Source organism: Myotis myotis, unplaced genomic scaffold, assembly GCF_014108235.1.
Source record: "Myotis myotis isolate mMyoMyo1 unplaced genomic scaffold, mMyoMyo1.p scaffold_m19_p_3, whole genome shotgun sequence".
NCBI classification, from domain to species: Eukaryota; Metazoa; Chordata; class Mammalia; order Chiroptera; family Vespertilionidae; genus Myotis; species Myotis myotis.
Genome location: NW_023416335.1, coordinates 164,065,398 through 164,120,558, shown reverse-complemented (window position 1 = coordinate 164,120,558; position 55,161 = coordinate 164,065,398). Strand labels below are relative to the sequence as shown.

The window sequence follows — 55,161 nt, the reverse complement described above, 5'->3', positions numbered from 1 at the left end:
GGTGAGGATAAAAAAGTAAATAAATAAAATAAAAAATCTGTTATTCTCCAGGCTGGATTGACTTTGTGTGTGTGTGTGTGTGTGTGTTTTTTAAAAAAATATATATATATTTATCGATTTAAGACAGGAAGGGAGAGGGAGATAGAAACATCAATGATAAGAGAGAATCATTGTTCGGCTACCTTCTGTCCACCCCCTACTGGGGATTGAGCCCATAACCCGAGCATATGCCCTTGACCGGAATCGAACGTAGGACCCTTCAGTCCACAGGCTGATGCTCTATCCACTGAGCCAAACCAGCTAGGGTTCTAAGTGTGTTCTTGATGTCTTTCCTGCTCAATAAGAGCTTCCTCAATAAGGAGCTGGTATTGGTTAACGTTTGGTCATTTACTGAATAGAAATAGATCTTTGCTATTGCTATTTAATTCTACATGGGACTATTCAAGTTTAATTCTACATGGGACTATTAAAGTTCCTTGGGTTCTGACAGCATTGCCAGTATGTTCTTTGAACCTTACCTGTTACAGATATGATGGATCTGCTTGGGTCCTTGAACACCTTTTCCCTCATTTTCATCAATCAAAAATTCTTATTGAGTATTTACTATATCAGTGATGGTGAACCTATGACATGTGTGTCAGAGGTGACACGCGAACTCATTTTTTTGGTTGATTTTTCTTTGTTAAATGGCATTTAAATATATAAAATAAATATCAAAAATGTAAGTCTTTGTTTTACTATGGTTGCCAATATCAAAAAATTTCTATATGTGACACGGCACCAGAGTTCAGTTAGGGTTTTTCAAAATGCTGACACGCCGAGCTCAAAAGGTTCGCCATCACTGTACTATATGCTAGGTACTATGCACTAGATGAGGTATGATAAATTAAGAAATTGAAAAGGTAAGCAGTGGAAGATCATACTTCATCCTAAAAGCGAAGGAGAGCCTTTGAATGGTTTTAAGCAGGAGGGTGGGATAACCAGAATTCCATTTTAGAAAAACCACTGTGGTTGCAGTGTAGAGAACAGAGAGAGTAAGACTGAAGTCAGGGAGATAAGACAGAATGTTTTCATGGTAATTGAGGGGGAAAATGAAAAATATGCTCTGGACTAGGAAAGAGATAGTGGTGATAAACAAAAGATGACTTTAAGCAATAAGCAGCTCTTTCCATGTGAGGACACGGCAAGGACATGCTGGCTGTGAACCAGGAAGAGGGCTCTCACTAGAATGGAACCATGCTGGTGTCTTGCTCTTGGCCTTCTCAGCCTCTAGATCTGTGAGAAATATTTATAAGCCACCTAGGAGACAATATCTATAGCAGGCTGAATGGACTACAGCAGAAACTGGTATCAAGAAGTAGACAAATGTCTAAAAATGTGGGAGTGACTTTGGAACTGGGTAATGGGTAGAAGCTGGAAAATTTTTGAACTATGTGCTAGAAATAAATCTACATTGCCATGAATATACCATTAAGGGTGGTTCTTGTGAGAGCTCAGAAAGAAAATAGGAGAGCTGTAGAGAAAGCCTTAATCTTTAAGAATACCCAAGTCATTCTGAACAGTGTGTTGATAAAAATATTTGGACCATAAAGGTCAATTATGATGAGGCGTCAGGTGAAAATGAGGAACATAACTGGAAACTAGAAAAAAGACCCAAAGTTCCTGTTACAGGAGAAACCCAGAGAGAGGTTGGAGGCACTTCATCAAGATGGAAAAAAGCTAATTCCTGCTGGAATAAAACATTGTAAAAAATTCCTAAAGGTATCTTTCTCTCAAAAATTTGACATTTATTCTCATAGTTCACGATTCCTTCATTGACTTCTAAATTATTTGAACCACGTTCTAATGTTAAAGGGACTTTATTTCATAAATTAAAATTGGCTAAAACATATTTTCATTCTATCCTTACTTAAAATAGCTTTACTCTTTAAGTTTGTGGTGCCCTGTTTACAACTCATCATTTTGACTTTTCTATGACTTTCTGACTCCTCCAGAATATTGCTCAGTTTTTATTGTTGAATTGATACCCCTTCTTTTTTTAAAGCATAATAAATAGAAATTGCTAAAAATATATAATAAACATAGAGTCAGCAAGTCTTGGGATGGGAAATGGAGGGAAACAGAGAACTAAGCCAACACTGGGTAATTTGCAGATGGTAGGTCATTCACTGAAATAAAAGACACCGGAGGTTTCATCAAGGAATAAGATTATAATAAATGATAAACTCTTTTTTTATTGATTGACTAGTAGCCATGCGCATGAATCTGTGCACCAGTAGCTCTCTGCGGGGCCTGGCCGCTTCGCGCCCGCTACCCAGAGGCTCTCCGTGGTCCAGAGGCCGATCGGCAGCCGGGCGTGGAATGCTTGCCTCGTCGCCAGGGCGATGATGCAAGTGTCTCCCTCCCCCCGCCCCCCCCCCCCCCCCGCTGCTCCATGCCCACTGCCCAGAGGCCTTCCGCCAGGCTGCTCACGCTGCCCGCTCTCAGCAGCTGTCCCCCCAGGACTCCGGCGGGGCTGAGAGGACTGGTGCCACCATCTTTGTGATGGAGTGACAGTTAATTTGCATATTACCCTTTTATTAGATAGGATTTTAGAGAGAGAGGGGTAGGGGGAGAGGTAGGGAGATGGGGGAGAGAGAGAAACATCAATCTGCTGCTCCACTTATTTGTGTGTTCATTGATTGTAAATGCTAAAATCTTAAAAACAAACAAAAAACCACCGCCAAAAAAAGAGCAGGTTTGGGAGATGATATGCTCACTTTCAAACATGCTGATATTGAAAAACCTGGGGGACATGCAAGTGGAAATGTCTACCCAACAGGTCAGAGCTTCCCAACTGTTATGCCTCAAGAAGAGGTTACAGATGTGTTGCATATTGATCTTCTCAACTCTGAAGGCAGCATGAGCTTCCTCTGACAGAGAGCAGTCTCAGTTATGCTAGGTTGCTATGACGTGGAAAGGGCTGGGAAGCACGATGTATACTAGTAATGCTGTTGGATAAATAATTCTGAAGCTCAGGAGATAGATCTAGACTACAGACAGATAAGAGATTTTTGAGTCATCAAAACATAGGTGGTAACTGAAACCATGGAATGGAGGAAATTATGCAAGGAGAGAAGAGGGACTGGAACAGAACCCCAGGGACCAGTAATATCGGAGAGGTGTCTCCAAAGGAGGAGGAAGAAAACTGGGCAATGCTGTCACTAGAGCCCAAGAGGTTTCCACAGAAAGACCAAATGGTTCCCTGATATTGCAGATGTCAGGCTGGATCAGGACTGAGACATTACACCGACTTTAGCCACATGTCACTAGTTACTAGCAAAACCAGATTTTGAAGGGGTGAGAAAGATACGTAATATAAGGAATAAATACAATTATTTAAAACTCTTTCAATAATTTTGGATATGCTGTGAAGTAAAAGTTAGACAGATAGGTAGGTGGGGTAATGGGGGATGAGAGTTATTTTAGAAAGACACTGCTTAATTTTATTTTTAAAAATTATTTTAAATGTTATTTTTAAAAAGCATTGTGTGCATATGGTTAAAAAAAAATCAAATAATGCCAGGCCAGTGTGGCTCAGTGGTTGAGTGTTGACCTATGAAGCAAGAGGTCATAGTTCGATTCCTGGTCAGGGGCACATGCCCAGGTTTCAGGCTCGATCCCCAGTGTGGGGTGTGCAGGAGATAGCCGATCAATGATTCTCTCTCATCACTGATGTTTCTATCTCTCTCTCCCTCTCTGAAATCAATAAAAATATATCCAACATTAAAAAAAAAAATAAAATCAATAAAAATATATTTTAAAAAATCCAATAATATAGAAGCAGTTATTTGCTTCATTTCCCACTCCCAGCAATGCATTATTTTAACCTTTTGGCTGATGTTTCAATATGACTAAATATGCTTTTCTGCTATTCTTTTTCACTTTCGGATTTACTTTATTACCCAGGAGTATATTCTTTTTTTTTTTTTTTTTTTTTAATGTTTTTGTTGATTTTAGAGAGAGGAAGAGAGACAGAAACATTGATCAGCTGCCTCCTGCCTGCCCCCTGCTAGGGATGGAGCTCACAAGCTGGGAATGTGCCCTGACTGGGAATAGAACCGTGACCTCCTGGTTCATAGGTCAATGCTTAACCTCTGAACCACACTGGCTGGGCCTCATTCCCAGGTCTGAACACATAACTTGAAGAAGCACAGTAACTCCAAAGCCCTTGCTCTTTTACCCTGGCTCTTCAGAGTCTCTTCTAAATCTTGATTTCTGTGACATCTCAAGACCTAACAGCCAAAGCCCAGATTCTGCAACAATATAACCAATGTTCAAAGCCCAACTCTTCCTCACACCTAGTGTGACCTTAGGAAAGTCACTTAACCTTTGTGTTTCAGGTTCCCTATCTAGAAAATGGGGATAATAGTACCTACCTCATAGGGTCATTTCAAGGATTACAATTTATGTTGTCTAGCATATGGTATTCTATTATTAGTTTTTTTTCTGATTTCTAACCAGGCCTCTTTTAGTTCTTCCTATTTCAGCCCTCAGCCCTAGGACATAGTCCCCTCCTATCATATCCACTTATTTTAGTAATTTACTACTAATTAAATCTTAATCACTCTATATGAATGACTTCCAGATTTTTATATTTAGTCTTGATCTCCCAAAGCATCAATAATTAACTTAAATAACAAGCACTTACTGTATTAAACAGCGTAAGTTTAGGCACTGGATAAAGGACAAGACTAGGTCACTGAAGGTTTTTAAGAGAAAGAACACTGGCAGCAGGACAGGGGCTGGGGCTGGATTGGAGGGTACATGACAGAAACCCAGGTTGGTGTCAACCACATGGATGGAATAAATGGGACTTAGATGTTATTGGCAGAATTTGTTGCACTTTGTGACAATTTCAATGTAGGGAGTATTAAGTGAGGAGAGTCAACTGAACTTTGTAGCTTGAGCAATGGAGGATGTCACCATTGAAATAGGATTAGGTTTAGAATGAGGGGAATGAGTTTGTATTTGGGATATGTTGAATTTGCAATGTCTTTGAAATATCTGGGGGGTATGACTACATAACAGGAAAAACCTTCATCTGGAACTGTGGAGGTGGGGCTACCAATATATTTGGAGGTTATTACCATATAGGTAGGTGTTAAAGGAATGGGAGTGGAGGAACTCACACAGGAAAAATATGAAGACGACAGGATAGAACCCTAACTGTGGTCTCTGCTTACATCAGAATCATCTGGGATGCTTGTTAAGAGATTCCTCATTGTGAATGTATTTAATGCCATGGAATTGTGCACTTAAAAATAGTTAAAATATGTATATTGTACCACAATTTAAAAAAATGCAAAAAGCAAAACAAACCAAAAAGATTCCTAAGTCCCATTCCAGACCTGAATCACTATGTTTTTGAAGATGAATCCTGGACTCACCAAGTAAAAGTGCAAATTAAAAGTTGAACCAAATGCCTAAGGGGTAGTGAAAAACTAAGAGAAAGAAGAGACTAAAGGGAGGAAAGTATGGTGGAGAAACCAAGGGAGAGCAAGAGGTTCAAGAAGAAGGGGTCAATATTGCTCACTGGTGTCACTGCCCAGGAGGAAGACTGAAAAGAGGCTACAGATTTGGTACTCAGGTGGTTATTGATGAGTGGGAAGTGAGGGAGCAGAGGCTGCGGGGTCTGTTGTTTCAAAGAACTTGCTCACATTTGGGTGGTGATGATATGGAAGAAAAGCTTGCATAAGTTTGGGGAGGATATAAGACACAGGAAAAATTGGTGGTTTTGAAGATGAAAGAGAATTGGATATGTTGGTAGGTGGACAGGAAGGAGTCAGTAAGGCCAAGGAAACACCAAAGGGATCCTCTACAAAGCATAATTCGGGAGAAGTAGTACAGGTTGGGATCAAGAATTTAGGCAGAGATTATTTGGTAATTACTGGGTAAGTTTAGAAGTGAAAAGGAGGCAAGATGAAGTTCAATACTAAGGTTAAGAAAAGACTTCCTGACACAACAAACAAGAATGACAGTTGGTGGTTAAACTATTTGCTTAGATTAATGGAGCAGGGATAGAGTCAGGAGCCTGTAGAAGGGTAAAAGTCTGAAGTCACTAGGATAAAAGTGACCAGGAGCAGCAATATAAAAAGATTGAAAAGTAGTACTGGAATCTAATTGAGATTGGAAATGGCACAAACCAACACAATTAGCTGAAAATAGAAAATTGTTTTTTCTAAATGGTTTTAGTTCCACCCTCTTGTTGTGTAGGGACAGCAGTGGCCTCTGCTTCCTTAGCAGGAGCTTTTACCTAACTTCTCAGTCAATAGGTCCAACGTCAAACTGATGGTTCAGACTCTCTTGTTTCCTGCTCTTCTTTAACTTAAATTCAAAAAATAACAATATCTTAGAAATTTTGAAGCTCATTAATGCAATCTCCCTTCTTAGCTAGGTGGTATGTTTTGTTTTTTATCTTCTCTTCACCAAACAAATCTTTTTCCATCTTCCACTTTCCCTTGGATTCAATTGATGGGTGTTTTAAAAATCAAAACCTAACAAACATCAGCAGCACTATCCCACAGCACTTATGGTGTAGTCATCCAATTGTAGACTGCATTTTACACATGCTTCTCTGCATATATTCCCACCTCCATACTGGTGTGCTTTGGCAGTGGATGCTGACAAAAAAGTTCTGAATTAACTTATTCACTGGCTTGTTTTCTGTTCTGAGCTTAGATAAGGTTTCTTCTTGAGCTGAAATCTTCCTGGATAGAATGGGTAAAAGCAGTTTCTTATCTACCCCAGATTCACAGGGTATTCCCAACTGTACTCATCACTTTTGTTCTTTATATTATGTACAACCTCACTTCATTCATTTCATTTATACCAGTTGGATTTTGGGTTCATAATTTAAATCTTTTATTTATATATTTATTAATTTATTGGGTGACATTGGTTAATAAAAATTATATAGGTTTCAGGTGTACAATTCTATAATACATCATCTATATATTGTACTACAAGGCCTGGTGCCATGCACCGGTGGGGTCCCTCAGCCTGGCCTGTGCCCTTTTGCAATCTGGGACCCCTTGGGGGATGTCGGAGAGCTGGTTTCAGCCTGATCCCCACAGGCCAGGCCGAGGGACCTTCGTGCACTGGGCCTCTAGTATGCATACAAGATCTTTGGTTAATCTCTTCCTGCCCTCCCTCCTCCTTGAGATTTATAAGTCTGTTCCGTGTTCCCATGCCTGTGGTTTCCGCTCCTGTGTTGAGCGTCTGGCCCCTGGTGGTCAGTGCATGTTATAGCTACTGGCTGGTTGGCCAGTCGCTTAGGCTTTTTACACACACACACACACACACACACACACAGTGCACGAAATTTGTGCACTGATAGGGTCCCTAGCAGCTGCTGGCTGGGGCCTCCCTTCCTCTGGCTGCCTGCTGCTGCCACTGCCTGGGGCCTCCCTTCCCCCAGCTGCCTGCCACTGCCACCGGCCAGGGCTTCCCTTTGTACCCACCTTGGCCTGGCACCGCCCGCTCATCTGCTCCACCATCCCATTGGAGTCCTGCTCTCGTCAGGGCCCATTGGGGCCGGCAGTGACACCACTGCCACCTGCTGCCAGCGCCCCCTGGTGGTCAGCGCACATCTAACTCCTGGTTGGTCGAACTCCTGCCCTTGGGGACAATTTGCATATTAGCCTTTTATTATATAGGATTGTATGTTCACCACCCAAAGTCAAGTCTCCTTCTGTTTATTCACTTCTACCTCCCCCTCCATAATTTAAATCTTTTAAATATCTTTTAAATGTCAGCCAATGCATCTTGCCTAGTATCTGTAGCCTGGTCATGTTGAAGATTAAGACCTGCTCTGGAAGATAAGATGTTTTTCCTACTTATGCTCACTTTTAGCCAGGCCAGTGACTCTTTTTTCAAACTGTATAGTGAGGTTTTGCCTGAAGGATGAGTTAAGTCATTAAGAAGCCAGATCAGAATCAAGGGGCCCAGGGAACTGATACATTCTAAGGCTAGCCTGGTTTTTATAAATAACCACCAAAAGCAGCTCCTTCCATATCCCAGAAACAGGATCGTTTTCTCTAGGCCAGTCAGCCCAGCTCACCGCTCCACAGATGCATTCTCCTTCAGAATCATCCTGAACAATGGGGAACAGACACTGATTTTTTCAATGGCATCTTGGACATTTTGCTAAAAGCTTCTGCCAGGTTTTGAAGCGGCATGTTAAGGAGTTAAGGAGAGTGGACTTAATTCTCAGAATAAAAGCCTTTCAGTATCTCTTTCCTGGTCTTCTCACCCTCTCATCTTACTATCTCCAGGATCTTAACCTGTTCCCTTCTTTTCCTTCTATCAGTAATTCAGGAATTGGATGAGTCTCTGTGGTTTGTTTTGCCCTGAAGAGCAGAAGGCTTCGGTCCCAGCTGGTGTTGCCAAAGCAGCATACTAATTCCATGCCATGGTCCTGGGTCAAGATCTGTACAATCTGACTGGCCATATCACCTCGGATGGCAAGGGAATGGAAGTGGTCAAAATCATGGAGGCCCAACTTTCGAAGACGCCTTGCAGCTGCCCGATAACATTTCCAGGGCTGTGGCTCCACAAGGAGGTAGTGGCAGAGGGAGGAGAGGTGAGCCAGAAACTCCCATAGGCCACAGTCCCCATGGTTCAGATGAATCCACATGGTTATGGACATGCAGAAGCCAATGTCAAACACTGAGCGACCAAACTGGCCTAAGAAAGAGCTCAAGAGAACTTTCCGGCTCCTTTGATTCATGAAGTCCAGGGTAATAAAAGTCAAGGCATCAGGAAAAGGGCATTCTTTTTTAGCTCGCTCCACCAGGACTGGATCTATGTCGCAGCAGAGGAGACGGAGTTCTCTTGAGGCATCTGAGTGCGTCTCCCCATCACGTAGGAAAAGGAAGTGTTTGTACAGAGCCACACTTAGATCCTAGAGGAATCCAAAAGAGCTTTGTCATTGCAGCTTTCAACCAGTGAACAGAAGAGAAACTTACCTTTTTTATTTATTGTTGACAGTATTACAGATATCTAAACTCTTATCTTTTTAATATTTCCCCCATCACCATTTATCCCTCCATACCCTCTGCTACCCCTTCCTCCCCCCACAATCGCCACACTTGTCCATGAGTTCTTTCTCTTTTTAAAATTTTATCCTCTTATCTCTTGAGACTGCCACCTACTCCTGGTTTTAGAGCAGCGGTTCTCAACCTGTGGGTTGCGACCCCTTTGGGGGTCGAACGACCCTTTCACAGGGGTCTCCTAAGCCCATCGGAAAACACATATATAATTACATATTATTTTTGTGATTTATCACTATGCTTTAATTATGTTCAATTTGTAACAATGAAAATACATCCTGCATATCAGATATTTACATTACGATTCAAAACAGTAGCAAAATTACAGTTATGAAGTAGCAACGAAAATAATTTTATGGTTAGGGGTCACCACCACATGAGGAACTGTATTAAAGGGTCATGGCATTAGGAAGGTTGAGAACCACTGCTTTAGAGGGTGTGAGTAGCCTAAGGAGGTTGTCTGTAGTTTTCCACAGAGCATACTCTGAGCGCCCTCCAGGGGTGAGAGGCTGTAATGAGTCATCTGTATGCTTTCCTGACTGACGCAGATTGGATAGTATGATTGAAAGTTACAGCATAATAGATGCAGGAAAAAATAGAGCAGTATTTTCCAGCTTAATATGCTGGTAAACTCCCAATCTTTTTGTTTTATTTTCTTTTGGGTATCTCAGACTTCAGGGAGGAGGAGAGGGTTCCAGGGGCATCACTGGTGTTCTTATCAGGAAGATGAGGAATAGAGCAAACACCATCTTATAAAAACCTGCTTCTCAAACCTGTGATTAGGAAAGTGGATCCCAAAAGTCCTCATCTAGCCTTCACTCTACAGTTTCAATTTCACTACCGGTCCTATGCTTCACCACCTCTTCTGAGACTTACTCTGCTTCTGCCTCACAAAAGTCATTGCTGACCTCCTTCTTCAGTGATTGTTGATTTTCACCACCTTAGCACTTTTCTTTTTTTTTTTTTACTCTTAAACAAGTCACTATCCCTTTCTCTAACTTTGACTTCTATAACCATTATTACTAACAAATGTGTTGTTCTATACATTTTTTTCAAGGCATTTTCCTATTCATGACCTCACTTGCTCTATGCAACAATCCTGTGAGGAAATATTTATGCCTTTTGTGTGGGTGAAGAAAGCATGCTGGAAACAAACCAGATGTCTTATAATAGTACATGGATAAATAAATGTGATGTAGTCATTAAGATGGAATACTAAGTAGCAGTTGAAAATGAAGGAATTTAGCTAAGTGCAGCAATATGAATGACTCTCACAAATATATAATACTGAGTAAAAGAGCAAGGCATAAAATAAAATACACGATAAGCTCCCATTTATTTGAAGTTTAAAAATGGATAAAATTAAACGTCACTGTTTAGGGACACAAAAATAGTAAGCTATAAAGAAACAATAAAAGCCAGACTAGTTTTTACCTCTGGGTAGAGAGAGGGGGTTATGAATAGGGAAAGACATATTGGGGGACTTGTGGGCTACTGAAAATATTTTATTCTTGTTCTGGAAAGTAGTCATAAAGGTGTTGGCTTTATAATAATTCATCAGTGTAGATATTTATGTCTTATGCACTTTTCTCTATGTGTGGTGTAGTTCACAAAAACACACACAAAACACCTGTATTTTAAAAATTATGGTTCAGAGGCTAGTGACTTTACATGTCCAATGTCACACAGCAAATTAGGCTACATTAGATTCTTTCTTCTACCAGGCTTCTTACTCTTCATTGTGCATACACATCACTTAGGGATCTTGTTAAAATATAAACTGGGTTAGCAAACTGGGGTTGGGGCTGAGATTATTTCTAATAAGCTTCTAAGTCACGCTGATGCTGTAGTTCAAGGAACACTCTTTGAGTAGGAAGGTTCTATCTTATGCTACTTAATCTCCTCCCCATCTATTTGCTTCTTCCCTGTCTCCCTCCTCCTATCTGATCTTGGGTGTGCCCCATGTCTGACCAGTCATTTTGTCACGTCAGTCCCCCCTCCACCATATCTCTTCATTCTCTCCATCCTCGATTCCAGTCCCAGAGTCCCCTGGAAGTTTAAAAAAGAAAATAGACTCAAGGGCTTAATATCCCGAGATCCTGGCTCAGTAGATCTAGAGTGGGGGCTAGGAGTTTTAAAATTTAAACAAAGCACCCCATAAATTATGGCACATCTGCACAATAAAATATTATGAAGCTGCTGAAATGAATGAAGTGACATATGATTGACCTTCAAATTATTAAATGAAAAGCAAGGTGCAATACAACATACAGGTGATGTACTATAGAATTGTACATCTGAATCCTATATAATTTTATTAACCAGTTACCCCAATAAATTCAATAAAAAAGAAAAAAAAAACAAGGTGCAAATTAGTGTCTATTATTTGTAACTCTAAAAGAGAGGAGATATTTATACTTGTATACACATAGGGTGTACTCCCAAGAAATTATAGCAGTTGCCACTGTTTAGGGGAAAAGGAGGATTTAAGGTCAGTAGAGACTTGCTCCCTAAATGTACAACCAGGTTTGGGAACCACTGCCCCCCTTAACTGCAACTATGTCCTTGCCTGTAATGTGTACATATACACCTGTCAACTTTAAAATCCCCCGTGGCTCACTAAAGCCTTTCATGAACCCCCCAGCCTTAAACCTAGTCTCTTTTCCATTGCTTCCCCCTGTGACTTCCTATATCATCACAGTGGAGAAATATTTGCAGGGGACACACGGCCACCCATTTGCTCATTCCAGCTTTAAGTCTGTATCCAAATGGCCCCCTCTCCTTTATCAGTTGTGTCTCTATAGCCTTCAACCTTCCACCAAAATCTCTTCTAACGACGACCAGCAACACAATAAAATTCTCCCCACCCGCTCCCACTCCTGAAGGTGGAGTGAGGGCATTAACTTTTGAAGCATTTGGTGTCAGAGAGACATTTCGCTATTTTGCATGTGGTTTAACTATAACCATTATACACCGAAGAGTACGTTTCGGTAAGAAAACGTGGCAATGCCTGCCTTCAGGAGGATGCTGTATTTTTGCTTCTGGATCCTCTACCAGTGGTTCTCAGCCTTCTGGCCCTTTAAATACAGTTCCTCATGTTGTGACCCAACCATAAAATTATTTTTGTTGCTACTTCATAACTGTAATGTTGCTACTGTTATGAATCGTCATGTAAGTATCTGATATGCAGGATGGTCTTAGGCGACCCCTGTGAAAGGGTCGTTCGACTGCCAAAGGGGTCTCGACCCACAGGTTGAGAACCGCTGCAACCCAGTGCTTTTAACATAAATATCAACTTGACTCCAGGTTCCGGTCTGCACCGCAAGGCACACGAATCTTCAGTCCAGGCACGATTCTGTCACCCCCGGCTCAGCTCTCCCGGTAAACCAATCCCAACCCCACGCTTCCGAACGGAGGTCTCCGGAAGCACCCCCCCCCCCCCGCCCCCCAGCCAAGTCGCCGCCCACGCTGGACAGAAGGCAGGCGCCAGAAGCCCCGACACGTGGCCCCTCCCACCCGAGTCTGGCCTCGAGGTGACGCATGCGGAGGCTGGGACGCGAGGATTGGGAACATAGTTGAGAAAAATTCCGCCCCGAGATTCCCAAGACAGATGGAGGGGGGCCTGGGAGGGCAGCTAGGAGCCCACGGAGTAGATGAACGAGGCGTCTGTGCCTTTAAGCGCGTTTTGGGAAAAGTGTGACGCCACGCCCAGGCCAGCACCCCAGCCGACACGGAGGCAGCCAACCGCTGGACTGCCGACCCCTCCCCTTCCCTGTCACTCACCCCGGAGTTACACCCCACGTCCAGCCCCAGAATCGGCTTCTTCTCGGCACCCGGAGGGAAGAGCCGGCTAAGCAGCTCCGGAGGCAGGAGGCGGAGCCGTTGCTCTGGAGAGTGGAAGCGGGAATAATGAGGGAAATTTCCGAACGGGGCGGCCCCGGGTTCCAGAACTCGCGGCTCCTCTTCCACCTTGGCCTCCTCTACGCCTCCTAGGTTCTGTCCCGTGGACGCCGCCATTAGCCTCAGCCTGGCCTCCGGGTCTGCCGGAACCGGAAGTCGGGCACCTGCGGCCGCGGCGCCAGTGCGCCTGCGCTGAATGGCCTGGCGAGCGGGTCCGAGGGCGGCGTCCGCTGAGCGGCGCGGGCACCCGGCGGTGGCTCTGCGCTATGGAGCCCTCGCCCAGCCTGGGGGGCGGTTAGTAATGGTGTCCCTTGTACAGACGAGGAAACGAGCAGAGAGGTGGTGACCTCCCAAGCCAACAGTTTCAACGTGGACTCTCAAACGAGATGTTTGTTGGGATCTTGGAAATCAATTTTGGTCCAGCTTCCTTCCTTTACAAATGTATAAAGTGAAACCCAGGGAGTGAAATTACTTGTCCAGGGTCACGCAGCGAAACTGGGACACAGGCATCTGCACCCGATGATGCTAGAAGAGGGTAGCCAGGAGCCGGGTGTCACTTGCGCCAAAAGACCCACGTGGCCCAGCCTGCAAGGTGGGACAGGTGGGCGGGGCAGTGTAACAACTTCTTGAGAGGCAAGGACTATGCCTTAAGGGCTATTTATGATTCCCTCTCATTGATGTTTCTCTGTCTCTCTTCCCCTCCCTGTCTCTCTGAAATCAATAAAACTATATTAAAAAAGTAACCTGTGAAAAAAATCTGTGTATATGAAAATATACTAAATATTATTAGTCATTAGTGATATTCAAATCACAACTACATTGTGATACTATTTCACACTGAGGATGGCTAAAATACAAAAGACAGACAGTAACAAGTATTGGTGACAATGTAGAGAAATTGGAAGCCTCATATATTGCTGGTGAAAATGTAAAATGGTGCAGCTCCTTCAGAAAACAGATCCTCAAATGGTGGAGCCGGTATATACAGGAATGAAGTATTGATACGTGCTTCACCATGGTGGTCCTTGAAAACATTATGCCAAGTGAACGAAGGTAGTCACAAAAAACCACACATTTGTATTATTCTATTTATAGGAAACGTCCAGAATAGGCAAATTCCTAGAGATAGGAAGTAGATTAATGATTGTCAAGGGGTATGGGGAAGGAAGGATTGGGAACTGACTGCCAATGGAGGGAAGGGGCAAAAGTTTTCTACAAATTAACAATGGTGGTTGTACAGCCCCCTGAATATACTAAAGACAACAACATTGAATTGTGTATTTGAAATGGGTGAATTATTAATTTCAATAAAACTGTTTAAAAGAACAGAAAAAAGTAATGCGTGTGGTGATAAGGTGGAACTAATAAACATTTTGTTCCTTATCAAACTTTCACCTATAAGTTTGGCATTCATTGATTCTTGCCTGAATCAATTTCTTTGATTATAGCAAAATTTTAAATTTCTAATTCTATCATAGTTTCTATATTTATTAGTTGGCATTTTACTTAAGGAAGAGCCATAAATACATTTAAAAAATTAAAAAATGTGATTATAATCTACATGCTTTGTAATTTGCATTTTAATTTAATATACAAGATTGTGACTCTAAATATCCATATCATCATTTTTAATGGCCACTTAGTATTTCATAGAATAAACATACCAATATTCCTTAAACAGTCTCTTATTGTTTACTACTCATGTCTATGTCAAAGGACATTCTTATATTCTTTTGGTATTTGTCCAATTATTTACGTAGGATAAGTATCTATTATCTAGTACAGCAGTTCTCAACCTGTGAGTTGCAACCCCTTTGGGGGTCGAACCACCTTTTCACAGGGGTTGCCTAAGACCATCGGAAAACACATATATAATTACATATTGTTTTTGTGATTAATCACTATGCTTTAATTATGTTCAATTTGTAACAATGAAAATACATCCTGCATATCAGATATTTACATTACGATTCATAACAGTAGCAAAATTACAGTTATGAAGTAGCAATGAAAATAATTTTATGGTTGGGGGTCACCACAACATGAGGAACTGTATTAAAGGGTCGCGGCATTAGGAAGGTTGAGAACCACTGACCTAGTATCTATTCTGGGCCGAAGTTACTTGATACTGCCAGGCCTGGGTGACTCAGTGGTTGAGCATTGACCTATGAACCAGGTCACGGTTGGATCCCAGGTCAGGGCACATGCCTGGGTTGCAAGCTTGATCCCCAGTGTGAGTTGTGCAGGAGGCAGCTGATCAATGATTCTCTCTGATCATTGATGTTTCTTCTTCTTCTTCTTCTTTTTTTTTTTTTTTTAAAATAACTATATATATTGATTTCAGAGAAGGGAGACGGAGAAATAGAAACATCAGTGGTGACAGAGAATCATTGATTGGCTGCCTCCTGCACGCCCCATAGTGGGGATCAAGCTTGCAACCCAGTCATATGCCCCGACCTGGAATTGAACCCACAACCTCCTGGTTCATAGGTCGACACTCAACCACTGAGCCATGCCGGCTGGGCATTATTGGTGTTTCTACCTCTCTCTCCCTCTCCCTTCCTCTCTGAAATCTATAAAAATATATTTTAACAAGTCGATACTATTGCCAAATTATCTTCCACAGTTGTTTCCCAAACACAGATCTAATCTTGCCACTCCTCTACTTAGTCATTTTCAGTGTCCTCATTGCCTACAGAACCTAGTTCTATCTCCCTGGCAGAGCATTACATTGTCCCTCGTAACTTGACTCCTCTCTGTGTCAACATCTTTCTACTCTCTTCCATCTTCCAGTGCTTCAGCTACACCAGACAACTTGTCATCTCTTAACATATTATAACATCCCATGCTCCCAGGTCTTTGTTCAGGCTGTTCCCTTTGTCTTAAAGGCCCTCTTCTCTCTTGTCTGTGTGACTAAAATTTGCTCATCCTTTAAAACCCAGTTCAAAGGCCACTGAGAAGCCTTTTCTAACTTCCCATCTAACTATACTAGCATGGCACTTACCACATTACAGTTACTTCCCTGTCATCTCCATAACACTATGCTGAATTCCTTGAGGACAGGGCCTCTGTCTTATGGTGGTAGACATGTGTTGTTTTTGCCTGCTTAACATTCAACTTTTTCTGAGAACCATATTCTGATTTTCCTTTGGAGAAATACCCCTCACCTCCCTTGTTCTCGTGAATGAATGTGACTCCAGGGTGAATATATGACGTAGGTCTAGTAGTCAATCAATGCATCCTACACCAGTACCATAGTGATTGGTCCAGTGGAGAGTTGCTGAACCAAGGAGGACCAATCAGGGTCAACTAGGAATTCTGCTGGAATTGCTAGGCCAGAGAACTCTTGGAACTCACACAACAGCACTTTCATCATGTCCCATTGGTCAAAGAACTTGTGGCCATTATTTTAAACTGCTTCATTCTATCCTCTGGTCTCATGCAAAATATATTCAACTTCTTCCCAAGGCTCCAATATAACATCAGGCTCAGGCTTGAAGTCCAGAATTACATCTAAACCAAGTCTGTGCATTTGAGGCTCTTCAGGTTTAGTTCCATGGCTGTTCTTAATCTAAAGACTTCAGAAGTAGACAGACAAGTTATTTACTCCCACTCCCCCACCCCCCACACACCTAGACAACTACAATAGAGGTTCTGGTTCAAAAGGGAGGAAATGAGAGCCCACAGCAAGCACTGGTTAGAGCAATTCGAACTCCAGCTGGGCACATGTTGCCAGTTCCTTGACCCAATATTGGTCCAATATTGCTTCCTGGCAATGATTCTCTGTGGCTCTTAACTCCACTCTCTGGTTTTGCCTCTGAGTCATCTTTTTCTCCCCATAGGAACTAGCCCAGCCGTGGGCAAACTATGGCCTGCGGGCCAGATCCGGCCCGTTTGAAATGAATAAAACTAAAAAATAAAAAGACTGTAGCCTTTTATGTAATGATGTTTACTTTGAATTTATATTAGTTCACACAAACACTCCATCCATGCTTTTGTTCCGGCCCTCCGGTCCAGTTTAAGAACCCATTGTGGCCCTCGAGTCAAAAAGTTTGCCCACCCCTGAACTAGCCCATCTTGCCTATGAGTAGTTTTCTCAGCCTGCTTACACTCATAGACGTTCAGGAGTCCAAAAGCCTCTTCATTTTGCACTGTTTCTGTCCCTTTTAGTTTGAGCTTGTGGTGCTTCTACCAATACAACTGTCTTGAAAACTCTGCGATTTTTCTATGATGTTTTGGGGAGTACTCCATTAGACAAAAGTCACACATATAAATCTCTTTAACACAAGGACTTCTCTATCTGGGACTCCCAGTGTAGCTAGCTGCTGAGGGGTAATCTATCTACACTAATAAAAGACAAACATGCAAATTGACCATACCTTTGCTACCCCTTAAGCCACGCCCACCAGCCAATCAGAGCAACTGTATGTAAATTAACCCAACCAAGATGGCGGCCAGCAGCCATGGAACTGGAGCAAGCAGGAGGCCTGGTTGCCCCAATGATGGAGGAAGCCAAGCTTCCCGCCTGCCGCACCAGCTCTGAGCTCCACTAAAAGCAACAAAGTTTCAATTATAGAAGGTAAATAAACCCCAGATACCTGTTTTCAGCTGGTGTGGCCATGGAACTGGAGCGAGCAGGAGGCTTAGGCCCCTGGGGATGGAGGAAGCCAAGCTTCCCTCCCGTCCGTCCTGGCTGGCTCTGAGCTCCTCTCAAGGCTACAAAGTTTCAATTATAGAAGGTAAATAAATCCCAGAATAAAAAAAAAGAGAGAGAAAAAGGAGAGGCTGGGAGCTTCCGTCACCAGGAGGCTTGGCCAGCCTGAAAACAGCCCTCAGCCCCTCACCCAGACTGGCCAGGCACCCGAGTGGGGACCCCACACCCTAAAGGGGGTGTGGCCAGCCTGAAAACAGCCATCAGCCCCTCACTCAGGCTGGCCACACCTCCATGGGGTGAGGGTTCCCACTGGGGGGGGCTTGACCAGCCTGCAAACAGCTATCAGCCCCTCACCCAGGCTGGCCAGGCACCCCAGAGGGACCCCCACCCTGATCCAGGACACCCTTCAGGGCAAACCAGCCGGCCCCCACCCATGCACCAGGCCTCTATCCTATATAATAAAAGGGTAATATGCAAACTGACCCTAACAGCAGAACAACTGGGAATGACTGGTCACTATGACACACACTGACCACCAGGGGGCAGACGCTTAATGCAGGAGCTGCCCCCTGGTGGTCAGTGCGCTCCTGCAGGGGGAGCTCTGCTCAGCCACAAGCCAGGCTGATGGCTGCCAGTACAGCGGTAGTGGTGGGAGCCTCTCACGCCTCCTGAACAGCACTAAGGATGTCTGACTGCAGCTTAAGCCTGCTCCCCGCTGGCAAGTGGACATCCCTCGAGGGCTCCTGGGCTGCCAGAGGGATGTCTGATTGCCATCTTAGGCCCAATCCCCCAGGGAGTGGGCTTAAGCCAGCAAGTGGTCATCCCCCGAGTGGTCCCAGACTACAAGAGGGCACAGGCCAGGCTGAGAGACCCCCCACCCACCCCCCCCCGCCGCCGAGTCCACAAATTTTTGTGCACCGGGCCTCTAGTCCTATCTAATAATAGAGAAACATGGTAATTAACCGTACCTCTGACACGCTTCCCATTGGCTAATCAGGGCGATATGCAAATTAACTGCCAACCAAGATGGCGGCCGGCAGCCAGGCAGCTGAAGTGAACAGAAGGCTTGCTTGCTCCAGTGATGGAGGAAGCCAAGGTTCCCCGCCTGCCACTGCTGGCCTCTGAGCTGCACTCTAAGAAACAATATTGCAATTATAGAAGCTAAACAAACCCAGAAACCTGCTTTCAGCCAGCCGGGCCTCAGAGCTGGAGCTGCAACAGTGTTTCAATTATAGAAGCCAAAGAAACCTAGATACCTGCTTTCAGCAGCCGAGGTCTCAGAGCTGGAGCCGAGCCTCAGAGCTAAAGCCGGCTCTCAGTTCCAGTGACAGCCATAGAAGGTAAATAAATCCCAGAATAAAAAAAAAAAGTAAAAAAGGAGAGGGTGGGAGCTTCAGTCACCCGCCAGCCTGAAAACAGCCCTCAGCCCCTCATCCAGACTGGCCAGGTACCCCAGTGGGGTCCCCCATCCTGAAGGGGGTGTGACCAGCTGCAAACAGCCATCATCCCCTCATCCAGGCTGGCCAGGCACCCAAGTGGGACCCCCACCCTGATCCGGGACACCCTTCAGGGCAAACCAGCCAGCCCCCACCTGTGCACCAGGCCTCTATCCTATATAGTAAAAGGGTAATATGCAAACTGACCCTAACAGCAGAAGGACTGAAAATGACTGGTCACTATGACACACACTGACCACCAGGGGGCAGACGCTCAATGCAGGAACTGCCCTCTGGTGGTCAGGGTGCTCTCACATGGGAGGAGCTCTGCTCAGCCACAAGCCAGGCTGATGGCTGCCAGTACAGCGGTGGTGGTGGGAGCCTCTCCTGCCTCCTCAGCAGTGCTAAGAATGTCCAACTGCAGTTTAGGCCTGCTCCCCGCTGGCAAGTGGACATCCCCCAAGGGCTGCCGGGCTGCCAGAGGGATGTCTGATTGCTATCTTAGGCCCAATCCCCCGGGGAGTGGGCCTAAGCCAGCAGGTGGTCATCCCCTGAGGGGTCCCAGACTGCGAGAGGGCACAGGCCGGGCTGAGGGACCCCTCTCCGCCCCCCCCCCCCGAAGTGCACAAATTTTTGTGCACCGGGCCTCTAGTATATATATAAAAGCCTAAGCAACCATTACAATCAAATGACCCGAATGACCAGAACGACTGGAACAACCGGTAGATCAGTTGCATACTGACCACCAGGGAACAGACGCTCAATGCAGGAGCTGCCCCCTGGTGGTCAGTGCACTCCCACAGCCAACCTCCCGTGGTCCCCTCCCTGTATCCCTCCCCCTGGCTGGCAGGCCCCAAATGGCCTGGCCCTGATTGGCCCTGATTGCCAGCCAGGCTTAGGGACCCTACCCATGCACAAATTCGTGCACCAGGCCCCTAGTATCTTTATAGAAGCCCTCTTGTTTAACAGAATGGCTCTGCAACATTGCCTTTTAGGTGATTAGGAGTACTTCTGTCTGTCTGAAATCTTAGATTCATCTTTGACCTTTCTGAGGTATGAACAAAGGGCTTTACAATCACACCTTTGCCTTTGTCTTTACCAGAAGAACCTCCGCCACTCCCCCTCCCCCCACTGTACCCTGGATTTCATTTTTTCCCTGAGGCCTTTATTACTTTGAAAATTCTTTACTGGATGGAAAGACTGTCATGGGATTTTTACATCTCCTCCAAATTCTAACTAAAAACAAAAGAATTTTTTCTTTAGTTTTTCCCTCACTATCTGTTTCTTATGGTACCAAGCCAAAATAAGCCAGTTGACATTCTACCTGAAAATCTTCTTAGCCAGCTCCATCACTTCATTAGGTACTTTTGCTCTTTTTTACATTAGTGTAGATAAGAGCTTTGCTAAATTTTCTCCTACTGCGTAACAAGAATTCCTGTTCCTCCAAGTTCCTATTACATTTTCCTCAACTTTCCTTTGAACTGTCACCTGAAGTCTCTTCAAGGCCCTTCCAGCTTTCCCTAACAGTATCTCTGAGGCTTCTCAGGCATCTCCTACCACCTCGTCCCAAAACCAATGCCATATGTTCTAAATTTTGTATGGCCATGCCTCCCTGCCAGATACCAAATTCTGTTCCACTTATCTATTGCTGCATAGCAAAATACTGTTTAACAGAATGATCCAGAGGCCTTCCCTTTCCACATCTCCTAGTGGCATAAAACAACAACCATTTTATTATGCTCACAGAGCCTGTGGATTAGGAATTTGGACAGGGCACATAAGGGATGGCTTGTCCATGCTCTATGATGTTTTGCGCCCCGACAGGGAAGACTCAAATGGCTAGGGGATGGAATAGGGAAAGTTTGAGAATCTACTACAAAAATGGCTTGTTCCCTGGCATGGATGCCACTTGGTGGGCATGGCTGGAAGACTGCCCTGAGCAGGGTCTCTTGGCTAGAGCACTTACACATGGCCTCCCTAGCATGGAGAAAAAGGAGCTAGCAAAGGGGCATAGAGCTATTAAAGGACAGGGTGGGGCTCATTCCTTTTGGCTGGGTTTTCCCCATAAAGAAATCAGAGCCCTTGGATAGGGAGTGGGGATAGTAGGCTGGGAAGAAAGTTCCTTATGCACCTGTGTTGTGTGGGGGAAAGGGCACGATCCAGCAGATGGCATGTGCGAGATGGATTGGGTCAGCTCAGCTCTGGGATTTCTCTAGCCTCCCCTGGGAGCCTGGGGATGGGAATGGAATAATAAATATTATTTATTCTCTCTTGGTGTGAAGACCCCTAGGGGTGAGGGGAGGGAAATGTACACAGAGGTAACCACTCAAAATAGTGGATAGCATAGTGGGTTGAACAGTGCCCCCCCCCCCGCCCCCAATATGTCTAAGTCCTAACCCCTGGTACCTGTGTATATGACCTTTTTGGGAAATAAGGTCTTTGCAGATGTAATGAAGGATCTTAAGAAGAGTTCATCATCCTGGATTTACAGTGGGCCTTAAATCCAATGACGGGTATCCTCATAAAAGAAAGGAAACAGAGATTCGAAACAGACAGACCCAGCCCGGCCGGTATGGCTCCGTGGTTGAGCGTCGACCTCTGAACCAGGAGGTCACGGTTTGATTCACAAGGAGGTCCCAGTGTAGGGCGTGCAGGAGGCAGCTGATCATTGAATTTTTCCCCCCTCTATCTCTTTCTCCCTCTATTTATTTTTTAAAATATTTTTATTGATTTCAGAGAGGAAGGGAGAGGGAGAGAGAGAGAGAAACATCAATGAAGAGAGAGAATATTGATCGTCTGCCTCCTGCATGCCCCCTACTGGTGATTGAGCCTGCAACCCAGGCATGTGCCCTTGACCGGAATTGAACCTGGGACCCTTCAGTCCACAGGCCAATGCTCTATCCAGTGAGCCAAACCCACTAGGGCCAATAAAAAAGTATATTCAGAACAACAACAACCATAACAAAAACAACAACACAGGGAGACCCAGAGGAAAAGGCCATGTGAAGATGGAGGCAGATTTCGAGGGCAGCCCCAAGCCAAAGAACATGAAGGGTAGCCAGCAGCCGCCACAAGCCAGGAGGGAGGCAGGGAATGATTCTCCCTAGAGCCTTCCGAAGGAACCAGCCCTACTGACTCCTTAGTTTCAGGCTTTCTGCCTCCACAACTGTGGGAGAGTAACTTGCTTTTATAGCTCACCCAGCTGTGGTAATTTGTTACAACAGCCCTAGGAAGCTAATGAAGACAGAAATGGGTAGAAGACAGATACAGTGAGGCTGAAGGGCTGGAGGCAGGGGAGGCGAGGGAGCCAGCGTTACCAACCCCCCCACCCCAGCTAATTTGGACTGCCATCCCATCCTGTCCACCAGTCCAGCCCCTCAGCCTTTCATCCACTTCAGGCCCTGATCCAGAGGATCCCCTTTCACATCTCAGCACTTGCTGCCCTGCCGGGGCGACTTTAAAGAGCTTTTTCTTGGGACGTGGTCTCGAGCTGCTGTGTATGCCTTCCCTCCTGCAATCGTTAGTGCTTTCTCCCTCTCCTATCTCTCGCTGCCTTTGGAAGTGCTTTGTACACAGTGGGAGCTTAATAAGTGTTATTTATTCTCTCTTCAAAGTGAGGATAATGTCTCCCACTGCTCCACTGTGATGTGTCCCCCTCTCACACCCCACCCCTGGAAACAAGTTCTTCAAAAGAACTTGGTAACATAATCATCCCTCCATGTGCCTTCTAATCCTGCTCCCAGTCACTAACTTGTGTATAAACTTGGATAAGTAACAGTATTTTCCTCTCCTTAGTTCTCTTTTAGGTACAATAAAAGGGTTGGAGTGGATTCATTCATTCATTCAGTCAGTCATTCCTCCATTCATTCAAAACTTGTTTATTAAGACTGTACCACAAATCCTGTGAATTCAAGGGTAAACAAGAGACAGTTCATGCCTTCAAAGAGCTCAAGTTTCATCGAAGGAGGCAGGAGTAGCAGTTAAGACCCAGCGAGAGCGGCACAGGGCAGGGGGCTCCGAGGTTGGAGTGGCCAGGACAGCTGGGGAGGGACTGAGAAAAGCTTCACAGGAGAGGTGACTAAGCTGCTTCTCTGGGGGATCCTTCCAGGTTCCAGGTACAACAGGCTTTCCCTCTAGAGCAGGGGTGGGGAACACCCGGCCCGTGGGCCATATAAGGCCCATGAAATCATTTGGTTTGGCTCTGCCAAGGCAGTAGGGGCGAGTTAATTAAATGTTTCACTAATTATAACAGGCTAATTTTTAAGTCGATAATTTTGTATGGCCTGCAAATGATCTTATAAACATCCCAATGGCCCTTGATAAAAAAAAAAAGGTTCCCCACTCCTGTTCTAGAGAAACAAATTTTGGGTCAAAATAATAATCTTCTAAGAAGCTGTGCACAATGGAGCAGGCTCCCCTGGGAGGCGCCCCACTGGGAGGAGCTTCCAGTAGAACTGCCATAGGTCAGGTGCCAGCTCTCTGGGATTCCTTCCAACTCTGGGATCCCAAGAGTCTCTGCAAAGGGGGGCCAGTGCCCCTTTTCCACATAAACGGGGAGGAGAGTTGATTCACACTTAAATGCACTGGGAGAAGCAGCTCTGGTGTGGATCTTTCACCCCAAAACCAGTTGAACCTCACACACAGACTCCCTGAGCCATTCGAAGCGACAAGCAAAAGACAGGCGAAGGAAACAGCGTTGAGTGTCATATTACTTTTATTCTTATCTCCCATCAGTCACAGACCGGACCGGGAAGGATAGCTGAGGATGTGTGTCTGTCCGCAGACGCTGGGAGGAAGCTCCAGGGTGGGGCGGCGCACAGCGGTTTACAGCAGACAGGTAAGCAGTGTCCAGGAGGTGTGACAATGGTTGGACTACAGGGAAAGCTGGAGGCTGATGAGAGGTTGGGGAGGTCAGAGGAGAGCCAGGAATGGAAGCCTGCCCACAACTCCTGCCATAGGGCCCCCAGCTTCTCGCACAGAACCAGGCCCTGCTTTTCCTCAAGTGGCCACCAAGGGGCAGCAAAGTGCTGGTGTGACAGCCCAGCCCAGCCCCGCTGGAGAGCTGAGAGCCTTGGGACTTGTTCAGGTGGCCAGGGAGGAAGAGACGGAGCATTTTGGGGTAAGGGCGTCTGTCGGATCCTGACTCCCCTGGGAGGAAGCGCAGAGGATGGAAGAGCCAAGATTCCCGGGGCTTCTCCAGGCGATACAGGAGGAGGCAAGCACGCACCTGGAATCAGTGTGGAAGTCCCCAATCTGCACACTCCAGAACGGATCTCTTGGTCTGTCTTCCCCTCAGCAGGAGACCTCTGACCTCACATCACAGATGGTCAGATTCCTGGCTGCTTCTAGCTTTATGAAACCCAACCTACCCCTTCCCGGACCCAGTCCCACCCCTGCCAAAAATGTGAGGGGCCAGCCGGTCTCCTCCTCCTCGGCAGCTTGTGACACCTGCCCATTTTAGGTTTCTCAGGTTTCCATTAATCCTGCATTCCTGCTCCCCTGCCCTTCCTCCTTCCAAGTCCCACCCAGGTGTTCCTGGGGCTCCTCAGGGCTTGGATGGAGGTGGAACTCTCTGCGGCCAGCTCAGTGTGCTCTCAGCTGCCCCTTCATCACGGGCTTCCCCTCCTCCCCTCTGCCCAGCTCTTGGAGCTCAGCCTCAGATAAGCTTCTCGAGTCCCAGTTTCTGTATAAACTGTCCTGGGAAGAGAAGGGCTTGGGGAAGGGATTCTGAGAAGCAAGACCAAGGCCTAGCCTGAGAGTGGCAGGGCTAAGAGGGGAATTCTGACCCCTCAGAACCGGGGCAAGAGATTAGGAGAGGAACGAAGGGGCAACTGGATGAGGGTATTAGTGGAAATATGTGTTCTGGTGCCTCCCCTGTGCCACCCTGGTCATGGCCTTACTTCTTGCTGATAGCAATTGTGAATCACAGAGAGCAAGAAACACTCGCCTGACGCCATGGGGCAGTGAGGCTGGGAACCAGCACCAGAACCCGGCCTCCCAGCGTGTGTCCAGAAGGTGGAAACCAAGGAGTGGAAAACTGGTAGTAGCAGTGGGAGGGGAGATGGAAGGCCAGGGTTGGCACCAAGGATGACAAATCCCTAGCAACGCCCAGGGCCTGACCACCATGCAACCTCATTGCAGCCCCACCCAGTCTGTTAGCTATACTATCCTGGGCTCATTTCCAAGCCCCTTGATCACCTCTGCCATGGGAACGGATGAAAAACCACCTGTGTAGGATGGCTGAAATGGATTAATTTAGGACAACACACAGTAGGCATCTCACCCATGCTCACGATTGACTTTATCTCACCCACAAACACCACCATCATTTTTTTGGTTCCTTATTCCTTCAAATACCCAAGGTGCAATAAAACTTCTGCAATATTTCTTGAAAGCTGAAAATAGGAAGGGTGGGGAGGGAGGGGTTGGGAACACAGACAGCATACGTAGTCATCCTCCCCATGGGCAAACAGGCCCCTCAGACAGGGCTAAGAGGTATCTAGAGGGAGAGGAATCCACTCTGAACCTCCCTGACCCCACCCAGTAACTTTCCACTGGCCTAGGGTTGGCTGCTTGCACGTGCTGGCTGCACTGGCTGCACGCTTCCCCCAGGCGTGGCCCCCTGGTCCCCTCCCCAACAGGGCCTGCAGGGGGCTGGGTGGCTGACGCATTCCCTGCCGGAGATCTCAGCCGCCTAGAGGCTGATAAGGAGCCCAGGCTTCATCACGTGGGACTGGCCCTGGCTGGATCATTTCCAAATTAGGGAGATGAGGAGATAAGGAGTGATGGGGCTTAGGGACTCTGTGCTGAGTGGCCAGAGAAGCTAGGGAAAGGGACATAGGCACAACCAAGCGAGGCCTCTGGAGGCCTGGCTAGGGGTAAGCCAGCAAATGGCTTGAGATGGGGGAGGGTTTAAGAAATGGGATGTGTGGAAAGGCCCTGTGGAAGGGCTGGGGGCAGGGTCGGATTCCCTCCAGATGGGGCTGGCTCAGTTAGGATGACCCTCCCTCCCTCAGAACATCCAGTCCTCTAGGGCACAGCACTCGCCCCAGGCCTGTGGGAGCATCCTGGGGGCCCAGAGAAGAGGGTGAGAGGAATAGGTCTCAGTCCTGCCAGCCCACAGGCCTCCCAGGTGGATGCAGGTTGGGGTGACCTGGCAGGACTGCAGAGCCCAGACCTCCCAGTTGACTGTCCTGCGCCCACCTCCCTTGGGGTCCACTTAGGAGCAGGGCCTCCTGCTCTCACCTCCCACTCCAACTGCTCTGTCATGACCCAGGAGGTAGATGGCACTGCCTTCCTATGCCTTTCTGGGTGCTCTTGGCCCCAGGGCTCCAGTCCCTAGAACAAGCCCCTAGTCTCAGAGCTGAGAGAAGATGCGCAGCCTGGGACAGTCATCCTGCCTACCCACCTCTCCTCCACCACCCCGCAGAGCACCCTCACCTTATCTCCCAGCCATGCCCCGACCCCCTTCCTTACAAAGCCTGACCTGGAAAGAGAGAGAGGAGGGTGTCCAGCATGCAGGACAGTGTGCCCCACAGTCACAACGCCGTGGCAGCTTTAGGAGGAATCTTCGTGGGGTGCAGCCCTCAGCCAGGCTTCCTAGGGTCTCTTTCCCTCTGAAATCCTGCTCTCTCCTCTCCCTTGTCCCTTGAGTCCTCAAACCCAGAGGAGCCTCCAGCCTGGACTGTCTCAGTCTGGGAGATGTAACTGGGGGGAAAGGGCGGCACAGGGCATGGGGTGACCTTGGTTCTGCAGGGCCCCTCAGGGCGTGGATACAAGCTACAGAGGGTGAGGATGAGGGGTAGGCGAGGGAGTGAGCAGGCTGGCCACAGGCCGGGCTGGCAGCTAGTTTATATCTGGGCTTACAGGAGCACAGGGAGGGTCAGAGGGCCAGCGAGGGAGCATTCTCTGAAGGGAGAGGTGGTGGGAGGAGCTCCTCATTCCCGGCTGGTGCCAAAAATCTGGAGGAAGAAGGTGAAGATGTAGATGATGTCTAGGTAAATGTTGAGGGCTCCAAAAACATACTCCTCTGGGCTCAGCGTGTGGCGTCGGTTACCCATCAGCAACTGCGTGTCAAATGCCAGAAACTGAGGGAAGGGGAAGAGAGAGGAGAAGTCAGAAGGTTCAGTCACTGTGACACTGACCAGGGGGCCCAGTGTCCCCACCCAGGCCCACCCCTGATTTTGTTACTATCGCTTGTTGCCTGACTGCTCAGTGAGCTTCCAGCCCAGAATCTGGAACTCTCCCAGAACCTGGAACTTGCCCAACACCTCAGTCCCTGATTTAACACCTACTAACTGAGCACGACTATGTGCCAGGCACAGGCATACAGTAAAGAACAACACAGACAAGACCCCTTGCCTCATAGAGCTTCAAGTCTAGTGGGAAGTAGGTGTTAGCATGAGTGAAACCAAAGCACCCGGTGCTGATCACAGGAACCTGGCCCCGTGTGGGTGTGGCAGGAAGCCAGGGAAGGCTTCCTGGAGGAGGGGGTCTTGAGGGACCTTCAAGCTGAGTCCTAGTCTTCTTGCCATTCCCCCAGGGCCCTGCTCTTAGAAGACAAATGAATGCTTCAAGTAATAGCGAGCAGGGAATGGAAATTTATGAGGCGTTTTCCAGACCTTAGCCTGCTTAGTCCTAATAATATCCCTACTGAGTAGGGGTTCCATTCCCCCCAGAGAAAACCACAGCCCAGAGATGCTAAGTACGTAATTAGGAAATGGCAAAGCCAGGATCTGAACCTGAGCAGGCCTCCTCCACTGCCCCCGTGCTGAACCGTTGAGCTCTGCTGCATGCAGACCGCAATGGGGTTTGTGCCTCCTGCCAGGAAATAGGAGCGCCCCCCCCCCCCGCCCCGCACCCCGGCGCCTTTTTGGCCGACTGGACTATGAATAGCTATTCCCTTAGAGATGGCTCCTCTTGGCCACCCTGCTGCTCCCTACCAGGCCTCCCCACTGTCTACACTGACTCCTCCAAACAGCTTTTCTCTGGGGCCCCTGCATACGGAGCAGAACCCCTCAAGTAGCACCATATGAAATCTGACAGGCAGGCTGTACTTTTCTGGGAGAAAGAAGCCAAAAAGTTCCACCAGTGTCTCCAAGGTTATGAACCACTGATCCACATGGGATTGGAATTCTTTAAATCGATGCACATTCTTGTTAACTGGGCTGTGCCCGGCTCTTCCGTCACTTGTGCATGGCCCTGTATTCCTTGGACTCTCTGAAACATTCATTATACGATACATACGCATGGGGCCAGGGCGGGTGCCAGCGACGTGCTGAGAGCTGCAGCTGATGGGGAGCACAAATGCCTGCCTTGGGGAGGCTCACGGCTTAGTGGGGAGTCTGAGATGAGTACAATAAAACCCAGTAAATGCCATCATTAGGGCTGATTGGGTAGGAGGAAGGTGTCCCAGGAGAGGTGACACTTAACCTGGGCTTTGAAGGACAACTAGGAGTTTGCTAGACTGAGAAGGCATGGTGTGATGGGTGAGGAAATTCAGTATGGGAGGAGCAGGAGGAAAGGAGACGGAGGGAAGGGCCAGCTTACACTTTACCCTGGAAACTGGGGCCTAGCTCCATTTCCTTCACCCCAGACACTGACTCCCTGACTCTAGGGCCCAGGCTCCTTGGAGCTGCTTTAGGTGCAGCCCCATGGAAGCCTGAGTGGACCCCGCCTCAGTGCCAATGACCCCAGGGCACAGGGGGCAGAGGCTCCAACAGGGAGCAAGTCCAGCAAGTGGGACTTGGAGGGGTGGAGTGGGGGTTGGTTAAGAATGCAGGCTTGAGCCCTAGCTGGTTTGGCTCAGTGGATAGAGCTTCAGACTGCGGACTGAAGGGTCCTGGGCTTGATTCCGGTCAAGGGCACATGCTCCATCCCCTGTTGGGGGGTGTGTAGGAGACAGCCAGTCAATGATTCTCTCTTATCATTGATGTTTCAATCTTTCTCTCCCTTCCTCTCTGAAATCAATAAAAATTTAAAAAAAGAAAAAAAAAAAAGAATGCAGGCTTGACAATCAGACTGACTGGATTCTAGTCTTAGTTCCGCTACTCACTAGTGATGGGCCCCGGGCAAGGCATTTCTCTCTGAGCCTGTGAGTCTACATCAGAAAAAGACAGATGAGAGCTAAACAACTTTCCTGAGGTTGTTGTGACAGAAAGATAATGCGTGCAAAGCGCCTGGCACGGCGCCTGAAACATGGTAAGCGCTTAGTGAATGGTAGCTATTAATGTGGTTTTATTGTGATTATCTGCCGGAGAGGTGCTCTCCTGAGAACATGTGTACGCCGCTGCTGAGCCGCCAGCGTCTCCCACGGCTCATCGAGGAGGCAGATATGTTACTAGGGAAGCTGTGTGGCCTCAACAGAAGAAAAAGGGGGAGCCTCACCAGGGCCGAGAAGGCCCTGTTCAGGGTATGGCGGCCTCTCTGAGCCCAGTGGCACTGAGAAAAGGGCATATGCGAGCACAGGGCTGGAGCTGGAACACCTGGGTTTGAGTGCTGGTTCATCCCGCAGTAGCCGGCACCCACGTGACCTCAGCGTCGTCATCTACAAAACGGGATGGTAGTAATGACCCCACCACCATGTGGTTTTGAGGGTAAATGTATGCAGTGTACACAGCACCAACTATTATTATTCTTTAGAATCATCGCGCTCCATCCTATGCTCCTGAATTTGATTTGCGTTCCCCAAAACATTTTCCCTCTGCAGAGAGAACACGCAAGGAGAGGGCCAACTCCAACGCTACAAGCTGCTTAGCCATCACGACTGCCAGCAGAAGTTAATAAACTGCTGATCTGACTTATCAATCAGTAGCTTGCTTGGTTGAATGCCCAGAGCCTGGTCACCCCTGGGTGAGCTAATGAAAATAAATCTCTCAACTTAGAAGCTGGGACCTGACCAGGTTTGGGGGAGGCCCTTCCAAAGAGCACTCACCCAGGAGGCCCCTCAGAGCAGCCAGCTGGCTCTTCTCTTGGAGAAAAGAGGAGTGAAATGATTTCTGTCCCTGCCATTGGCCTATGGCCACGGATGCTTATCTATGTTGGGATAGCCTGCCCCAAATTCAACCCCACTGCCTGGCATCACCCATCACTGCAACCTCATGCCTGTGAAGCAACGGAAGGCTTTTCATTCATTTATGCCCAGCAATATTTACTGAGCATCTACTATGTTCCAGGGAACTTGCCTTCAGAGAACTAATAATCAAATGAGAGCAAAAGACATCATCAGAGATTATATTATTAGCAAGCATTCATTATAGGGGAACGTTCACTACTAACAACCCCCCTGGGTGGCAGTAAGCATTGATAACTAACATCTTGGTGGAGAGCAGGTATCTTGGTTACAGTTAACATCTTAGCTGGCAGCTACGATCCCAGCTGAGAGCTAAACAAGGGGTCAAGCACTAGAAGGGTAGCAGGTACTGAGTTGGTAGCCAGGTGAAGACAAGACCCTGCCAGGGGAGCGAGTGGGCTATGGGCAAGAGGCAGGAGGATTAGGCTGATGTCTGCATAGTCCTTTCACACACTATTCTTTTATCTCATCTCACTCACCCAATTTGCCCCAGGAGGTGCGTGTTATTGTCACTATTTTACGTAAGAGGGAAGGAGTCTCAGAGCAGGTGACTGGCTTGCTGACAGTCATTGATCTAGTGCTGCAGCCAGATGACCCGTCTCATTCTGATGGAGATGGGGGTAGAGTGGGCTTGCAGGGAGGGAGGGGGCATGCACAGAGGCAGAGGATCCAAAGCCAGCGTTCCTGGTCCACCCAACTGGCTAGCGTTGGACCTGGCCAGGGCTCCTGGCTACACCCTCGGGCTGACCCTGCTGTGTCCAGGGCTGAGGCTCAGGTCTGTTGTTCTCCCAGGCGTGAGGCTGTGAGAGAGCATGCCAGGGACAGGCCAGCTCAGAGCCACCAACAAACAGGCCCTGAATACAAAACGCTGAGGTTGCAATGCGTTGAATCAGCATTAAAAATAACACATGGACCGTGTCCATCCTACAGAAATGCCAGCAGGAGTGCGCAAAGCCGCACGCCCGAGGCCGTCCGCTGCGGCATTGGTTCCAACGGCGAAACACTGAAAACACCCAACTCCATCAGTGAGGACCGGGTGGAAGGAGCTGTGGGTGGCAGCTCTGAGGCAGAAACATCTCTGACATATGCTATTATAGGAAACAAACAAGTTGCAGAAAAATCCGTATCAGGTGATCCCCTTTTATGTTAACAGACAAACCTCATAGGAGCCTATGTAGCAAATATCTATAAAACACACAGAGAAAGGCCTGGAAGGATATTGATCACAGTGGTTACCACTGGGGGAGGCAGTGAGGGACAAGGTCAAAACAATGTTTGCATTACCTATATTACTTAAGATTTTAAAAAGTGGAATATACAAATAAGCATATTCATATATGATGTAGTTAGGAAATTTAAAAAGAAAGGATAATGTTACAAAAAATAAGGCTTGGTGACCTCTCGACATGAGCCCCTGGGGCAGGTGCCGCATGATCGAGCGGTCGTTGTAGCTGAGGAGCCTGAGGCACAGGGAGCGTCAGTGATGTGCCCACTTCACACAGCCGAGAGGACAGCTCGAGTCCCTGACCCCAAATCCCACGCTTTCCACCATGTGACACTCCTTGGGGCATGGCACACGTGAGTGCACACATGTGTGTGTGTGTGTGTGTGTGTGTGTGTGTGTGTGTTGTGTGCATATGTGTGTGCACGTGTGTGTAAGGACAGAAGAGGTGGGAAGAGATGTGCAAAAAGAGCTCATGGCCAAGAGCGCTGCAGGCTTCCTGGGGGGTGTAGAGAGCTGGGCCCAGCCGAGCTCTGCCACCACCTGCCACCCACTTCCGGGCTAGAGAGAGAGCCTGGGCTTGGGGGACTGACCCTTCAGGGAGAAACAACGAGCCCTAAGCCTTGTGCCCTAGATGGAGATGTGGGTCAGGGTGAGGGAGGAGAGGGGCTGAGTCCACTAGTTGCCTGGGGCCAGTGTTACATACTTCTCTTGTCTTCGCTGACCTCAGTGTCAAAAATTTTAATGACACAGACAACTGCACGTAGCCCTGGGTCCTGGCATGCATCTCCAGATGGGCCACTGCGGGAGCAGGGTCTGGCAGGCACGTGAGCCAGGAAGCCTGGCCCAGGATAAAAGGGGAGCAGTGTACAAAGTATGTGAGGAACCTGAGGGTGGTCTCATGAGGAAGGGCAGGAGTGTGATACAGTGTTCAAGCACACGGACCGGGAAGTCACACAGACCTGGGTTCAAATCTTGCCTCTGACCTTAGGCAACTGACTACTACTAACAGGTAATACTTATTGATCACTGATATATGCAGGGCACGTTCTAAGTGCTTTGCGTATATCAATTCATTTTGAAGTTACAACGACCTACGGAGCGGGTACTATTACTATCTGCATTTTATAGATTTTAAAAAACGAAGCTCAGAGACCTTACAGCTAAAATGTGGCAGAGAATGGGTCTGACCCCAGGTACCCTGGCTCCCAAATCCAGGGCTCCGGATGGCAAGGTTAACATTTACAGTAAGGGTACAAGCTACCACAGGAGACGAGAAACTACGTGTTCTTTGTGTGTGTCATCATATGCAATCATACCCAGCCTTGTGAGAGAGTTCATATTAGCCCCAAGTTAAAGATGAGGCGCCTGAGGCAGGCAGGTCAGGTAACTTGCCCAAGGTCATCGCGGTAAGAAGATGAGCCAGGCCTTGAGTGTGGTTTGGGTGGGAAGTGAGTGGCCGGCTGGGGAGCTTCCTCCCCCGCTCCAGGCTCCCCTGCCCCTTCTGATAGTGCCTCTCCTGGCTCCTCTGGAGAATGCCCCCTGCAGGTGAGAGCAGTGGCTCCTCCCCTCCCTGCCCTGCCCCGACCCTGACCCTGCCCCTGCCCCTGCCCCTGCCGTGCTCCCCAGGGAGCCTCTGAATCACCACCTCCCTCAGTCCTCCACCCCTGGGCTGGGGAGAGGGGGCTCTGGGTCTGGTTCCTGAGAAGTGAGACTCCAGGAAGTGAACTGAGGTGAGGCCGGCGTGGGGGGGAGGGGGGGCACCTTTGAGCGGACTTTCCCCCAAAGGAACAATTACTGTCAATCCACCCTCCTCGCTGCCCTGGGGGAATCTACTTAACTTCCAGACATTGAAGGGTCATGTCCCAGCACCATCGGGCCCCGCGGCACCTGGTGCTGACCCGCACGTTCTCCCTGCCCCTGTCCCTGACGCCAGGACACTGCAGGGGCCTCCTCACTGTCTCCCAGCCTCCTGCCTATCCACACAGCTTCCCATTCATCTTCCTTAAAGCACGGGGACCGGGATGTTTCCCGAGGGCCTCAAACTGGCCAGGCTGGGCAGGCAGAGAGAGCTCTCGGCTCATTAGGCCCACCACCTAATTTCTAACATCCTCTGTTGAGTTTCTTCCTTAGGCCCCCGGCTTGGCTTCTGATATAGGTGGCGGGAGACCCTCGATAGCTTTTGGGAGGCCCCAAAGAAGAACTAACTGAGGCAGAGCGACCTGCCCAAAGTCCTGTGGGCATGGAGGCATAATTAATTAGGCACCGTGGTTCCACAGCCGCAAACCTGTTGGCCAGGCCCTCGCCCCACCCGTCCTCTCTCCCCAGCCTAGCCCTCCTGCCCGGTCTCAGCCCCTCCACCTTGCCCATCAGCCCAGCCCGGCCCTCCAGCTGCCCTGCCCGATTTTCCATGAGCTTCTACAGAAAGCACCTGAGAGGGCACTGGAGGGGAGAGGAGGATGGGTTAGCACATTTCGGCTGACTCACCCACTTCTACTGGCATTAGGGTCTGGTGCCCAGTGGGGATGGGGTGGGGTGAGGCAGAAAACCCAAGGCCTCTTGGGAATGCACCAAAGCTGATGGGTGAGGCCTAGGAAGGGCTGCCTCTCAAGGCTGGGCCACAACCCCCCAGTCTCAGCCCAGTGCCGCTGGTGGCCCTGCCCTCAGGAATGGCAGAGTCCTTCAAGGGGAGGGGCCGTGATCTCCTGGAGAGAAACCCATTTGATTCTCTTAACTTTACCAAGGCTCAGGCTGGGTGGGAGCTGGTTCTCACAGGGGTCTGGACCTCCTCTGACACTTCTCTTCACCCTTCCCTCAGCATCTTCCCTGAGGCAGCGAGCAAGGCAGGACGGCTAAGTGCTTTAATTTTCTAGCTGCAGTGCAGGAAGGGCCCCACGTGGTGCTGAGAACGCCCCACACTAGAGTAGGGGATGCCAGGATGGGCAGCTGGAGAGAGCAGGGGTGCTGGGCGCTGGTTCTGGGGATGGGTTGGAGCCAGGTGACCACAGATTGCACAGGACAGAACTGAGGCTGGACGGAGGTCAGATTGAGGCCAAGGATCTTCTGATTTGGGAGTTAATGGAAAGGCCCAGGGACCTTAGTTCTTGTGGGGCTGGGCCTCTGAGGGCCTCTGTCCACCTGAAACTGAGGGGAGGGAGGGAGGGAATGAATCCAGCGATTTCCACCCCCGCTACCTACCGCCTCAACTCTCCTTTACCCCATGGAACCCAGGGGACCTGCTGTATGTCCTCCTCCTTTTGACCAACAACTGAGGGCAGGGCGAGGAGCTGGGGACTCAGGCACCAGGTTCCTGATCATCGTTTACATAACCTGAAGGATGAGCCCTATCAGGGCCTTTGGTGTGTTGTCTCCCAAGGAGACATTAACGGGTAATTAATTAGTCCTGTGGTTCCTCCTCTCCCGTGACTCACTGAAACTGATGCAGCACTTAAATCAACTGTGCAGCCGCTTCCTTTGCCCCACCGACAGCACCTCAGCCCTGCCTCTCGGACATCCCTCCATTCCACAACGTCAAGGGACGCCTACTGTGTGCCAGGCACTGTGCTAAGCACTGGGTGGGGAGGCAGCGATACACAAACCAGACACCAGTCCCTGCCATGGAAGAATTTACATTCTGCTGGAGGGAGACAAACGAGAACAAAAAAATCAGGAGGATACTGAACCTGTCAAAGGTTGAGAAGTGCTATGGAGAGAAATAAAGCAGGGCAAGGAGTAGGGAGCAGTGTGTGGGGGGCGGGGGAGGAGAGAACCTGTCTCTAGGCTGATGGGAGTAATCCGGTAGAGAGGGCAATACTACTGACGATGAGGGGCGGGGGCGGGGGGGCGAGCTGGGGAGGAGCAGTTACTGGAGAGACCTCCCAGCTCCCCCCAACTCCTCCTCCTCCTTCCCCTCCTCCTCCTCCTCCTCTTCCTCCTCCTCCTCCTCCTCCTCCTTTTCTTCTTCTTGAAGTTGTCTTCTTTGAGGGGGACCACGGGGCACTGGAAATGGCACCAGCCTGCGCACAGGACACCTGGGTCCCGTCCTAAAGCTGCCTATTCCTGGCACTGGGACTCGGTGCCAGCCCTTTAACACCCAGGGCTCCAGACGTGAAATCAGGTCTTATAACATCAGCGATGCCTCTCTCCCGGTGGAGGTGAAAACACAGTGAGGTAACAGGTGTGAAAGTGCTTTGTTGAAAGGTAAAGGGTGGAACAGATGGTTGGGTTATTCTGATTATTCTAATAACACAAGAGATTAGTAAACGAATTTAACGGATTAATGTTCATCCAACTCTACTTGTACCAACAGCTTCCCCATGTAGCTGACACACTTGTGACCTAATCCTCTTGAAGCCACTCTGCACTCTACCCATCATGCTCGCCGCCCCCCCCCCTCCCCAGCCCTGCACTGACCCCTCTTCTTCCATTTGTCTCTGGCAAAGCCTGGCTCCCCTCTGAGGCCCCAGCAGCTCACTCCTCCCAGTGTGACCCTCCCTCTTTCTTTCCTCCTTGCAGATTCCCCACCCCATCCTCCTAGTCTAAACTTGTCTTTAGCATGTACTGCCTGGAGGAGAGAGGCCTGGTCCGGGAGCCAAGAGAAGTTAGTGTTGTAGGGTGACCAACCATCCTGGTTTGCCCAAGATTTACGAGGCCCCCCAAGAAGTGGGAATGTCAGTGCTTAAACTGGGAACGTTCTGGGTAAGCTGGATAAGTTGGTCACCCTAGTCTTGACAAAAACCACACTTTGTTGATATGCCATCATTTGCCAGGAAACCCGGGAACAAATCACTTAACTCCTTTAGGGTTCAGCTTTCTCATCTGTAGAAGGAGGGGCTTGGAATTTCACTAGATCTTGTTTTAGTTTCTTCCAACTCTCAAGTTTTGAGCCTGGAGGTCCTTTACTCATTGCACAGATATTTACTGAATGCTACCATGTGCCACACACCCTGCTCTTCCTGTTAACGGTGGCATCCTGGGCACACAGCACATCACACACAGTAGGTGCTCAATGAAGACCTGTGGGGATGAATGAACGAACTGACCACACCCCCAGTCCTGCTTTGCCAATCTACACAAAACCTCTGCTCACATATCTGACACCCCAACTCTCCCATCTCTGCTTCCCCAGTCTATCACCCACAAGCCTCTGGGACCTGTGACTACGCCCAGAACCCTGGCCAGACTGAGTTAAGCTGAACACTCCAATGAGGGCGAGGACAGTCTGGTGACTGCTCCTGCTGGCAGTGGAAGTTTACCTTGGGTACCGCCACCCAGGAGATGTCACCAACATGAGTTTATCCCCCTGGTGGATCCTGGAGTCCCATCACAGTCACCCTTGGAGCTCATCTGAGCAAAGGGCCAACACACAGGATTGCTCCAGGTGAATGTCTGCCCCTGGCCACCTTCTGTCCCCTGGGCATCTGCTTCCAGCCACCCACTCCTTCCCCACCCGGCTGCTGGGGCTCTGCAACCAGACCATCCAGTTCCCAATCTGGCCTGACCACTTCCTTGAATGCTGAATGACCTTGGACAAGTTATTTAACATCTCTGAGCTTGAGGTTCCTTAATTTGATAACAATAGAATCTCTTTTACAGAGTTATGGTGAGGATGAAGTGTACCCAGAGAGCTCTCAGAGGAGAGGGGAGCAAGTGCTCAATAAACTTGAGCTGTTATTGTTATCAGAATCACAATCATGGTCATCAACACTCCCAGTTTGGTGGGAACAGTCAAGGACAAGCTCCACCTAAGTGCATGTCTCACAGGGTGCTCAGAATCTCCTCTGCTCCAAGAAGCCTTCCCAGATCACCCTAGGAGAGCAACTAACGTAGTACATGTAGCCAGGACCTTCACTCTCCCACCCCCATAAGCAGCCCTGGTTCTCCCCAGAAGTGAGGGGCACCTCGTCCCAGCTCTGTCTAAAGCTTCAGTCCTGCTGTTCCAACCTTACTTCCCCCTCTGCCCAGATGAGCTGGTCTGTCTTGGAGACCAGAGAGAATTCCTTGACCTTAGCACCGAGCCCTGCTCTGCCCCAGATACTTCACCCAGGTTCAGGGAGGACCATGAGAATGGCAGAGATGGTGGAGGGCCTGGGGAGATGATCAAAGGCGGGGCCCCTAGGGAGCCACACTTACCAATGTAAACACGCCTGCTCCCAGCACGGCATACACTGCGTGGAGCCAGGGCACCTATGGGATGGACGAACAGTGGACTTAGCGATGGCAGATGGGGCGGTGGGGCAAAGGGACAGGGAGGAGGGCACAGTCCAGAGAATGGAGGATGTGGGACAGACCTTCCTAGTGGGACCCTACCTCACTGCCCCCAACCCTCCCTAGATGTTCCTAAGAAATGCCAGGTCCCCAACAGGGATCCCCGATTCTGTGTGTCCAGGGTGGGTGGGGGAACCCCAGGCTAACAGTGATCCTGGAGGGCCTGGCAGGGAGCGCCCAACCTGACCTGCTCCTGTTCCCTCCACACAGCCCCAGGCTCAGGCAGCACCAGAGTGACTTCCCGCTGGCCTGTCATTCTCCCAGCCTGGAGCTGCCCTGGGGCTGCTCCTCCCTCCCTGCCCTGCACAGAGTCCGTCTGTCTCTCTGTGGGGAGTTCCCAGGCTCTGCCTGTGCTGGTAAGGGGCTGGGGTGGAAGGGGACAAAGACTTGAACTCAGGGGTGAGGTGGGGTCCATGTGGAATTCCCGCCGGCTGTGCGTGAGGAGGTTGCCTGCAGAGGCTGGAACAGCACTCCTTCCCAGTCTCAGCCCCTGAGGTCGCAGGGGCGCCCTGTGGAAACCCTATGAGAGGTACCACATCAGCTGTGCCCCCTATGGGGCCGTCCCCCAGAAGATTCCTGGAAATACAGGCATCCCAGCAGCCTGACAGGGTCAATAAAGGGTTCTTTGAAGCTCTGGGGCCCCTCCCTGTACCCCCAATCCTAGATACACAGAGAGCCCCAGGCCAGCTCCGGCCCCTCCCTTCGTCAACCGGATCCTGGGAAGAGCCAAGGAAATGCCAGAACCAATCCAGCTGTCCTATGAGCAAAGCGCTGGGGGCTGGGGAAATGGGAGTGAGGAATGCTGCTCCCAACCTGGCAGAAAAGGGTGGGGCTGACCAAGTACCAAGAGGGGCAGGGGTGGGTAGAAGACTGAGCCTCCAGTGGGGGTCCAATAATTTAGCTTCATCTCTTGGGTCCCCAGGATCAGAACCTCAAACCCCTCCTGTGATGCCCTCAACCTGTCCTCTTTTCCACCAGCAGAGGCTTTAGTTCCCCAAATGGGTCACTGAGCCCTGGGGAGTCCTAGTGGGATCTCCCAGAGCAGGCGAGGCTGTGCAAGAGCTGAGATTTGGCTGCCCCATGGATGTTCCAATGGGGTGGGGACCGATGCTTGCCTGACCCCCACCTGCCTGGCTGCCCAGAGTCTGTCCCTCTGGACTTGGCTGATCTTCCAAGAGTCCCAGGAGGCCCTTCCTCAGGACCCCTCAGGGTCTGGTAGCCCTACGGAGCTCCAGAGCGCCCTTCCCTGCCAAGGGTTTAAATGCTCCGTGGCACACTCCCCTCCAGCCTTCCCCCCTCCCCCCAGAGGGGAGGATGGGAAAGGTGAAGCCGGATGTGGCTCACGGAGCAGGCAGGTGCCCAGGCCTGCTGAGAAAGGCCTCCTTGTTGGTTTGCTTACACTGCCAACAAGCCCAGGGCAGGTGCCAGGAGGGGCCGGGTAGGATGGCAGGCTGTGAGCCTTTGGCTCTGGGCCTTGTCTGGAAGGAGTGGGAGGAAACAGCACCCTCTGGCCGGCAGGCTCCCTCCCTCCCTATGGGGCCCGCTGGGAGCCCCCAGACTCACATATTGAAAGGGCAGGAGGATGGCCAGGATGAGTCCACTGAAGAAGAGAGTCATGAGCAGCACGAAGAGCACACCCTGGCAGGAGGTGAAGTCAAACTGCAAGGATGGGGGAGGTCAGCTGCTGGCTGAGGCCCGTCCAGCAGGCCACCACCTCGTGCTCATGCAGAACCAGCATTCCTTCCCCATCACCTCTCCCAGGCGGCCTCCCCAGGCCCCACTCATCCCCTTTATCTCTCACCAGATGGGGACTGAGCCTGGGGCCCCCCCACCCCATCTGCCTGCCAACAGGCCCCGGAGCTGACCTTGGTCTGGAAGCTGAAGATGGTGACGGAGAGGCAGACGAGGGCTGTGATGCTCAGGCACAGCAGCACCGAGGTGGTGTTGTAGTAACTGCAGGGCACAGGCCAGGGCTCAGCGGGTCTTCGTCTCCCCTGGCCTTCCGCCCAGGCCCACTCTCTTCTGCAGACCTGACCCCATGAGCTCTTGCCCCTACCTTCTCTCCTTTCCAAGGGCTTTCCTTCTCCCTGCTTCCTGGCCTTTCTCCTGGGCCCTGACCCCCCCAACCTGTTAGAAGGATCTGGGAGAGGTGGGAACGGGGGTGGGAGGGGTTGTGCTATTGCCTGTAGGTGGGAACCTCCGTAATCTCAAGTTTGGGTCTTTTAAGCTGCAGCCTGACAGGGGTCACCTTGGTCTCCTCTATCCCCGCCCACCAGCCTAGCCAGGTCCCAGGGGCACCGTCCAGCAGAGTGTCCAGGGAGAGGGCTCTAGGCCAAAGTTTCCTGCGTAAGATCCTTCCCCTGCCAAATGCTCCCGGAGGATGGAGTTGGGGGCATTTCCACCCACAGTGTGGCGAGTCCCTGGCTCTAAGCCTGGCCTACGGCCCCTATGGCCCCCTTCCGTCCACCTGTCCCCTTTACCTGGACAGCATCCCAGTGAGGTAGGCCATGGACAGGGTCTGGAAGGAAAAGCAGAAACGTTCCACGACTCAGACTTTAGGGCCCAGACACCTTCCAGGTCCAGCCTGGGTCTCCACCCCTTGCACATACCCCTCAACTCTGAGTCGACTTCATTCACACACGGTGCCTCTAGGAGTCGGGCCTGGCGACATAGCATCCCAACAGGCCTCATGCCAGCTGTACCTTTCTTTCATTTGCAGCCCTGCTCTGCCCCTCTTTCTAAGACTTCCCACTCTTCATTATCCAGAGCCCATGGATGGCCCATGCTAACCTCTTAAAAACAAAATGGCAATGAAAAGAGACAGTGGATGGAGTGGGAGGGGAGGGAGAGGCTAAGCCCATTTGGAAAGAGGGTGGAAGAAGTGGGGCCTGTCCCGTGTGGCTCAGTGGTTGAGTGTTGACCTATGAACCAGGAGGTCACAGTTCAGTTCCCAGTCATGGCAGGAGGCAGCCGATCAATGATTCTCTCTTATCATTGATGCTTTGAACTTTCTCTCCCTCTCCCTTCCTCTCTGAAATAAATAAAAATATATTTTAAAAAAAGAAGTGGGGTGAAAATACCCCTTTCCCCCAGTGATCTCACGTTAGACATCCCGGCCTTGAAGCCCACCTCCCTCCACCCCCATTCAGCATCTGCCCTTAGCGCCCCCTAGATCACTTACAAAGATGGTCAGAAGAATCATGTTCCAGGGGAAATATCTCCTGTAAGGCAAGCCACTGAATTCAGAGGAATGGGGGGGGGGGGGGGGGCGGGGGGGTGTGCCAGCAGCCGCAGGCTGGGTCACCCCCGCAGGGATGGGGGTCTCTGCCCAGCCCCATCTCCACTTTTTGGAGGCTCTTTCTTTAGCCACATTTCCATGCGCCATCTGTCTGTCCACCCTCCTCCTACCTCAGAGGTATTAAGCAAAGGAAGGAGGTGCTGGCCTACATGAAGGAGCCCAGAGAGGGAGGGGGCCTTCTTAGGGGTGCACAGCACACTGGTGGCAGGCAGGCCTGGGGTCAGAATGTCCAAGATCCTGCTCATGTTCCCACAAGTTGCTCTTTAAGCCATCAGCATACCTCGGTCCAGAACAGCAGGCCAGGGTCAGGTAGGTCACAAAAAATACAACACTGTGAGAGACAGATGAAGGGTGAGTTAGCGGACCTCCCCACCCCCCAGGCCTCTCCATTCAGTCCCCGGCTCATCCCACTCTATACCCCCACAAGGCACCAGGCAGGGTGACGGGGACTGGGGTAAGGCTACAGTCATCCTAGAACTTTGCAATGGGCAGAATGGTGGTTTAATTCTAAAAGAGAGGAAGAGGGATCGAATGAGCCTGCCTCTATAAATACTTGGGTGCCATGGGACAGCTGGTCACCACCCAATCAATCCACTAGCTTATTACTTCAAAGAAAAAGCTCATATACACGGTTTTCTATGTGCCAGGCAGAGTGCTATGTGCTTTATGAGAATTAAGTAATCTCACATCTTCTCTATGAAGCATCCTTTTTTTTTGGTTAATCCTCAGGCAAGGATTTTTCCCATTGATTTTCAGAGAGAGGGGAAGGAAAAGGGAAGGGGGAAAGAGAAAGGGAGGAGAGAGAGAGAAACATTGATGTGAGAGAGACAGACACATGGACTGGTTGCCTCCTGCATGTACCCGAATGAGCCGAGGATTGAACCTGCAACCCAAGTACGTGCCCTTAACTGGGAATTGAAACCTCAACCCTTCGGGGCACGGGCTGATGCTCTGACCACGGAGCCAGGCAGGCCAGGGCAGCATGCTTTTCATTTAGCAGCTGAGGCGCAGTGAGGTCAAGTGACTTGTCCAAGGTCATTCAGCTACCACCTGGCAAAGGCAGGATTAGAAGCCAGGCCCTCTGACTCCAGAGTCCCAGCTCCATGCTGCCTCCTTCAGGCCCTTCCCAGCCCTGGCACTACCCATAATGACCTTGTTAGGTACTTAATTGTTGGTCTACCCTACCAGCAGGGGCAGCAGCGGGGGCAGGGCCCTTGTCTGTCCTGCCAGTGCCTGGCACAAGCAGGAGGTACCTGCAGCATGGATTTCTGGAGCAGGTGGCTATGTCCAGTGGGAGACTGGCAGGAGCTCAGGCACAACCCAGAGACAGGGATTGGGGATTGAGGATTTCCTGGAGCGCAGTGGAAGTGGAGGCCAGTCCAGGAGGTAGGAGAAGGGGGCGGGGGGCCCAAGGGTAGGGCAAGCTCGCACCTACCTAGATTGGTGCCCCCACCAATGTGTGGTCTCCAGCACCCAGAAGGCTCTCAGCAAGGCTCCTGCCACCCTTCCCATCTCCCTCCTGGGTTCTCTCACTCATCCTCCACCGCAGCAATTCCAACCATCCTCCCCCAGCCCCAAACCTCTCAGGCCCCCTACTCTGTGCGTGGTCTGGCCTGGTATGTCCCAGGAAGATTTAAGATGAGGTGGGGCTCCCTTAGCTCCCTGCCTGCCACCCGCAACCATCACGTCCTGCGTCTACGTGCCCTTCCTCCTGACCCTCCTCCCACCCCAGGCCGATCCCTCTGGCCTGGGCTCTGGGTCCCACACCCTCAACTGCCCTGCCATCTCTATTACTTAAACCTTTCTACAGTGACCTCTCTGCCCACACAAACCTCCTCAGCTGTTTGTTTTCCATCTTTAATCAACACCTTCCCTAGTTTTAGCTGCCGCCGCCTTAGCCAACTCACAGCCGAGCTTCTTGAAAAAGTTACTTCTACTCACTGTCTTCTTCTCCATCTCCCAATTACTCCCCAGCCCCCAAACCCACCCCCAGCCTCACTGGATGACAGCTGGCTTTGCCACAAAACTATGACTTTGTTGAGTCCAACTGACACTCGTCAGTCTACCTCTTCCCTGACTTCTCCACAGCATCTGCTCTCTTCGTCGTTTCCCTGGTTCCACCATGATCCACACTGGTTCCCTTCCTACCTCCCTGGCCGCTCCTCGGCCTCCTTCAGAGTATCTCTAACCATGGCTCCTTCCTTCCACGCATAGGGGCCCTTCACGCTCTTCCCGGTGGGCTCGCTCCTCCACAGGCCTTCCTTTATTAGGCAAATGCTCATGACTCACAGGCCTGTATTTCTGATCTAGATTTTCCTTCTCAACCTAAGACCTGAATACCCAGCTGCTTACTGGGCAGACATGGCTACCCAGACACGCGCCAAACGCAACAGGTCAGACCCGCATGCGCCCTCTTCCCTGCTCTTCTCCCGCATCCCTGGTGCAGAAGACATGTCCCCTCCATGTTTCCCAACCAGAGGCCTCAGCATCATCACTGACTCTCACTGCCATGCCTGGACCTGTTGATCCTCCTACCCAGGCAGCTCTCAGATCTGTCCCCTTCTCTCCATTCCCACTACCATTCCCTTTGGTGGGCCCCTCTCCGCCTCTGGTCCTCCTGCCTCCAGCCCTGCCTTCTACCCTCCAAGCTACTGGCTGATCCGATCATGGGACTTCCCTGTTTAAAATTCCCAAAGACCTGGCAGCGCCCTGCCTCATCCACCCCTGCCTACCTCTCCAGCCCACCCTCAGCACGCTCCACCCCCGCCTTTCCCCTCTCACCCCCCTCTGCATCTCACACACTGCTCCTGCTGGAAAGGACCAACTGGCAAGGACACTGGAGGTCTGGGATGGAGGGGCTTCCTGTGTGCCATGCACATACCTCACCTGAAGCCCACACCCCCACATCCCATGGGCCTGCTCATCTGACCCCAGGTGGCCAGTTTGTGACCTAGTCATTTTGTATTCCTACCTTCTAACCCAGGGCCTGGCACTGGTCAGGTGATCTTTAAGGATTTGTGGGTGAACGGCAGGACAGGGAAGGCAGGGTTGAGACACGCCTACTGGATTTGGTGAGCACATCCTGCTCCATGAAGGGTAGTTGAATCTCCTGCCCCAGTTGAGAAACACGCCGGCGTCGGCTCTCTTTGGGACTCCCTTCAGTCATTAGTCAGTTGCTTCAGCAACACACGTAGTAATGCCTTGTCTACGTGCATCCTGGGTGTGGGTCCTGTCCCCTGGCCAGAGTGGAAGCCTCCTGAGGGCAGGGGCCCAGTCTCCTTTTCGCTCTGGTTCACGGCTCCTCAGCCCTTCAGACCAGCGGTCAGGAAGAAGGGGAGAGGGTGCAGCCCTGGAGCCCGATACTCGCATTCACATCCCAGCTCTGCCACTACGATCACGCTACCTTGAACCAGTGAACTGCAGAACCCCCATTTCGTCCTTTGGAAACAGGAATATTGGTACCAACTCACTGGGCTGCAAGGATTGAATGAGAGGATGCGCATCAAGCATTTAACACTGGGCCGGGCACGAGGAAGGACTTGAGGATAGGAGCTGTTGTTATATGTAATATGTAATATGCTTGTCAGCTCCCAAGCTCTGGTCTCTGCCTTTTCCCCCTCTGCCTGGCTCCCCTATCCCCACCCACAGCTCTTACTTATTCCCACTGCCATGGCTCAGAGGGAGCAATCAGACAATAAGGCCAGAGCTCACTGAGGGAGATCCCTAGGGCCTCAGGAAAGCTGTAAGGGGGGGGCAGAGAGGGGTGCTAGAAGGCTGCCCTCCCAGGGGGCGGAAAATGAGTCATGGAAGTGAGAGAAAGACCGACTGTGTGTCAGAGCCTGGGCCCCAGGGCCTGGCCCTGCGTCATGGTCTGTTTACAGAGGTCAGGACAGAGGAGCGCAGCTCAGGTGGAGGCCGGCGTCCAACACCAGTGTCCTCCCCTCCCCTGTCCTGCGCCACTAGCGGGCGGGGGGGGGGGGGGGGGTCGGGTGTCAGCAGAGTGGGAAGTGCGGGAGCTTTGCAATAAAAAAAATGTGGCTTCAGAAGCAATAACTTCTCTCCAAGCCTCGATTTCCTCCTCTGTAAAATGCGGATAATGATACTGTCTGCCTTGGTCGGGTTGGTGTAAGAATCAAATGAGAATATCTGTAAAGTGCTTAGCACAGCACCTCACACATTAAAAAAGAGAGAGAGAGCTGTTTTATTCTTATTGCTGTTAAGGGCTTAGTATGTTGCAGGAGGTGAGATTCCGAGGTCTCAGACCAGGAGGCAGGTGCAGGGGCAGGAGAACGGTGTTGGGGGGTGAGGAGGGGCAGGGCAGGCTGCTGTTCCGCAGAGAAGGGCACATCACGTGGTGGGATGCTCAAGGATCTCGAAGGCACTGTGACACCCCCTGAGAAGCACAGGGCCCATGCCCGCTTCCCATTTCTCCCTGCCCGGCCTGCCCCTGAGCCAGGGAGAGCCTCTCTGTTTTCTGCCATGAGCTGCTGAGGAGGCCTGGATAAGCTCACCATCCAGAGGCCAGGCACGTGTGCCCACTCTCAGTGGGCGGGCTCTGCCTCCACTTCTGAGCCTGCTCAGGTCTGGGCTGTCCCCCTGCCACCATCTGCTCAGGGCACAGTGTCCTGCAGACCCTCCGGTAGAAGGCCTGGCAAAGGGCCTGGGGACTCCATTCCCGAGTTCTCAGGACACCCGAGGCTGCCTGGCGGTGCTGACGTGCTGGGAGCCATGCCAACCGGCTGCATGAGCCGGCCGGGTGGCAGTCCCTGGGGCCTCATTAGCTTTACCACACAGCGCCTCCCAGTTCCCCGAGACGCATGCCTCCTGCCCCGTCTGCAGTCAGCCCTCTCTCCTGTGCCCCAAGAAAGGCTCTGGGTGTGAATGTCTCCTCCCCGGGGACCCCCAACTTGACGGAGACATCCCTTCACCCCTCCGCTCCTCTAGGAGCCCCAGAGGCCGGAAGGAGTCCCCCTCCTATCAGCCTTTGGCGGGCTTGCGTAAACTCTGGGTCCACTCTGGGACTCTTCTTGGCTTGGTTGGTCCCGCAGGCTCAGCTGAGCCCACGTCCCCACCTGATCCCTTTCCAGAAACGGGCCTGAGACGGCCCGCGTGTGTAAGCTTCTTGGCCAGGCATTTGGCGCCTCTACCCCGTAAGTCCCCACTGTCTCTGAGATATCCTGGGTTCCTCTACCTGCAGCCTCTGGCCCTCTGACAGTCTAGTTTCTAATTTACCAAATGGATCAACGCAGCCCCACTGCCGTGCTGTTGCTGAAGCCACTCCAGTCTCCATTCTTGGAGGTGCAGCCCCACTGTGGGCTGAGGTTTAGTGTGCCAGGCTCACGCCTCCCCTCGGCCCCTCCTCTGACAGCCAGTTTTCCACATGCTGCCTTGTGCTGCCACTACCTTCCCCAGCAGCCCCAGAACAGAGCTGGGCTCACAGCAGGTGCTGAAGGAAACTTTGGTGAGAGAATTGTGTAGGATGACTCCTTCATTGCCCAGGCAGGAGGGTCAGAATCACTCACACCGTCAAACCTCTTCGCTCACGTTACCTGCCACATTCCTTAAAGAGGACGGCCAGGAGCTGAGTGGCTTGAGAGGAAGGGAGTCTGCCAAGCAGAGGGATTAAGAGCACAAGCCTCAACCTGAATTTTGGGTTTGAATCCCAGCTCAACCACGAACTAGCTGTGTGACCTTGGTCAAATTACTCAACCTCTCTGAGCCTTAGTTTTCTGAGGTAATCATACCCTGTAGATTTGAGGAATGAATTCAATACCATACAGCAAGCACACAGAACAATGCTCATCCCTTATTAGGCACCCTATAATTAACAATTCAATTAGTAAGCATTAATAGCATTAATAAGAGGAGCAACATTATTATTAGTGTGAGCAAAGGTGTCCTCCTCCTCCTTCTCTACAGAGCCCAGGTCTGAGTCTCTCCAGCATGGCCCCAGCCCCACCCCTCCCTCCTTGTGCGGGCATCAGACCTATGCCCACCTCCTCCCCTTCTCCTAAGACCTAAACACCTCAGAAGGGCCCTTCTGGCCGCACACTCGTGGGAACACATCCTATGGGGTGGGACGAGGCCATGGCCTTATGTTCTGTCAACAGAGATTTCCCTCTCTGTGCCACTGAGGGTTCTCTGGGAAGGGGCCTGGGGACCGGGGGTCTGGGATATACTCACTAGGATGCCCAGTACCAGCCTGGGTTAGCCTGGATATAGTCCTTAACGGGGTCACTGCAGAGGGAGGGAGGGAAAAGAACAAACATTTACCCTCTGTCTCTGTTTCTGGTTCAACATCGGCACTTGCCCCCCACCCCCACCCCAGTTCATAGGACTTGAGAGAAAGAAAGGAGGCTCAGGAAGCCCAGCCACAGTCCCAGGCTGGGACTCAGAAGTGCTGGGTGTGGGCTAGAGGATCCGAGAGAGGCCCGTAAGCATCAGGTCTCCTACTCCTAACCCCCCCCCCCGACCCCCACCCCCAGAATGGAGGGCTCCTGCGTGTGCACTCTCTAAGGTTCTCTCCAGGTGTGAGCAGGCCCACTGCCCTACAACGTTGGTCGGGGCGCCCCCACCCCAGGCCTGGCCACGGCCAGCCCTGCCAGGTGCTGGTTTCCGACGCCTACTCACCAGAAGGTAAAGAGCGCCACCACACTCACGGTCACCAGCAGCTGGATCAGCAGGATAGTATAGACCTGGGGGGGCGGGGGGAGAGGGGATCCTTGTTTGAGGCCGGGGAGGCTCAGGGAGGCCCGAGATTCCCTGTGACTCAGTCTCCTCTCCAGACCACATCCTGTGCCCTCCGGCCTCCTTCTTGAGGGTCACAGGAACAGATCCAGGACCCAGCAAAAGGAGTAAAGATGGCCCAGAACCCACACCCATAGCGAAGGGGCCTCTCGGTATCTGGAGAGAAGAGACGACATGTTTAGGGCTGGCAGGGCCAGTGGGGGGGGGGATCTAAGGAAGCACTTCCCAACAGGTGCGGTCAGCTGGCACCACGAGAGAGGGACAGACTGTGGCCTCTGCCTCACAGAGCGCCCCACACCCAGCCCCCCAGTCCTGGAGAGTTGGGGAGCGGCAGTTACCTTTCTGATGAAGACTCGGCGAACTTGCTGGTCATCCCAACTGAAGGTGGTGAAGAGTTCATGGTCTCCGGTGGGGAAACCGCTCTCATAGCTCGAGCTGCTGCCTGGGGGGCAGGGGAGGGCCATGAGGGCTCCGATACATATAAACACTGGCCCCAACCGCCACCTGCTCAGAGCTGCCGCTTGTCAAACTGGCTCTCTGGACCAGCCGAAGCCTTTCTCTCCAGCCCCATTCTCAGACCTTGCACTCCATCTTCAGATCTCTCTCCCCAGCTGCTTCTCATCCTGAGAACGAACTGCCATCTCCCTGCCCCTTCCCCCCACCTGCTGGGCTCTCTGGAGATGAAGCTCTGCCGTACAAATTCGCCCCTTCCCTCTGTGTCTCCCCACCGCCTCCCTGGACACTCGGGCTTCCTTGTGGCAAAGAATCAGAGAGGGACAGACATAATCTCAGGACTATCCAGCACATCTCAGGGTCAAGGGTCCTGAACCCAGCTTGCTCTGAGGCCCTTGGGCTGGAAACTGGGACCAGTTGGATGGGTGAACCCGCTGGCGATCCAGCTGGGAGCCAGGGGTGGGGATTCCTGGAGGGGAAGTAAAGCCAGGACAGGGCAAGAAGTGGGGTGCGGGTGGGAATGAAGTTTTGCAGGCTGGTCCCAGAGCTCAGACTTTCAGAAGAGCATGGGCTCCATTGTCAGACAGACACACATGTGGCTCCTCCTCTAAGACTGACTGTGTGACCCTGAGCAAATGACCAGCCTTCCCAAGTCCCTTCTATGAAGTGGGTCAGTGAAGCCACCTCATGGGGATGAAACGAGATAAAAGTGATCGCCTGTGGCTCTGGCATCACAAGAGGAAAGGGTATCTGCCTTGAGTCCTGACGAATGGCATGAGCTGTCCTAGTAAAGAGGCAGGGAAATGAGTCCCCTGATGGGGACGACGCCACCCTCTCCCTTGCACCCCTCGTCTGGGCCATTCCTGAGGCCTCACGTGCCCACTGTGTTCCCCTCCACTGCCTCCATCAGTTCTCCATGTTGTTCCCGCCACAGTAATAGCCTCCGTCTTGGTCTTTCAAAGATGACCACAGCACTGCCTTGCTTCAAGCTCCTTGACAGCTCCCACTGCTTTTCACTCAAGTTCAAGTTCCTTAACAAAGCCCCACAGCCTCCCAGGAGCCCTCCAGCGCCCTCCCTGCACATTATTTCCTCTTCCTCTTCTTCAGCCTGTTTTTTTCAGCCATGCATTCTCTTGCTCCTGGGCCACTGCACATCCCATTCCTCAGCCTGGAACACTCATTTCCCGGCCTCTTTACCAGGATAATGCATGCTGTTCTTCAGGACTCAGCGCAGATGCCCTTTCGTCCGGGAAGTCTTCCCTGACAGCAGGCAGGTTAGGTGAGTGCCCAGGCCTCTATCACTGCGCCTGTTTCACTGTATGGTAGTTGTCTATTTCCTTGCCTGAGCTCTGTGAGGGCAGGTCTTGCAAATGGACGCATCCCCAGAAATGAGCTCAGTGCCAGACACAGTGCCTGGCACACACTTAGTAAATGTTTGTCACATGTTGACTGCAATGACCTGCCTTCCTGGCCTGACAACTGCTTGGAAAACATTCCTTAAGGCAGCTAGTCCTGGCTGCCAGGAAATGGGCAAAGAGGAAGGGGAGAGAGGAGGGCCTATTGCAAGCCTGGGGCCTGGAGACCCTCACTCTCTCATCCTTCACTTCTTCTTCATGTTCTTTCTGTCTGTATCCCCCCACCAAGGCCCGACTAGCCAGGCCATGGAGGGGAGAAAAGAAGAGAGAAAGCAGTCCTATGGGTATCTGAGGCTTGAGAAGGACTCCCCAAATACCAGACCTTCATTGGCCTTCCTGTTGGACACAAGCACATAGTTCTGCTTGGGTCGAGGACGAGGGGTTTTGTGGCGAGTGGTGTGGACCATGGTGACCACTCCTTATGAGTAGATGCAGTCTGAGGCATTGTCCCTGGGACCCCTTCTAGAATTCTGCTGGGGGTGGGGGTGGGGAGCTGACAGAGTGGGGGAGGGGGGTTGAGGGGCTACTGAGGAGGCTGAAGGAGCTGAGGAAGATTGGAGAAGGGGCCTTTCCTTACAGCTTGTGGGAGCTATATGTTCCCAGCCCTGAGGCAAAGCTCCCACAGGCTGCTCAACTTAACAAAGGGGCTCCCATGAGCTACAATTTTGGGCACTAGCCTGGGTGAGTCTGGTTGTGAGGGGCACTGAGGCTATCACCCACACACCCGCCCACATCATGCCCCCAACAAGGGCCTGGGGAAAGGGAGAGAGACAGGAGAGTAATGGGTGCCGTGGATCCTCAGGTCTCCTGCCCCCAACACTCCTAGGGCCTCCTTGGTGATGTGTCCCCACTAAGGTTTCATATCTGCTAACAAGTAAACATGCTGCACCCCACTCACAGGGAGCCACCCCAGCTAAGGCTGTGGCCAGCCGCAGCATCACACGGCTCCTTCCTGCACTTACGCTGTCCTCTCCTCATTGCTTTCCTGTGACCCTTTCTTCCAGGAGAGCCTCTCTAGATCAGCCCCTGGTTTTCTCCCTGCATCTGTCCCCTCTGCCCTAGCAGGGGGCGTGGAAAAAAATCCCCACATCCCCATCCAACAGCACTCTGACTGCAGACATTGTAATTCTCCCTTCCCGTGGAGTCCTCCTGGACCGTCCTCAGAACAGTCTTCCAAACCCCAAACCGTTGCCCACAGAGCCTCCTACAACAACCATCCAGTGCACCGATTTCTGGGCAACTTCCTCCCACCCCAGTTTTCCATGTGAGCCCTCCTCTACCCCTGATGCTCCAGCCTTCAGGAGCTGAGGGACTTACTAGGGTCCACATAGGCCCAGCTGGGGTGGAGAGGCACAGCCGCAGGGGCTGCAGGGAAGGCCCCTGCCTTCAGCCCCTCTGCAGAGGTGGCCTCCTCATAGGAGGGCGGGGCCGACGGCACTGCTGGAGCCTCCTTCTTCTCACCGTTCGCCTGCTGCTGGCCCTCGGTCCCGGGGGCCTTGTTAGCCACGGAGAGCTGTGGAGTGGAGGCAGAGAGAGATGGTTACCAGGGAAAGGGTGCCTTCCAAGCCCTCCGCACCAAGCCTTCCCTTCCATTTTGGGGGTTTTACGGGTACTTTGTCCCCTGCACTAGGAAGGGCGGGGTGAAGACAAGACTCTCCCTGTTTTTGTTGCATACGTATGCAGTGAAATATTACTCAGCCTTAAAAAAGGACATCCTCCCATATGTGACCACATGGATGAACCTGGAGGACACTGTGCTAAGTGAAATAAGCCACTCACAGAAAGACAAAAACTGCATGCTCCCAGTGATATGTGGATGCTAAAATGTCAAACTCATGGAAGCACGGAGTAGAACAGTGGTTGCCTGTGGCAGGGAGGGAGATGGGGGAAATGAGGAGATGTTGGTCAAGGGGTACAAAGTGTCACTTATGCAGGATGAAGAAGTTCGGGGATCTAATGCACAGCGTGGTGACTATAGTTAACAATACTGTATGTTCGGCTTAAAAATCTGCTGAGAGGATCGATCTAAGTTCTTTCCACAAAAATAGAAGGAACGATGTGGAGTGATGGACATGCTGAACAGCTTGATTTTGGTGATCATTTCACAATGTATATCTAAACATCAAGTTGTACACCTTAAATATATACAATTTCTATTTGCCTCTTCTACCCCAATAAAGCTGGGGGGGGGTTGTCTCCCTATTTTATAGATGGGAGAACTGAGCTCCAGGAAGGTCAGGGCTGGCCAGGCACACACTGGAGCTGGGATAAGAACTGAGAAAGGAGAAAATTCTTAGGAGAGACCCTCCCCGTTGGTGGTCACGGTTCCCATGGCAGGATGGGTTTGTATGGGTCCACTGTTTCTCTGGGGTCTAAAGAGGGTTCTGGGACATAGTAAACCCTTAAAAGTATTAATGAACTAACAGTTCTCTTGTTAATCTCCCTGCTACCTTGCTAGTTGTATGTTGACCTTTGTTTTAAAACGAGGGAACGGAGGATCAGAAAGAATAACTCGCCCAAGGTCACAGTGCCACACGTAGCCACTGGGCTGCAGAGCCCAGGCACCATCCACTGGGACTGGCCGCTTCTGCTGGGCTGCAGACAGCCAAGGACGGTGAGGGTGGGAAAGCCGGGGAACAGAGGGGGGAGGAGAGGGAGAAAAGAGGAAGAGGAACAGGGACTGCAGGGCAGGAGGAGGGCAAGAGGCCCTGGCTGAGGGCCCTGTTCTGGCCTCGTCCTATTGGAACCTCAGCCTTCCCCCGAGTCAGAGTAGAATCACAGAATCACTGCTGACAGGGATCTCAGAAGGCATCGAGTTCAACCCCTTTTTCATTTTACAGATGAGGAAACTGAGGCTCAGAGGAAAACGTGCCCATGGCAGGTTGAAACCTCAAGTCCATTTAACTCCGATTTGCCTCCTGCCCCACAATGTACACCTTTAGCTTTGGAGAGAGGACATGAGCTGTGAGGGCCTGAATGATGTCGCCAGAGAAGGGCAGGCTGGGTGGAGGGGAGGTATGAAAACTGGAACAGCCAAAAAGGACTGGACTTTAGATCCGCCTCCAGAAAGAATGCGTTAAACCTCAAGGTCTACTGAGGAAGGCCATGGAGTCCCTTCTTTGCAGGGTGCGTCCAGCTGAGGCAGCCAGTTAGAGGCAAGCACCAGATCTCTGTCCTCACCCAGCCCTGAGGACCACTGAGCTGGAAGGGTCTAGTCCATCACTAGAAAGCCTGTGAGTAAGCTTGGGGCGAGCAGCAGGGGAGGCGGGGAATACAGTTAGCCCAGAACAGGAAGCAGGGTCAGCAAAGTGCCTGGCGGAGGTGAGGGTAGGGAGTGGAGGGGGAGGGTCCGGAGAGGGAGGAGTTTTCATTTTCCCCACAGTGAATACCCGCAGGCCTCCTTGGGGAAGGGCCTCCAAGCCTAGGCCTGTGGGAATGGGGTCCTGGCTCCCCTGCTCCCCTCCCACTCCCCAGCCTCCATGACCAGCCAGACCAGGAAAGTCAGGCCCAGGAAAATCCCTTTCAGCCCCAGGAGGAGGTCCCCTGAGCCCAGACCCAGCGCTCATGCCTGGGGAAAGGATGATCACCTCCGACTTCAGCTCTGTCCAAGCTGGTCCCTTCACCAGCCCCCACCCTGGCACTCAATCACCCGGAGCCTCCTGGGCCTTGACACACACACACACACACACACACACACACACACACACACATACGTTGTCCGGCATTCCCAAGTGAGGTCTGCCCAATGGCAGGAGGTGGTATCACCCAATGACATCATTTTGAGGCCGTATGAGCTTAAAAACAGGGAGAGGAGGGTCTGAGAATCCAGGGAAGGCTGCCATTGGCTCTGAGGCTCATCTCAGAAAGAAGAAGGGGAGTGTAAGGGAGGTCCCTATCTGTTTTCCCAGCTCAATCCTTAGTACCCCAAGCAGAAGGCCCGAGGACCCTCCCCCTTTGCCCTAGGCCCTGGTGGTTGTATAATTCCACAGGCTGCTGATGTTACATAACCCTACCGGGCCAGCCAAGTCTCTGCCCAAACCCTTCCCCTACATTTTAAGCCTAGAACTGGAAAAAAACGAAAAGACGTTTCATCTGGTCTCATCTACTCCCATGCCCTGCCAAAACCAAAACAAGAATTAGAGCATCCTGATGCAGGGTTGCCATAGTAACCCTCTAACCACAGTTGATGTGTCCAGATGTAGAATGATGACAGGGGTTTGGGTGGGGGGTGTTTTTGTGGATGGTGCGAAAGATGAGCTAATGTCAGGGTTGGGATTGGACCAGAAGGGGATGCTGGATAGGAACTGCCCCTCAGAACTCACCCTGGTGAGCACAGAGGCACTCCACACACACACACACACACACACACACTCCACACACACACACACACACACACACACGCACACACACGGACATCAGGGGGGCTGGGCGTCTGTGCAGGGTTCTGGGACGTCAAAGCAAGGGGTGGAAGGGGGTCAGGGGAGGAGAGGTGGGCCTGGTGGGCAGGAAGAGGCCCCGACCCATTCCTTGAAATGGGTCTTTGGTCCTCTGACTTCAGCAAGGACCACAGAGGGCCTTTCCACAAGGGCCGGGGGAGGATGCTAGCTAGAGTGGTCCAGAGAGCTTGCTCAGGATGACAGGGAGCCGGGAGCCCGAGGATGGAGGATGGTGCAGGCGGGGGAGATGCCGGTACCTTTCCCTGGGTCATGGTGCCGTCTCTCGGGGAAGGGGTCCCCGAAGCCTGCCTGCGTCTCTTCCTTCCTCCGCGTGGGTTCTAGCAACCTCCACTGCAGCCGTGCCAGGCGGACCGGAACGTACCACCGGGGCGCGGGGGGAGGAGGGGACGGGGGCGGGCCGGAAGGCTGCGGAGGAGGCCTCTGCGGATTCGCGAGCCTAGGGGAGGAGGGTGCACCGCCCTCTCCTCCGGCCCCCTCTCCCCTCGTCCCTCACCCCCGGGAGCAGGGCGAGCGGGCTGCGGAGCAGCTCAAGTGGATGGGTCTGTGCGGGCGGGAGGAGGCGCGGGGACTCCGTGACGCGGGGCAGGTGATGCCGCCTGCGGGTAACTGGAGCCGGGCGTCAGGGCCTCATTTCTCCACCGTCTCTGCCACTGACAGGCTCTCCCCTTGCCTCTGCCCCTTTCCCCTCCCTCTCTGGATGAAGCCCTGATTTCTGTCTCCATCTCCATTTCCCCTCTCATCATCTCTATTTCATCATCCACGGTAGATTGGGAAAAGTCTCCCTCGGCTTCTAACAGGGCCCAAACTTCCTATGGGCTTTTGGGCAAGCCAGGTGTGCACCTCTCCTGGCCTCCGTTTTCTCGCCTGTGAAATGGGAGCAAGAGGCCCCTTACTGCCCTGTCACAGAAACATGTGGGAAGATGCAGCCTCCGTTTCTTACACCCCTGCTGGGACATTCTACCAGTCTTTCTGGGAACACCTCTAATTCTGTCTCGAAGCTTCTCCAACCCTCCATGCTGCTCCTTTTCTGCTTCCACTCTCAGCGTCCTTCACTCCGTCTCCATCCGCTCTCCCCTCGCCCACTCCCCTCCCCTTCCAGAGCCAGCCCCATCCCCTTTCCCAGGCTTGTCCTTGGGGCTTGGCCAGCAC

General features: G+C 51.1%; 2 protein-coding genes across 2 annotated transcripts; both read right to left on the bottom strand.

Moving 5' to 3' along the window:
* Positions 1–7,617: 7,617 nt before the first annotated feature.
* On the bottom strand, positions 7,618–13,146 carry BCDIN3D (BCDIN3 domain containing RNA methyltransferase). Its single transcript, XM_036297606.1, has 2 exons — positions 12,876–13,146; positions 7,618–8,944 (listed from the first exon to the last, which is right to left on the bottom strand). Exons 1-2 carry the CDS (start codon positions 13,107–13,109, stop codon positions 8,306–8,308), a joined length of 873 nt encoding a protein of 290 aa, XP_036153499.1. The 5' UTR covers positions 13,110–13,146; the 3' UTR covers positions 7,618–8,305.
* A 10,632-nt stretch (positions 13,147–23,778) lies between these two features.
* Positions 23,779–54,391, bottom strand: FAIM2 (Fas apoptotic inhibitory molecule 2). The gene is made up of 12 exons (XM_036301375.1): positions 54,249–54,391; positions 50,873–51,068; positions 48,026–48,129; positions 47,571–47,635; positions 47,124–47,177; positions 41,221–41,271; positions 40,824–40,863; positions 40,123–40,160; positions 39,508–39,595; positions 39,206–39,301; positions 37,508–37,561; positions 23,779–27,169 (listed from the first exon to the last, which is right to left on the bottom strand). The coding sequence occupies exons 1-12, from the start codon at positions 54,261–54,263 to the stop codon at positions 27,020–27,022; spliced, it is 951 nt and encodes a 316-aa protein (XP_036157268.1). The 5' UTR covers positions 54,264–54,391; the 3' UTR covers positions 23,779–27,019.
* Positions 54,392–55,161: the final 770 nt, after the last annotated feature.

Coding starts and splice junctions, on each gene's coding strand:
- BCDIN3D (XM_036297606.1), bottom strand. CDS start 13,109: ATGGCGGCGTCCACGGGACAGAACCTAGGAGGCGTAGAGGAGGCCAAG. Junction 8,945..12,875: donor ACGTGGGGTGTAACTCCGGG/GTGAGTGACAGG, acceptor GGATTCCTCTAG/GATCTAAGTGTGGCTCTGTA.
- FAIM2 (XM_036301375.1), bottom strand. Junction 48,130..50,872: donor CTGGGCCTATGTGGACCCTA/GTAAGTCCCTCA, acceptor CCTGCCCCCCAG/GCAGCAGCTCGAGCTATGAG. Junction 41,272..47,123: donor GGCTGGTACTGGGCATCCTA/GTGAGTATATCC, acceptor TGTCTCTCACAG/TGTTGTATTTTTTGTGACCT.